The 72,089-nt window shown below is 42.7% G+C and overlaps 2 protein-coding genes across 4 annotated transcripts in view; one reads left to right on the forward strand and one right to left on the reverse strand.

The window, feature by feature from the left end:
* Positions 1-22,005: 22,005 nt before the first annotated feature.
* Positions 22,006-23,070, forward strand: LOC118583489 (olfactory receptor 10K2-like). The gene has a single exon (XM_036186856.1). It carries the CDS (start codon positions 22,043-22,045, stop codon positions 22,985-22,987), a length of 945 nt encoding a protein of 314 aa, XP_036042749.1. The 5' UTR covers positions 22,006-22,042; the 3' UTR covers positions 22,988-23,070.
* A 30,157-nt stretch (positions 23,071-53,227) lies between these two features.
* The window catches only part of LOC118583798 (protein arginine N-methyltransferase 9), a 36,448-nt gene continuing 17,586 nt past the window's right edge, over positions 53,228-72,089 (reverse strand). For 2 of the 3 annotated variants that reach the window (XM_036187501.1, XM_036187500.1), the window contains 7 exons: positions 71,747-71,853; positions 69,952-70,144; positions 66,715-66,898; positions 62,882-63,599; positions 58,686-58,839; positions 53,797-53,919; positions 53,228-53,522 (listed from right to left, as the gene is read on the reverse strand). In XM_036187501.1, coding sequence (XP_036043394.1) covers positions 53,307-53,522; positions 53,797-53,919; positions 58,686-58,839; positions 62,882-63,599; positions 66,715-66,898; positions 69,952-70,144; positions 71,747-71,853 — 1,695 coding nt within the window. In that variant the 3' untranslated portion in view covers positions 53,228-53,306. Of the gene's footprint in view, positions 53,523-53,796; positions 53,920-58,685; positions 58,840-62,881; positions 63,600-66,714; positions 66,899-69,951; positions 70,145-71,746; positions 71,854-72,089 lie in introns of those variants that run through there. The other variant, XM_036187502.1, reaches the window with a different exon arrangement.

A 72,089-nucleotide genomic window follows, 5' to 3' on the forward strand; every position in this document is an offset into this window, starting at 1 on the left:
TTTCCCTTTTATTAAACATAGATTCTTTCCTCATACACTATAATCTGAATACAGTTTTCCCCCCTTTCTTCCCCCCCCCCCCGTTCCTCCCCACCTCCTCTCTCATCCAAATCTACTCCCTTTCTGTCTCTCATTGGAAAAGAACAGTCCTCTAAGAGATAAAAACCAAACATAAAAAAATAAAATACAATAAAACAAAAACAATCATATAGAAGTTAGACAAGACAAACAGAAAAATAAAAGAGCCCCAAGAGCAAGCACAAGAATCAAAGACCAGCTGGTTCATATATTCAGGAGTCCCATAAAAACACTGAACTGAGCCAGGTGCTGGTGGCGCACGCCTTTAATCCCAACACTCGGGAGGCAGAGGCAGGCGAATCTCTGTGAGTTCGAGGCCAGTCTGGTCTACAGAGCAAGTTCCAGGAAAGGTGCAAAGCTACACAGGGAAACCCTGTCTCAAAAAACCAAAAAAACAAACAAACAAACAAACACTGAACTGAAGCCACAGTATATACACAGGGACCTGATGCAACCCGTGTAGGCCCCGTGCATGCTGCTTCTGTCTCTCTGAGTTCAAATGAGGTTTGCTCAGTTGTCTTAGAGGTCCTTGTTCTCCTGGTGTCCTCTCTGTCTCCCCTACCCCTTCTGCCTTCTCTTCCTTCTGGTTCCCTGAGCTCGAGGGGATGGGTTTGATGGAAACATCTTGTTTAGAGCTATGTGTCCCAAATTGATATCTCTCTCTCTCTCTCTCTCTCTCTCTCTCTCTCTCTCTCTCTCTCACTCGCTCTCTTGCTCTCTCTCACTCTCTCTGCATTATGACTGGCTGTGGGGCTCTGTATTTTTTCCTGTCTACTGCAGGAGGATGCTTCTCTGATAATGGCTGAGCAAGGCACTCATCTATGAATATAGCAGAATGTCATTAGGAGTCATTTTATTGTCACTTTCCACTGTACTAGGCTTCCACGCCACTCCAGTGCCCTTCAATTCCAGCTGTCTCTCCCCTCATTCCTCCTTTGTCCCACCTGATCCTCCCATTCTCAGCATCCCCACCCCTGGCTCCATTCCATCCATAAAATTGTATTATACTTCCCCCTCCCAAGGAGATCCATGTGCCCCACCCCCGCAGCCCCTTCCTCTATATCTTACCTCTCTGGGTCTGTGGGTTGTAGTTTTGTTGTCTTTTATTTAATGGCTAATATCCAGATGTCTTCTTAGTCAATGTTCTATTGTTGTGAAGAGACACCATGACCACAGAAACTCTTACAAATGAAAACATTTAATTGGGGCTGGCTTACAGTTTCAGAGGTTTAGTCCATGATCATTATGGTAGGAAGCATGGTGGCATGCAGGCAGTCATGGCGCCAAATGAACTGAGAGTTCTATACCTTGATGCATAGGCATCAGGAGGAGAAAGTCACTGGGCCTGGCTTGATCCTTTAAAACCACAAAGCCCATCCTAGTGAATGACACTTCCTCCAACAAAGCCACATTACCTAATCCCTGTCAAGTAACACCACTCCCTAATGACCATGGATTCAAATCTGTGAGCCTATGGGGGCCAATCTTATACAAACCATCACACCAGATATAAGCAAATACATACTATATTTATCTGGGTCAGGGTTATCAAACTCAGGATGATTTTTTCCTAGTTCCATCCATTTGCCTGCAAATTTCATGATGTCATTTTTTTAACAGCTGAGTAATATTGCATTGTGTAAATATAGCACATTGTCTTTATCTATTCTTCTGTTGAGGGACACCTAGGTTGTTTCAAATTTCTAGCTATTATGAACAGAGCAGCAGTGAACATGGCTGAGCAAGTGTCCTTGTGGTAAGATGGAGAGTCCTTTGGGAATACGCCCAAGAGTGGTATAGCTGGATCTTAAAGTAGATCGATTCTGAAGCGATAACTGCACAATTTGTAAAGATAGAAATACACTGGCTCCTGAGACAGGAAATAAATCAAGAAAAAGACCTTTCTCAACAGAGAAATGGGAAAGAAAGAAAGAAAATAAAAAAGGAAATCTTTCCAATAGAGGAGGGAAGGAAAGGAAATTTCCCAGTAGAAAAGGTTAAAAAAAAAATTAATCAAGAAAAAAGGATTTTCCCAGTAAAAAGGGGAAAAATATTGAAACTAGGCCTAAAGATTTTAAGGCCCCGTAAAAGAGAAATAAAGAAAAGAAAAAAGCCTCTTCCCAGTAGTAATAGAGGAAGAAAAGGCTCTTTCCAGTATAAACATTTCAGGATAGCTAAAACTCTGAGCTCTTTCTGCCTGCAAGCACAGAGTGTCAGTAACTGAATTACAAAGAATCAATAGGTGGGCTCACTGCTGCTGGCTGAACAGCAAGCCCAGAGCTTAGAATTTTGTTGTCTGTTTTCTTAACTTTGGTTTAAATGTTTTTTATTTTTCCCTCAGAACAGGAATAACTCAATATTAAAGATCCCTTCATGGGAAATGTTTTCTGTTTTTCCCTATTGGTGGGAATAACTCATTATTAGTAGTCCCTTCATGGGAGAAAGAAGAAGTTTAAAAAGGCCCAACTTCTGGTAAAGAAGGGTTACAATCAAGACATGGAATGCTGAGTCAATGCTGTTTAAATTTCCAGCGATATTAACCATTCATTGTATAGAGGATGTTCTTTTCTTCTGATTGTCTAGTATTTGGATAAATGTTTGATTTTCATGGCAGATAAACTAAAGGAACAGGATTCATAATTCTGAACTATATATTGAATATGTTCTTCTCTGTGGTACACTATTGAGAATTTGGCTCTACTCTTTGAGTTGCTTTCTAAAAATTCTTGGTTAAATTCTATAGAAACGTAACACCTGAAACAGATTGGGTTGTTAGCTTATTAAATAATGTGATTGCTAGGATAAAAATCCATAGAAAATAATCCCTTGCTGATAAAGAGGTTACAAAATTATTTTTTCAGTAAATAAAATACAGGTAAATTGTTTGATCCACATTGTTAATAATTGGCATTTTTGGGATCTATAAAAAAGGATCCTCTTTTTAAGATTTTATAAAAATACTCTGGAAGAGTATTACCTAAAGTTACCCCTTGAAATCCTATAGAGATTTTATTTAATGCCTTTACAGATGGCATATGCAAAAAGGACCATGGAAATAAAAAAACTGGTGATAGAATTGCTCAGTTATTATTGCTTCCTTCTTTTAAAGGTAAAATGGTGCCTGTTAGTTATTATCATTAGAAAGTATGTATATATCATGAAAGATGAGACTATAAGATTGTTATATATTGAAACTGTTTAATAAAGGAAGCAGAATTAGAAGTATAAGAACCCAGCTTAGTTTCTATCTGAGAGAGTTCTGCAAGAGAGAATGAAACATGAACCTTAATCAGTCCATCCACACCAGCCACCTCTTGCAAAGGGAGAACAGTGGACGGGTTTGGATGGCTGGAATCAGGTACTTTAGCGGTTCGAGAGCGTGTAGTAGGCAGAGTGAAAGTTGGAGCCAGAGCAGGGCCTCTGGAAACGGCCACTGCTGAGGAAAAAACAGCTGCTGCCGAGGAAGAATTGGCTTTAGAGGAAGAAGAATCCAGAAGAGGAGCTGAAGGAACAGTCGCCTTAGGAGTAGGGGTGGGAGCCGGAGGTCAGATAGGTGGAGGTTCATTAGCAGGATCTAGAGTCAGAGATTCCGGAGTCAGAGAATCATCAGGTTTAGGCATAGCTACGAGCATATGAGCAGGAGAGAAGGAGTCCAGAAGAGAAAGCTTAGCACTGAGAAAGAGGAAACCAATGACATAGGGCAACTCTTTCCATTTGCCTGTTCGCTGGCAGAAATTAGATAACTCCCATAAAATATCGGGATCCAAGGAGCCGATCGGCGGCCATTTTTTGTTATTTTCTAGAGCATATTTGGGCCATCTCTTAGAACAGAGACAGATAAGCTTAGGAATCTTTAAGTAAGGCATTAAGGTAAGAGGTTTCAAAGCCTCAAGGAGGCAGCCTAAGGGAGAATTAGGACTGATCAAATTGGAAGCCTTATTTCCCATGTCTGCAGTGGAGAGGCAAAAATAAAAATAAAAAATTTTAAAAAATAAACATGATCCAGAGCTAAGATGCTGGGCATCCCAAGAGATCAAAGGTGGATCTTGGGCACAAGCTGCCTTATCAGCTCATCAGCTGATAAATGGGCCCCCCACCCCCACTGTGTGAGGCAAGGACTCCCCGGGAACCCTTAATGCTCAGCCGCCCCGTGGGGCGTGAAAACATGCCGGCTTCACACAGCCCCAGGACGCACCCGACAGTGGTGGTCCTATCGCGAAAAATATCTCAAGCTGCAGACGTGGGAGGTGGCTGGAAATTTGGGCCTGTGATGGGGGCCGACTGTAGCCAGTGAAGGCCATGGCCGGGGGTTCCCCGGTTTCAAGAATAACCAGTGAGGCGCCAGATGCTCAACGGTCATTCTCACGGATTCAGGAAACCGTTTACGATAGCCAGAAAGGGGAAAACTCACCAATCAGTAGCGGTGTGGCATGCGGATTTGTGCGATCAGGCTAATGGACAGTGAGTGGTCTGTCGCTAACGGAGCAGAGTTCCTGGTTTGTGCAGCGCAGTTTCTGTCCCCGGTTCCCGGGTTTCCCACCTGTTCCCTCACAGCACCAATGTTAGTTATTTAGCGGTGCTCTTACCCCGTGAGGAACACATCCCGAACACGACAAGACCACAGAAGAGTTTTTATTAAAGAGGATAGAAATGTGACAGGCCTGTGTGAAGCACACGTGGGTGAGGAGACAAAGGGGGCTCATGCAAGATGGCACCAGCTTTATAAAGGTTGGGCCACACATGTGTACAGGAATTCGTGTGGGTACTCCACGCATGCGCGTAGATTACATGGCTGCGCGCACGCTTTATGCAACTACGTAAAGTCCTGGTCCCGTGAGATGTCTGACCTGGAAATGGCTATTTTGAACCGAAAATAATTAGGCGGTCCGCAAGGCAAGCCCAACCGTGTGGACATGTTGTAATTTTCTATCAGTGCCTATATGTAGAACTGGAGGCTTTGGAAGTACAGGAGGAAAAGGTGTTTTGACAAACAGTTATCAATGATAAACAACCTAAATTAAAAATAAAATTAAATGGGATTGAGATTGAAAGATTATTTGATTTTGGTGCCTGATATATGTATACTTTCACAAGAATCCTGAGATCCTAAATGGCCTCTACAAGAAGTCTCCACTCTATTTGTAGGCTTTTGAAACTTATCTCAAGTAAAACAATGTAGGATGGATTAGAGAGCCTAAAGAACAGATAGAAATGTTAAAGCTTTATATGGCTGATATAGCCACGAATTTATAAGAGATTTGTTGCAACAATGGAGACCTCAAATTAATATTCTTATAATTTCAGAAACAGCTCACAAATTGATGTTTAAATTGGGATGTTTAAATTGATGTTTAATATAAAAGAGCATCAAAAAATAGCAAGATAGGTCACAGATTATGCAGGTTATACAAAGGTAAAAGATAGTACAAGAATTGGCTATCAAAATTTAGAGTAGGGGCCACTGCCAGTAGCCCAATATTATCTCAATATTTTGTAAATCAACCACTAAAAATGATACATAAACAATTTCCTCAATCTATTATTTATCATTATATGAATGATATTTTATTGGCTGCTTCTGATATAGATATCTTAGAAAACAATGCTTAATGTAGTACAGAAAAAAATTTACCCTGTTACAGATTACAAATTTATCCTGAAAAAATACAAAGAGGAGATTCTCTTAGCTATTTAGGCTATAAATTAAGTAAACTGACAATTCAGCCATGGAAAGTACAGATTAGGAGAGATAGACTGCCTTCTCTTAATGATTTTCAAAAATTATTAGATGATATTAACTGGTTACAACCTACAATTGGATTGTCTACTCAAAAATTAACTAATTTTTTTCAAATTTTATAAGATGACTCAAGATTTAAAAGTCCAAGACAGTTTACAGCTGAGGCTAAAAAACAATTAGCCTTGGTAGAACATAAATTGCAAATGCTTATATGGATAGATTAGACAGACCTTATAAAGAGATGCTTGTTAAACAGAAGGGGGATATGAGGACCCCCCAGAGATAGACCAAATAATGACCTACTAATTTTAAAATTTTGTAAACCACTAATGAAACAGAAACAAAATTGAGTTATGGAAAGAGTAACATCTAAATAGTCCAGGGAAAGTGTTAAGTTAGGGCTGAGGTTATGCTTATGTTCCACAGGAGACCTTTGCAACAACTAATCCTTCTACCTGGGGACAGCTTAAGAGTTCCTGTGACAAAGGAGAGATGATACTTCCCATGACTCACAAGCACAAGCCTCTGAATGCTACAAACTTATTCTTGCCATGCTTTCCATGGTAACAGTGCAGGTAAAAGGGATGGATCATGATTATTGGGCTTATATCCCCAATTCTCCAATTAACATAGCAGTAAGTAGGAGAGATAAAAATATTCCTGTAGTGGTTAATGAATCTTCTTTGCTACCTGGTCCTTATGACAACTGAGGTCCGGCTCAGCCAAGGGAGGAGGGTAAAGTGATTGACAATTACACTGTTGGAGTACAAGGAATTTGATTGGGAAGTGGAATTCAGTGCCTAAAAATTACCTCTCAAGTATGGCTATCCATAGTCAGTACTACTCAAGATTATTGTAATAAGTTTTATATGCTTCATGCATCTGGTTTTAAACGACAAGAGATTAATGCTAATAGTTCCATAAATCTACTATTCTGTGAGATGAGGGTTTCCAACAAGGAATCTGATTGGGTACATCGGCAACAGTGTAAGAGTAAAAAACCTTGAGTGCTAATTAATATCTCAAATGGAGACGTCATTGATTGGAGCCCTTATGGCTTGCCTCAAGGAAAATATTCTCACTCAGAGTTAAGATAGAAACAGTATAATACAAATGGAACTGTAAAAATCTATGCTTCTATTAATGAACCAACTCGGTGGCATAGAGTTAGAATGGCAAGTCCTCTCCTGCAATTTGGCAATTCAATTCAGACTAACTTGTGGAAACTGGCAAATGCCTTCCACCCTCTTAAGGAGTGGAAAGGAAAATTAAACATTATAGATGATAAGTACACCCTATCTTTTAGACTAAATCAAAGACATCCTTTTATGGCATGTATACCATTACCTTACTTGGTATTAAAGGGGCCTGTACAATGACACCGAAGTAATTACAGTATCACTTGTAAACGGTGTAACCCTTCATACTTGTTTAGATTCTAATGTCTTTAAACTTAACCTCTGAACATTTATACATTCTTAGAGCAAGGCCAGCAATCTGGATACCGGTAAAGTTGTTCAGGCCATGGCAAGACTCTCCTTCGATTATCCTGGTGCAGAAGCTCATTGAAAGACTATTAAAAAGAACACTAATAGGAAATCACAACATGTCCACTCGGTTGGGCTTGCCTGGCAGACCACCTAATTATTTCCGGTTCAAAATAGCCATTTCCAGGTCAGAACATCTCGCGTGGCTAGGACTACTTGGTTTTACATGGTTGCGTAAAGCGTGCGCAGCCATGTAATCTACGCACATGCGTGGAGTAGCCACATGCAGTCCTGTATGCATGCGCCATTTTGCACAGGTCTCTCTCTCCTCTCTCTCTTGTCTCCTCACTCACATGTGTGCTTCACACAGGCCTGTCACATTTCTATCCTCTTTAATAAAAACTCTTCTGTGGTCTTGTCGTGTTCGGGACGTTTTCTCACAGGGTAAGAGCACCAATAAATACTAACAAACACATCATATGGCTGGACTGGTGGTTGCAGTTATTATGGGAATCATTGCATTGACAGCTACAGCAGCAATGGCTGGAGCAGCACTTCATAAAGAAATCCAAACTGCTGAAGTCATTAGAGACTGGCATAGGCATTCAGAAGAGCTTTGAACTGAACAAAGCAAAATTGATAATGAGATAGTAAATGAGTTAGCTGAACTAAGACAAGCTGTTGTATTATTAGGTGATCAGTTAGAGATTTTAAAGGAACAGATGAAAATAAACGTGATTGGAATGTTTCTTGTTATTGTGTCACACCCTTAAGATTTACTGGGAGCAAATACGATTGGGAAACGGTTCGGATGCATTTGTTGGGGCACCCCGATGCTTCTCAAATGGATTTTGATTTACAGAAAGAAATCAAAGAAACTTGTGCAAAAAAGTCACCTGATACGACAGGAATGGATGTTATGGAAAATCTAGCAGATTCTATAACCTCATTCAATCCTACGAATCACTTTAATAGACTTCTTATCCTAGCAGGGTTTGCCCTTGTATTAGCTATAGTGACTCTGGTGGCTTTAAAATGTGTTTTAGTGTGGTTGTGTAAGATTATAAGACAAATAGATAGAAAGAAGGCTGTATTTGCTATAAGGCAGCATAACCTACAAGATAGTTTATTTATTTTTTATTTTTTTAATAAAAGGGGCATCTGTGGTGGCATTCCTGCTGAGCTCCTGGCCTGGCTCCAGAGAGCAGCACCTAGCCCTAATCCTTCCTTTGTTCAACCACACCTTTTCTTTCTCTTACCTTTTGTTTCTCTTATCACCTATGTGAATCTTATCTCTGAGTCAAGGATCAGAGAGTCTCCCAAGGATCAAAGGCCTGTGCAAAACTTGGTTCAGGAAACCCAGAAAACCATGGTACCTGAAAAATCAAGTAATTTGCACCCGGCATTTGGTCTCTGGGAGCTCCTTTTGGTTTGCTTTGAAGGTATGGAAATTAACTATCTAAACTGTAAAAAAGAGTAAATAAATATGCCCTAGGTGAAGGGAAGAGTGCTTCAGTCCTTCAAGGCTGGCCCCCCCTGCAGCCATGATAGGCTAAATTCATTCTTAAGATACCTCAGAAGAACTTCCACCCGGAAGCTTATGGCAAGGCTGGCCATGCAGCGAAAAGCTGACATCCTGTCCAGACTGTGAATAAGAAGAACAATAGGGATCAATTGTCCCCTCTGCCAAGACAAACACCTACTTCACAGAAAACATCTGCCAGATCTTCTGTGCCTATCAGCTGAACAAGTGCTGACTTTGGGGCTTATGCCCCCAACAACCATGGAGAGACTTGGAATTGCTGCCTAGGTAGCTGGAAAGCTGTCTCACTTCTTCTAAATTTATTCAAATTTATCCTTCTAAGATCTAATGATATTTGATGACTAGGGTATCCGTTTAAGAGCCCCAATCCCAAGACTACAAGCACCTTGATTACTCATTAATACGTTTTCTTTTAAAAAATACAGACAGGTATTTTGCCTCATTCACCAACTTCATGGTACAGGGTAGACTGGTTTCAGATGTAACTCCAGAGGTTCAAAGTTTTAATACTGAGACATGCAGCTTTGATAAACTGATAGAACACTGACTACAAAGAGTTCTTAAGAGCTCTTACATTTCTATGGATTTTTAACCCTTTTGCCATGATATAAATCTATTCCAGCTGTCTTACAGATACCTACAGGCTCCTGGGGAAAGTTCTGCTACTGCATCAAGACTCTGGTCTGATGAGAACTAACACTCCCCAGAGCCCATTCTGACCCCACCTATTTTCGAGCATATTTTGCAGATTCTCTCCTCCCTGACCTCCAGAGAAACAGCAGATGCCATGGCTTCTGTACTCCTCATTTGGCATGCTAGTCCTCCCAAGCCCCTGGAACATCACTGCTGCAACCTGCCTTCTCAGCTCCCTCAAGGAACAGACACCTGAGATCTCCTGCCATGCATGACTCCCAGCATCCCCCTTCCCACTTGGTCCCTTGTCAGCAGGAAGCAGCCTCAAGAACTCAGCACCCTTGTTTCCCCATTTGTTATCCATAACTCACCTTTTTATAATAATCAAAATGGAGCATTCTGATCTGATCTGCTCCTTGGAAACCCGCCCCTTTAAAAAAGAGAACTGCCCCTCCCCCCGCTCCATTTTCATTTGACCCCTCTTCTCTCCCCACTGTCTCTCTCTCTCTCTCTTTCTGTCTCCCTCTTTCCCTATCTTCCTCTTTATCTCTCTATTATAATAGACTTATGTCCACATGGATGCAGTGCCTGGGGCTCACACACTGCCACCTGCCGCTGCATCTGCCCACCATGTTTCCCAGCGTGAGTGGGATAGGCTGTGGCCGGGCCAACCAGGGTCCCCCACATACAATATCATAACAATAGTAGGAAGCTGGGATGAGTTGGGGGAAGGAAGGTTTGCAAAGACCTTTGCGATCTGTTGGTGATGTGGTCAGAGAGGAAAGGGAGACCCCAGCTGGTGTTCTGCTACAGAGCTGGGAATGAGACTGGGGGATTGGATCTCAGGAGCAGAAGAGGAAGTGTGGATCTGCCTTCAGCCTGTTGCCCTGGCAGGAGCGGCCCTTGCGTTATCAGGGGGGGAACTTGCTGGGGTTGGGGTCTAGGAAAAGCCATGAGTTAGGGGAGGGTGGTTAGAAGGGGAAGATCTGTGGGATCCACAGGAGATGGGGGGTGGGGAAAGCTGCAGATCAGGGGATAAGATAGGGAATTGGATCCGGGGAAACAAAGGGAGGAGAGAAGATCTGTAGTCATTCTGCCTGGTTTAAAATTAAAAATAAAAATAAAAAACATTTTATCATCATTGCTGCTTCATTAATTAGCATGTTATGTCAAGCTTAAATTCAGAGATGCTGCTAGAACCAAGACCACTTGATTTTGGGGGTTTTGTTTGTTTGTTTGTTGTTGTTGCTTTGTCTGAGACAGGGTTTCTCTGTGTAGCTTTGGAGCCTGTCCTGGATCTCACTCTGTAGCCCAGGCTGGTCTCAAACTCACAGAGATCCGCCTGCCTCTGCCTCCCGAGTGCTGGGATTAAAGGCGTGCGCCACTGCTGCCCAGCTAGACCATTTGTTTTAAAGCTATAAGTATGTTAGTGCACTGTGAACTGAGAAGAACTGCGGCTGGCTTAGCAGTTTTAACTTATGTGAGTACTCATTCATCTTCTAAGAAAGTTTGGCCTTGTGTAAATGCTATGCCCATGACTTGAACAACGACAGCTTTAAGCCATTGAAAAAAGTTGAAGAATGTAACAGAAGACAGAAAGACCTCCCAAATTCATTGATTTTGTAAGATTAATATTGTGAAAATGTCCATCCTACCAAAAGTAATCTGCAGATTCAACATAATCTTTAAAATTCTAATCAACTCCTCAGAGAAATTGAAAAACAATCTATTTTACTTTCATAATTATCATCTGATTAGTATATGTTTAGTTTTCCTTTATAATTATAAAGTATACAAGAAGAAAAACCATAAAAGTTGTTGACATTAGAAAAGTCACAAGCCAGGTGGAGTGGTGCATGCCTTTAATCCCAGCACTCGGGAGGCAGAGGCAGGTGGATCTCTATAACATCTTGTTAAATAAGAAACACAGAGCTGATTGCAGAGTTAAAAGCCAAGAGGTCAGAGCAATAGCTGAGAGCTGAAAACCTTACCCTTCACTGCTGCGCTGTCTTTCCTCTCTGCAAGAGACCTACTTCCTATGTTTTTCTCTTTTTTATAGACTTTCTGTTCTGCCTTCTCATTGGTTGTAAACCAAACCACATGGCCTCCAGGTCTTTCTATGGCTGGTATTGAGATTAAAAGCATGTGTCTCCATGCTGGCTGTATCCTTGAACACACAGAGATACGCCTAACTCTGCCTCCCAAGTGCTGGGATTAAAGGTGTGCACCACCACCGCCCGGCCTTTGCTATGGCTTGCTCTGACCCCAAAGCAACTTTATTAATATACAAATAAAATCACATTTCAGTACAAATAAAATATCACTATAGATCTCTGTGAGTTCAAGGCCAGCCTGGTCTACAAAGTGAGTTCCAGAACAGCCAGGGCTACACAGAGAAACCCTGTCTTGAAAAAAGAAGAAGTAGGAAGAGGAGGAGAAGGAGAAGGAAAAGAAGAAGAGTCACAATATAAGTCAATCCCATCCCTTTCTGAGTCTTTGATGGGTTGCACAAGGTGGTCCATAGAAACTAATGACTGTTTTCTCATTAAAGAAAAAAATAAAACCTTCAACATATTAACAAATGCAAGCAAAATATGATGCATGTCTTTCAAATGTATTTTATTTGAAAGTTAGAAAATTATTTTAATATGAAGATTTATTTCTCATACTGGAGTAAACTCAGTTTTACTGTCTAGTAAATCTGCTCCTGGTTTATCCTGGCATTCGCCTGGAAAGTCCAGCATCCCAGTCCTCTGCCTCCAATCTTCAGTTCATTTACTCACTTTAACTTCCCAGTTATGTTCTGTTTGTTCAAAACTAGTCTATTTTTGCAGAGCAAACAAAGTTTATGTTTCACTTATGCACACTTATGCATGTATTCTAAGTGTGCATAAGTGTATACATAATATCCTGAAAAATTATTTTATAATGTTGATTTGCAAAAGTGTTTGTTTTACTCAAATTCAAAGTCTAAACCCTTTTCTTTTAACACTTAAATAACATCACTTTTAAGTCACCCACTCCAAAACAAAATTCAATATGTCAAATCTTTTGTATCAGTTCATGGTTTGACAAAAATTTCAAGCTCTGTTTTGATGATCAGTTTCAACAGAAAAAAACAATCTTAATTGATATGAAAACACAAAATATCTATGATAGATAAAAACAATTCTGCTGCTGCTGTTGTTGTTGTTGCTGTTGTTGTTGTTTTGACAGGGTTTCTGTGTATCCCTGGCTGTCCTGGAACTTGCTCTGTAGACCAGGCTGGCCTTGAACCCAGAGATCCTCCTGCCTCTGCCTCCGGAGTGCTGGGATTAGAGGTGTGCAACACCACTGCCCATCTACAAAACAGTTCTGAAAAACCATAGATCCCAGATTCCAAGCTATATTGCAGACCCATAGAAATGAAAAGGCCCATGGCACCAATAGAATACGGCTAAGGACCACATATAAACCCAGACTCCTATAGCTGCTTTTTTTTTTTTTACAAGAAGCTAATAACTCACATTGGAGAAAAGACAGCATCTTCAAAAAAGGGTGCTTGTCAAACTGAATAGCTACATGAAGAAGAATAAAACTTAATCCTCATCTCTCATCCAGCACAAAAGCTAACTCCAAACAAATCAGGGATCCACACAAGACTGATACCCTAAATGTGACAGACTGGAAAGCATGGAATACGCTCATCCACATTCATTGTTGCTTTGTTTACAACAGCTAGATTTCCATTTACTAATGAATCGATAATGAAAATGTCCTTTGTACAATTACTAAGTTATTAAGAAAAATGAAAGTGTGAAATTCATAGGAAAATGGATGGCTCTAGAAACATCCAGTCTGAGTGAGGTAGCCAAGACCCAGAAAGACACAAATTCCATGATTTTTCTCATTTGTGGATGTTCACTCTGACTCTTTAGATATGTGACATTGGACTTGAAATATCCACAGAGGCCAGGAACTCACTCAGCAGCTTCGGAAGGGGCTTTTGAGGAGGAGAGAATGCACTAGTGAAAGGATTGGGAAGGAATTGTGAAACAGGAAGGGAGAAGCTGGGATGTGGGAGGAGAGGACAGGGTAGAAGAGGGGAACTGAAAGGGTTAAGTAACACTGCAGACTTTTCAAAAAAGTCCCATGGAAACTACTACACACGTACCTTAGAATAGCTCTATCCATGCACATAAAAAGATAAAATTCCGTTATCCAATAATGTGGCTACACTGTGTTCACTAGACAACAGAGGCTAACTAATAAAAATCCCAGTCCTGGGAACAAGATGTTTCTTTTGTATTCTCAATACAATTCAATGAATTCTCAAAGACCCCCAAACATTACGGATTATTACCAATGTTCTTGGTTACTGTCCAGAACTTGATAGTTAAGACCATATTGCTGAAGATACAGCATACTGAGTCATAGATGTGGAAAAAGCAGATCAGAACTGTAATGGAAGCTTCATCTCACTGGGTAGCTTTCAGTTTGCTGGACTATGTTATGCATGCTACCAGAGGAGAAAAGTATTCACCAGTCATACCCAGATGTGAATCTTGTGAGCTATAGGATTGGCCTGGCAAGACTGTTCACTGGTACAATAGTGGCATAGATGTTGTGGAAGGAACTCACCCCATTTTGATGATATTTAAGTCCACTACACAAGATGAAACCCATGCCTGGCACCACTATTGGGCCAAGAACCTATGCCTAGACAGATAAAAGACTCTAGAAGATAATATACTACTATTACTCTGCTAAATGGACATAAATATTAAACCAACTCCTCATGACTTATCATTTCATCTGTAGATTAAAGCACATCTCTGTGCTCATCATAGGAACTTTTGTTTGCAGGTGATAATAATTAACAGAGACCCACAGCTGGCCAGGAACAGGAGGCTACAGAATGTTCAACCCTGAATGGAACAGACATACTGTACTCCTACTCTAAAGGTTCAGGAATTGTTGGAGAAGAGGAGGCAGAAAGGCTATAAGATCCAAAGGTGGTAGATGAGTACAAGGAAAACTGGAGGGCAGCAGAAGTCCAAGACCCAGGTCAGACTCAGCCAAAGAGCACACAGATCCGGATCCAGGCTGGGCCTGGGCAAGAGAGCTCACACATGTGATTCCTATCTGGGCTTGGAGGAGAGACATGACTGGATGACACTGTGAAGATCCTAAGCTAGAATCCTAACTGTGACTAAATGTGTGGCTGGGCTGCTTGGGAAGACAGAACTGAGTCAGACTCGTGGAGAGAACTTGCAAATGTGACTCTGCCTGAGTCTGGTCCTGGAGGCTTGGAGTGGACAAGAGTGGCATGGAGTTAGAGTCCTGGATCAGACTCAGCAAGACAGTGCATAGATGCTTGAACTAGGGATGTTTATGTCATTGAGAAGATTATATCACCACCTGTAACCACCTATTTTCCCAGCACTCAGCACACATGTAGTGTTTCCGTCTGATGGGGCAGAGTAATAATATTAACTTGGAGGTCCGAATGGTGCATTACAGGCATAGATACTCTCTTCTGTGGCTTTACAAACACAGCAAATCAAATTGATCAAATTTTCTAACACTGTCGCATCTGGCAGTGGCTCAGAGGACTCTATGCCCTGAGCCCTAATGCCTAGGCCCAATTTTGAGTAACTTAGTGTTTGGTGACTTGTATCTATTTTCTACAATCAACCAAGCTGTTAATTAAACCCAGTGCAGCATCTCCATGGCAATGACTTTGGCATCAGGAGACCCATTGAAGACCTTGTACTACCAAAAAATGAAGTGACTATTTTATGGTCACTATTAGCTGTGACTGTGATTGTTAGTTAATTAATATAAAAGGGCATGAGAAGGTTGATTATATTTGGTTTCAGTCTGGGTCATAGACTCGACACTAAGATTACGTATCTGATTATGAGTATACTCCAGACTTTAACTCACTTCAGTACTTCTAGCAGTTTAATGTGGCTCCCATCCTGTTGCCCCTGTGTCTCCAGCCTTTCTTGAGAACAGAAAAAAGAAAAGAGGAGCTTACCCATGGAAAGCAGACATCCACCTTCAACTGATACTACTAACACTGGGAAACAAAAGTAAACATCTACCTCCAACAGCACATAGGTTTTCATGTCTCAGGTAAGAACCAGGGAAGGCTGATGGGTACAACCTACAGCCAATAACAAAAATGAAAGCCACACTTAAGGACACAGGTTCCAAACACCACTAGGCAGGAAAAGTCAACATTAAAGTGACTTTCTACAAAGCTATACATGTAAATTCCATACCTGTTCTAAATTAACTTAATTGTTGCTCTGCCCAAATGTACATAGATCTCTTCATTCACTTCTGTTTAATTCAGCAAGTCATTCAATAGCATTCTAACTGTAGGAAGTTAAATAATGGACTTTCTGCAAAACTAAGAGCTACTAGGTAAGATTTAGAAAAAATTACATTACTTAACACAGAGTTGATAATACAGTAAATGTACAAATAATTGTAGCTGAAGGGCACAAGGAAATCCTGCATCCTGGAAACACAAAACTACAGTCAAGAACACTGGCAGAAACACACAGAGAACAGGGAGACAAATTATAGAGCACAGGAGAAACTGTTCTGTAAAAAGAGCTGTCTCCGAGAGCCTGCACCACGCTGAGCGGTAAGCACAGAGCAACCTGTGCTGTAGCTAATGCGTTCACTCTTGCTTCCTGTCTTAATTTCTTCCATTTCCCCATCTGTCAGCAGAGTCTACTAGGCTAGACCCTTAAGATCGTTCCTGGATGTAACATTTTCAGTCTGAGTTCCTAGAGACCCTTTGGCTAAGTGATGAGGATTAGCCAGTGGTGTGAAGAGTGATCACCAAGTTTATCCTGACAGATTTATTTCTTATACCAATAGAAATGCAAAAGGCAACCTGCAAGTCACTCTCAAAGACATCAGCTAGCCCACTGCCACCCTTTCTCGCCTTTCATAAGTTCTTCAAGAATTTCATAAAAACTATATTGATTTATTCAACTCTTGATCCCACTTCCCCCAATCTATCTCCTCTTCCCAACCCACTCAACTATGCCCCCCCCCTTTTTTTTTAATCCATCAAGTTCAATTTGTGCTGTTCAAATTCTCTTGGATGTGTTACTGTCTCTGGAGGGTAGTCAACCCACCATGGGCCACACTCGTAAAGAAAACTGACCCTGCCTTTCCCAGAAAGTATTAATTGCCCATACCTCCTTGGCTAGGGGTGGGGTTTCATGCCCACCTCCCCTCTCCATGCTGGAATTTTGTTTGTATGAGAAAGCAGCATCTTTTCACCATCCTTCTGGATGGAGGTATTTATAGAAAAGGACATTTGCTAAAAGTTGTTTGGACCCTAGCCCCAGCCAGCTCCGGCATGCATTAACTTTCAAAGTAGAATGGATGAGATGATGTCTCAACAGATTGCACGGGTACTCTTCTCTCTGAATATAATCAAAGAGAGTGAAGGGATATGCTGCCCATTCATCCTTGTCCCCTCCCCCACAGAGCCACTCACAAAATACAAGGAGGTCTGACCCTGCTTTGCTAGCTTTGGGAGTGAACCATTCAGGAGTCCCCAGCACCTAGGATTCTCAAAGTTCTCATCTGTACAGTGGCAATATCAAAAGCACAATGGCTGTTGTGAGGACTGAGCGAGATTACATCATAAACACTAATTCTGTTACATGGCTACAAGATAGATCCAAGTCTTGGCTAGGAAAATTATTTTGGGAGGTGGTGGCACACACCTTTAATCCCAATACTCAGGTGATAGAGGGAGGAGGATCTCTGTGAGTTCAAGTCCAGCCTGCTCTATAGAGAGAGTTCCAGGTCAGCCTGGGCTATACAGAGAAACCTTCTCTCAAAAACAAAAAAGAAGAGTGGGGGAGGGAGGGAAGGAAAGAAAGAAAGAAGGAAGGGAGGGAGGAGGAAGGCAGGAAGGCAGGAAGAAAGAAAGAAAGAAGGAAGGAAGGAAGGAAGGAAGGAAAGAAAGAAAATATGATAATGAAATTGAGTCCTATAATTTTTCTTCTAAAAACATCACAAACAATATTGATCAATTGATAGCCTTGGGTGATGTTTGCCAGAGATGTGGTTGAACTCATCTTTTGAGTATTTTGAGGTGTTGTTGTTGTTGTTTACCTGTTGGCTAGTGTGTTTTTTCTTTTTCTTTCTTTGTTAATACATGGTCTCACTACATAGCTCTGGGTGGTTTGAACTTGAAGGAACCATTCTGCCTGTCTCCCCAGCGTTGTGATCACAGGAGTGTGCCACAGAGCCTACCTTTATTTATTTTGTGAGCTGAAAGCTAAAATTGTATTTATTATGTACAAAAATTATAGCCTGAAGTATACACACATTGTGGAGTAGCTAATTCAGATAATTAACATGTACCACTTCTACATAGCTTCATTATTATGATAGAAATAATACCGTTAGCATTTCCCAAAATACAGTATGGATGCTTGCTGTGACTTTAGGACCTCAACATGAAGTTTATTAAAAGGAAATAGAAAAAAATTGGGGAGAAAATTCTCTTGTCTCATAGGCCTGTATTAATCTATTTCTCTTTAGTAATTGTGCTGTTTCTGTGTGTACACAGCAACACATTAGAGGACTTTTTAACTTTAATGACCAGTTAACAATAAGGAAATGGTTAAGGAGCTCCATCAAAATGTCTACATGCTTACTGCCAGTTATGAAACTACGAACTGTATTCTCGAGATAATTCAGGGAATTTTGTCTTGAAATACTTCTTTAAATGTTTATAATAGCCGGGCGGTGGTGGCGCATGCCTTTAATCCCAGCACTCAGGAGGCAGAGGCAGGTGGATCTCTGTGAGTTCGAGGCCAGCCTGGGCTACAGAATGAGTTCCAGGACAGGCTCCAAAGCTACACAGAGAAACCCTGTCTCGAAAAACAAAAAAACAAAAACAAAAGAGAATGTTGATAATACTCTATCTTCCAATATTTATAGTTGTACTCTCTTTTATCTGAGAAGGAATATCAATTTAATTAATATCTACCTCCATAATATGATAGGTCAGGTGATAATGAAATATTGTATTTATTAGACAATTTGCTCCAATTTTAGAAGCTCCATACACAATTGAAGAAGTGCATAAAATGCTGAAGACACATAGTCCATAAGCTATGTGTTTAATAATTATAAGCCATTCTGAATGAGAAACCGCTAACTTGATATGCACGTATGTTCAAGATCATCTATAATTTGATCATCAGTGTTTATCTCCATCTGCTGTCCTCCAAACAGAAAATCTGGAAACCTCCTTTGTGGTCTTCCACATGTAGAAAACCTGCAGGTGTGAATCTGAGCAGACAAAGGATTGTCACGGATGGTGAGAGCACTTACCGTTTCACAGTGCAGAGCAGGACTGCCTGTGAGGCAGATTTACCTTCAGCTAGTGGGAGCCAGGGACTCACTATGGTGCTTCTGTGCTGTCCTCCTATAGTGCTCACTATGGCTATGAACTTGCAGTGGTCCTCCTGCCTCTGCCTCTCCACTGCACTGTGTGCTTGGATGATAGGTGTGTGCCACAGCACTCACACATGTTTATTTACTTTATAGGTCCCTCTTTAAAATTCTCTGTTTATAGAACTATTTGTGTGTGTGTGTGTGTGTGTGTGTGTGTGTGTGTGTGTGTGTGTTTGATCCCTTGAGCCTTGAGAAGCAGGAATTGCTCACTTCACCAGAACAGTAAAAATCAGAGTTATAGAATTTATATCCAACAAGTCAGAGTCAAAAATAAAGCCGATATCTGCCTGAATCAAAGCATGTCTCATTCCTGTGTTATCTAACTTCACATGAGGGCATGCAGAAATTCACTAGCAAGCCAATAATTTCTAAAATGGACTTAGAATTGAAAATGGATTTACCAAACTCTTAGTCAGTAAATACCTTATGTGAGGCTTTGGGCAAGTAACCAGAGAATAAGTTGGAGGAAGAAGAGGATGTCTGTCCCTTCCTAGGTTTGAGAAGAGCTAAAAACAATTATAAAAACAAAACACATCAGAAACAAGACAGTGCTCCTCTGGAAGCAAGGAGAAGCCATTGTGTTCACCAGAATTATTTGTCTGCTTGGATTAGAACTATAAATACTAACTAGTGTTCAGTTTCATGAATGATGTGTCCAAAGTGTTAAGATCATATAACAGATAAAGGAATCAAAGGTAAGTTGAAAACACTGTTTGCCAAGAATGCTCACAGTGCTTCTCCACATGTACCTGTGTTTCAGTCATCACAACTTTAACAATAATCTCTTCCACTGCATATGTCTTACTTTTTAACCCTGAGCAAATAAATGTCTCGCCTGGGAACTGTTTATGTATTTGTTGCTACTGCACATCTAGTACCTGAAAAATTATTATAATCACACAGCTTAGGATTTCCTGTTACTATTTGATGGCTTCTACTGAGATCTCTCCTAAGGTAGGCTACACTGTCAAACTTATTAGTATTGATATTAAAGTAATAATTGTAATTTTTTTAAATGTGATGTGTACAACGATGTATTTGTTATTCCTTTCTCACCTCCTTGGATTCTATGTTCTAAAGAGCAGCAAATGCACTCAAGCTTAGAATAACTCTAGACAACACAACTCCAAACGCACATTCTCTTCAGTTCTTTTTCCTCATTTTTTAAAATGACTTATTTATTTTTATTTTATGAGAATTGATGTTTTGCCTGCATTTATGTCTGTATGAGGGTGTCAAATCACTTTGAGCTGGATTGCAGACAGTTGTGATCTGTCATCTGAGTGCTGGGAATTGAACCCAGGTCCTCTGGAAGAGCAGCCAGTGCTCTTAACCGCTGAGCCATCTCTCCAGCCCCTCCTTTTCCTAATGTTTATTGTTTTTGGGGTTTTGTTTGTTTGGTTTTTGGTTTTTGTTTCTTTGTTTGAGACAGAGTTTCTCTGTGTAGTGCTGGCTGTCCTAGAACTTTCTCTGTAGACTATGCTGGCCTCAAACTCACAAAGATCAGTCTGCCTCTGCCTCCTGAGTGCTAGGATTAAAGGTGTGTGTCACCACTGCCCATCTTCCCTAATTTTTAAACTAAATTTATCTTTAAGGTTTACATGGCCCTGTGGCACAGAAATCCTTAAAATATAATGATAGTAAGCAATCCTCATGCCCAGGAATAAACAGTCCTGAGGATGCCATGACTCTGGGTTCTCGTAAGAGCCCATCCAGAACTGAGGCCAATGGCGACAGCCTAGCCTTGCAGAGTAGTTAATAATGATTTATGAGAAGCTGGTGTTTTATGTGGTCCTAGACACACATTTCAACGTTTGTCATATTCACATCTTTCTCTCAAAGGTACAAATTTATTGAAGAAAGCTATGATAACAATGCACTACAGTATTCCAAAACTAAGGGAATGTCATATTAAATTTTTCATTCAACGTCTTACATGAGTTCTGAGGAAGAAACATTTCCTTTTATCCGAAATTGTCAAAAGTTTTTCCCAAATGTGTGGCTTGAATGAAGCCTAGCTACAAAGCATCTATAAATAAAAATATGAATAAGCTAACTTAAATAATAGGGGTAAGAAAGCACAACATTCCTCTTCCTGTCCTGTGGGTACACATCTTCAGAACAGTGTGGCCAGCAGAGTTTTGCCTTCTCAAATGAAACACTTTGAAATGTGTAACAAGTTGGAGCTATGCAGTAACCATGAATAAATTTTTTGTGAGAGGAGTAATATTTTTATATTAAATTTATATATTATCTTATACACAAGAAGACTAGTCTGCCCTCAGGGGGATACTGTGGTGAAGACATACAGAAAAGACAGTCACAGAGTGGAGCGGAGGGAGGCGGTGATGGCCAGAATCCTCTAGAAAGACTGTGGCTCTCTCTGAGGGAGAAAGGATTCGGAGAAGTGCTGAGGTGTGGCTAGAATTCTGTCTTGGAATGGATGAATAGAGAGAAGAAGAAAAAGACGTGCCAGAATTAGACTTTGGAGCAGAATAAAAATACAAAAGAAAGGGTTAGCAGATAAAAGTATGAGATGGCAGATTTATGGCTCCTACTATAAAATGGTAAACAACAGAGAATATATATGTAGGTACATGTTATGGAAAAATTACCATCAGAAGTAGGAGTTTAGATGTACAGAAAATGAAAAACCAGTGAGCATTACATGAACCATAGATAAGCACAAGGATTCCAAGAGCTTATTCTGTAGCTGCAAGGCGAACCCGGAGAGTGTGTGGGCGCAAGTCAGCCAGATGGACGAGTGCTACCATGCCCAAGGATCCAAACACGGGCCTTATCAATGGAATGGAGATAGAAGCACAATTCAGTCATAAACTTAAGAACGCTGGGGCTGTGCCACCAGAACTCCTGTGAAGACGGTTCTGATAGACAACAGCTTGATTGTGAATTTTCCTTTTGTGGAACAGGAAGGCGAAAGAACGGCAGGTTTCGAAGTAAAGCCTGGAAGCACATGCAGTGCCCCCTGCCCGTCTCCGTGCTTCCGCTAACGTGTACAGATGTCTTTCCTCCCCACCTGGCCCGAGACTGAACTCTGATGACAGGTCCTCCATGGAGTGTGTGAACGAGACCGTGGTGAAGGAGTTTGTCTTCCTCGGCTTCTCGGCTCTGGCTGAGCTGCAGCTGCTGCTCTTCGTTATCTTCCTGCTGCTGTATTTGTTCACTCTGAGCACCAATGCCGTGATTATCTCCACCATTGTGCTTGACAGAGCCCTCCATACCCCCATGTACTTCTTCCTTTCCGTCCTCTCCTGTTCGGAGACCTGCTACACCTTTGTGATCGTGCCTAAGATGCTGGTTGACTTGCTGGCTCGGAAGAAGAGCATCTCGTTCTTCGGCTGTGCTGTCCAAATGTTCGCCTTCCTCTTCCTTGGCTGTTCCCACTCTTTCCTGCTGGCAGCCATGGGTTACGATCGCTACGTGGCCATTTGCCACCCTCTGCGCTACACAGTGCTCATGGGACACAGAGTGTGTTCGGGGCTAGTAGCTGCTGCCTGTGTCTGCGGCTTCACCGTGGCACAGATTATCACATCCTTGGTGTTTCACCTGCCCTTCCACTCTTCCAACCAACTCCGTCACTTTTTCTGTGACATCTCCCCTGTCCTCAAGGCGGCTTGCCTCCATGCCCACTTCACTCAGATCGCCATCTTCCTGCTCTGTGCCTTGGTCCTGGTTATCCCTCTGTTGTTGATCCTGATGTCCTACGTTCACATCATTTCTGCCATCCTCCAGTTCCCTTCCACATTAGGCAGGTACAAAGCGTTTTCCACCTGTGCCTCTCACCTCGTTGTTGTCATAGTCCACTATGGGTGTGCCTCCTTTATCTACCTCAGGCCCAAGTCCAACTACTCTTCAAGCCAGGACGCTCTGATATCAGTATCCTACACTATCCTAACTCCATTGTTCAACCCAGTGATCTACAGCTTAAGAAACAAAGAATTCAAATCAGCTCTCCACAGAGTTATAGGAAGAGCAGTTACCCTAAGACAATGCTAATTTGTATCCTGCCTTTTTTCAAATAACTAAGAGCAATGGACACAGAGGGAAATTCTCAAGATGGAAATAACTAAGCAATTAAGCATTGTGCTCAGAAATAGAGACTGTTTTTCCCTATTGTACTTCCAATACAGAATTTAGAAACACACAATTTCTTGCCTTGGTGACATGAATTATTGCCCACTAAAGAATATTACATGGACCTACTTCTGTTCTAGGGAGCCAGTGTTGTGGCTAGTCTCAACTGTCAATTCAAATAGGTTCTAGAATCAACTAAGACACATTCTTCTGGGCAGACGTGTGAAACCATTTCCAGAAGGGATTAGCTGAGGGAAAGCTTCCCTCAGAGTGAACAGAACCTTTCAACATGGAGCCCAGATGTAAGGGGTCTGAGGAAAAGGGTGCTGTTTGCTGCCTGCTGCCCTATATTACATCTGTGTCTGTTATTTTTGTCTGTGCTGTGGCTGCTTTAGAATACCACACAGAGGACACAGATGAAGACAAGGACAGAGGACACAGAAGAGGACAAGTGGGTCTCCAGAGACCTTCCAGTCCTTTAGTGCAAACTTTTGGGCTGGAATGAGCATCTATAAATGTCCTCAGCTCTCAGCCACATGCACATAGCCAGTATTGGCCTGCACAGTCGGTCCCGACTATGCAGTCCACTCTAGCCACTGTGTCCCCAAGGAACCCTCTCTGGTGCACCTGGGAAGTGGTTTGTTTTTTTTTTCTAGGTTGTGCTCTTTCTGAATAATTTCTGAATTGTGTTATTTCGATATAATTAAGTTACAACTTTAATGAGATAATTGGACAACTACCAATCAAAGTTTGATGCATATGATATAGGCAATTGATACTTTCACGAGAAAGTCATGAAACAACTATTTTGGGGTTTCTTTAAGTTTTTGTTCAGAATCACTCTGTGCTGATGATATCAGTGTATCTAATGAATAAGACTACCTTTTCTAATTTTTACACACTGGGAAAAGTCAAAGTTTAAAACATATTTTACTCAACATTCACCAAGTAGAAAACCCTGTGAAGGGTCACCATTGTCTGCTCTTCATGTGACTCGGGGGCCCACTTGTATTGGGGACCAGAACTAGAGACAGAGGTTTTGTTTATCTCTCTATGAAGGACTGGGAAACAAATAGAACACAGCAGTATAGGTGTCTGTTCATGTCCCTTGCCACAATTTGCTTGTAAATGAAGGTTTCTGGATTCATTTTTTTTTTCTTCCTGTTTTCCTGTTCTTCCACAAATGAGTTCTTCAGTGGTGAAGATTAGTGGTGTATACCTTCCAGATAGTGAAATAAGAAAAAGAAAAGGAATCTCTCATCAGAAGCCTGCTCATTTTACAGCGTTCTATTAGGGTGGTAGTCAAGTTCATTTCTTCCTCATCTTGAAAGCTTGAGACATTGTAAGGAAAGAGCTTGAAGAAAATGAATATTAAAGCAAACTCAACTTATGTAGCCATTAAATTATTTTTTCTTTTGTGTGATAATTACCTCAGTTGTCTCATGAAAAGAAATTAGACTTATAGCCCCTACTATGAATCCCTTTAATATGTCAATCATTTATGCTTGTACTGTATGAAATTTCTTTAAAATGTTGCTTCATTTGTACCTTAAAGCAGCCTTGAGAAGCATGCATTATGGTCCCTATCTTGTAGGTAATAAACTGATACTAAGAGAACTAAAATGATTCTCCTACTGATGAGTAGAAGAACTTGTGTTGAGTGTAGATTTAATGCTAAAACTGTGCCCTCTTATGACCATTTGTACTATTGATTGCTTTCGTCAGGAGAGAATAGAACACATACGTATGCAGCCTTCACTCTAGAAAACTAAGTCCCCTCACTATTGGTGAAATTATTAAGGCCACTACACATAGTTAAAAGGGAGGTTTATTTTGTGGGGTAACTTACAAATGAAGGGATAGGTTGTAGGGTCTAGCAAAGGTATGGCGCAGTCTGGCGGTGTTCTCTGGAGAACTCTGCTCAGTCTACCTCCTGTGTCCAGCGTCCCCCAACCAAGAGAGAGCGCTCTGCCTCTCTATCTTGGGTCTTCTGCTTCCTCCTCTGCTCAGCTTCCTCCTCCGCCCTGCCTTGTGGGCGTGACCATTACTGAAGCCTCAATGGGGGTTGGAACTTCCAGGCCAATGCTGGGATGGCTATCCACTACACCTTACAGCTGTAGAAAGCACCTCAGCCTTAGGTAAATAACCTTCAGATCCTGTTCTTTTTCAAGAATAGTGTACTCTACTTATTTGGGGTCAGATTACAGACGATTAACAAACAGCAAGATCATCATGTATCCAAAAGTCATGAGTATGAGGGTCAGCGAGATACTCAGTGGGTACAGGTGTGAGCTGTCAAGCTTGCACACCTGAGCTTGGTCCCTAGCCCAAGCATGGTGAAAGGAGAAAACTAACTCTTGCAAGTTATCATTTGACCCCATATTCATGCAGTGGCCCTGTGCATATCAATAGGAATGCGAGCGCGCGCACACACACACACACACACACACACACACACACACACACACACACCTGATAAGATGTAAAATCCTTAAATAGAAAGCAAACAGCACCCTTCACACTCAAAGAACAAACTGGCCACAGATGTTAGATTGCATTTTCTGGCATTTGATCCTCCCTCTTGTTTTTCCATAGGACTAAAGAGATAAATCCACCTTGGGCCCATGATCTCTTAAGTTTAAATTGAACTTCTTGGTCATTCCAGTCACACACACACACACACACACACACACACACACACACACACACACCTTGATAACTTTATCTCTAAATTCTAGATATCACTTGAAGGAATGTGGTACCATTCTGAGATCTGTAGTTTCCTTTTAAAGAGACCAAGATCCTGTAGGCCATCTCCCTAGGTCACAGGTTCCAGCTGAGCTTATTAAGACCCCAAGCTCTTGAGCACCAGACACAAGCTCAACTAATAGTGATAACATATGGGATTATGGTGATGTGAGGAGAAATGGCTAGAAAGGAAGGAAACTGCCACAAGAGCTGACATGCTTTCACTGCTGAAGAACTCAAGACAACAGATTCCATGGAAGACGGCCTAATGGTCCACCAGCACAGTGCGTGTTTCTTAAAAGATGATCTGTGAAAGGCAATAAGTAAACTGATGTCACATGACAGTGCATCCCCACAGATACCTCCATCAAGAATATCAAGGACAATAATTAGGCTGGACTTACTTAAGGCAAAGATGATACAGGAGCTTATATATGAACTACTTTAATTTTAACCTTGTTACAATTATGTCCCTTGGGCAGTCTTTGAGAGGGAGTATGCAGCTTTCTTAGAAACCTTTAAGGACTTAACTTGAAAGCCACCAAGATCTCACACATACCAATTGTAAAAAAAAATATCTAGGGTGGTGGTGGCCCACACCTTTAATTCAAGCTCTTGGAAGGCAGGAGCATTGGAATCTCTGTGAGTTCAAGGCCTGTAGTGGGTAGCCATCCCAGCCTTGGCCTGGAAGTTCCAACCCCCATTGAGGCTTCAGTAATGGTCACGCCCACAAGGCAGGGCTGAGGGAGGAAGCTGAAGATCCAGGATCAAGAGGAGAGGCTGCTCTTGGTTCTGGGACCCTGGACGCTGGAGGTAGACAGAGCAGAGTTCTCCAGAGAACACCGCTGGACTGCACCATACCTTTCCCAGACCCTGCAACCTATCCCTTCATTTGTAAGTTACCCCACAAAATAAACCTCCCTTTTAACTACGTGGAATGGCCTTAATAATTTCACCAATAAAGGCCAGTCTGGTTTATAGAGCAACTTCCAGGACAGTCAGCACTACACAGAAAAAACCCTGTCTTGGAAAAAATGTATTCTATTCTATTCTATTCTGTTCTGTTCTATTCTATTCTATTCTATATTTTTTAGGTGGACTAGGGGTGGGTGGAGATGGGAACAGGAGGGATCAGATAGGGAAGGGAGGAACAGAAGAAGAGAATATGGGGAGAGATGGCTTGAATTAGGGTGAATTGGGGGGGAGGGATATCACAGTGGAAACTTCCTGAACCTATGAGGGTAACCCTAGTGAGGACCCCTAGTAATGGAGGATACAGAGTCTGAACTGGCCATCTTCTGTAACCAGGCAAGGCTTCCAGTGGTGGGACTGGAACACCAACCTAGCCACAAAACCTTCAATCTACAATTTGTCCTGCCTGCAAGATGTGCTGGGGAAATGATGGCTCAGAGCTTTTGGGAGTGGCCAACCAGTGAATGGTCTAACTCGAGGCTCATGCTACCAAACGGAGCCCATGCCTAACACTGCCTGGATGGCCAGGAACCAGAAGTTGGATGGCCCAGAGACCTAGGGTAGAACCAAATACAACTAACCAAAAAATAGTAAGTTGTGTGTGCGTGTGTGTCAATTAAATGATTTCTAATGGAATTCTGCTACACTCATAGAGAGAGCAGTGCCTAGCCCAGTCATCGTAAGAGAGGCTTCCTCCAGCAACTGATGGGAGCAGATGCAGAGAGCTACAGTCAAACATTAGACAGAGCTCAGGGAACCCCATGGAAGAGGGGGAGGAAAGGAGCCAGAAGGGTCAAGTGCACCAGGAGAAAATGGCCACAGAATCAACTAAACAGGGCTCATAGGGGTTCACAGAGACAAAAGCGACAATCACAGAGGATTTCATAGGTCTGAGATAGATTCTCTGCATATACATTGTGGTTGTTTAGCTTGGAGTTTTTGAAGGATTCATAACAGTGGGAGTGGGGGCTGTCTCTGACTCTTTTGCCTGCTCTTTGGGGCCCTTTTCCTCCTGATAGGTGGCCTCCTCTAGCCTTGATATGAAGGTTTGTGCCTATTATTATTGCATATGTAATATACTGTGTTCACCTGATATCCCTGGAAGACCTGATCTTTTCTAAAGGGAGATTGAGGAGCAGTGAATCTGGAGGAGAAGGGAGGTACTGGGAAGAATGGAGGGAGGGAGGCTGTGGCCAGGATGCACTGTATGAGAGAAGAACAAAGAATAAAGAAATTAATAAAAGAAAAAAGAAAAAAAACAAAAAAGAAAGAAAAAAATCAGCCTATTTTGCCCAGAAGTAGTGGTGCACACCTTTAATCCCAGCATTCAGAGGCAGAGGCCAGCGGATCTTTGTGAGTTTGAGGCCAGCCTGGTCTATAGAACAAGTTCCAGGACAGCCAAGGCTACATAGAGAAACCCTGTTTCAGGGTGTGGGGGGAGATCTAATTATGACTCTTCTAAGTACACATAATTTGTTATATTTCATCAGGTAGGATCTGTTTGCTTCCTTACCTGGTCAATACTTGTCTCAGTTTTGATTCTGTGAATAGTTGAAATGTCCCTTAATGGTTAATAAAATACACTGACTTCCCCTCAGTTGGAGTAGGCTAATGAAGTTCTATTTCTCAATTCAGGTCAGCCCTGAAATCATATACAGACAACAAAAATGGACTCAGCAGGTTGTATTTAAATGTATAAATTTGTGAATATATATGTATATGCAACAACAGTAATTAAAAATAAAGAAGCCATCAATTTGAGAGGGATTGCATTTTTATTGGCTCCATCTGTTGCACAGAAACATGGGATATGTTGAAGGGAGGAGACATGGAGGACTGGAGGGTGGAAAGGAACAGGGGGATGTAGTTACATTTTAATAAAACTATGGAATTTTTTTACTTTTCATTTTTGAAGTTATAATATAACATTTCTCTCTTCCCTTTCCTCCCTCAAACCCTCCCATATAAAACTCCACATTCTTCTTCAAATTCATGGTCCTTCTCATTCATCATAATTATAGGCATACATGTATATGCACATGCATATGTGTTCCTAAATACAACCTGCTTAGTTCATATAAGGTTACTGGTATGTACATTTTCAGGACTGATCATTTGGCAATGGACAACTAATTGGTGGTCTAGGTAAGACCACATTCCCAGCTTTCCTCAGTTGCCCACAGTTCTTGGTGTAGGACTGGGGCCTCATAGGCTTTCTCCACCCACTGTGGCATGTCCCTTGGTATAATTGTTGTTCAGTTCATGTTTGGGCAGTCGTGGGTGTAGCTTCTGACATTACAGGAGACACAATTGAATAGCAAATTCCCTGATTCCCTGGCTCTTAAAATCCTTCTACACTTACCCCCGCCCCCTCAGCAATGTTCACTGAGCCTTGGATATGGGAGTGCCTTGTAGATTTATCCACTGGGACTGGGCTCCACAGCTCTGTGTTTCGTGTCTTTACCTCTATTTTTTGTGTACCAATTTCTTTTAAAGATTTATTTATTTATTTATTTATTTTTTTATTTATTATGTATACAGTGTTCTGTTGACATGTATCCTTGCAGGCTAGAAGAGAGCACCAGCTCTCATTACAGATGGTTGTGAGCTGCCATGTGGGTGCTGGGAATTGAACTCAGGACCTCTGGAAGAGCAGCCAGTGCTCTTAACCTCTGAGCCATCTCTCCAGCCTGTACCAATTTTTAATATCTACTATATCCCATGTTTCTACATCTAAAGTTCCTGTCTGAAATCCAGAGGCAGACAGTTTGCACAAACTAGAGAAAATCAGTCAGCTAACCACTGCTAACTTTAATTCCTTTTTTCTTAAGTGTATGTTTACTAATATCAGTAAAGAACCGTCTATCCTTAGACTCTCTCTGACTTATCCTGAGGGAAAAACACACAAGGGGGAAAAATGTTAGGGGAAAAATTAGATTACTCACCTGTCTTTACCTGACACTTTTCCAGTGGGGGAGGGGGGGGTCTGAGGCATCCTGAGTGAGATCCTATCCATACCAATCCATTAGAGAATTTCCTCTTCCCTGGACAGTCCTGAGATTACCTTTCCAAGCCCCTGTTCCTGGCACCAGGTGCTGGGGGAAAAGCTCTAAGCAGGTTAGAGAAATTGAAGAGGAGGTGTGGAGTTGGTGAAACTGTATACACACACAGGAGGCTTTAGCTGAGGGGGTTAAAGATTAATTCTTCATTCTCAATAACTAAAACATCTTAACCTAACTTAACTAACAGTCTACATGTCTAAGTTCTTTCTAAGGGGGGTGGTTGAATCACTAATCTGCTCCAGCAGCAATGTTTGGAAAACGTCACTCACTATGATTATACATCCAATGACACTGCCCAGTGAGGGGCTAGAAACCCCTACAGTTGTCATGCAACCCTTAGATTATGAAGGACATGGCTACGGGCAGGACAATAGGTTATGCTCAATAACAGCGTGAGATCCTTAGGAAATGTCGTCCTTGGGGCTCTGCCTCTGCAAGGCTCACCCAATGTGATTATGCTAAAGGATGAGCCATTTTCCATGAGTTCCAAAGCTGCTTGTTGTTTCTCTCACACGATTCCCAACATCTCCCCCTTTTAAATTTGTTAAATGAAGCGTATGAATTTCTCTCTGGACAGAGTGAATGGCAGCTCCCAGATGTCTGAAGATGACCGTCCTAACCCAGCACTCACTAATTGGGGCGGGCGGGGGTGAGGGGGTCTGCAGCACCCTATGTGAGACTCCTATCCACACTGACCATTGGAGATTTCTCTCTTCCTGGACAACCCTCAGGAGAACTGCTGCTTTCTGGACAACCTTCCCCCACCAGGAGAACTGCCTCTTCCCTGGACAGCTCTCAGTAAATTATCTCTTCAGGGTCCCTGATTGGGCATCATGTGATGCCAAGAGAGCCAGCTCTCATCAGGTCCAAGGAAACTGGAGAAGAGATTTAGGGTAGGCAAACTACTAATTGGCATAACTGCATACACACACACACACACACACACACACACACACACACACACACACACACACAAGACTTTTCTGAGGGCCAAAGCTTAATTCTTCGTTTTATTCTTCTCTTTCTGTTTCTATCTCTGTTCTGTTCTTTTACCCTGGTATTCTCCTTCTACAGCTTCACTGATGTTCTCCTTTTCTTCTCTTATTTTTCTCTCATCCCTATTATACCTTCTAAGAAAAAGATTCCTATGCAGGAAAAGATTACCTCACAATCACAAGTTACATATTTTCCAAAAACAAATTTACACAGGAACAAATCACGTTATGATCACAAGTTACACATTTTTCTTAGAATCTCACAAGCAGTTAAACATTTTTGTATTATTACTTTTCCCACCCATAACATCTTCACCCAAAGCAATGATTCTTTCATAATGGATTAACGAAGTGTTAAGCAGGCCCAGTCTACTTCAGCCGGTTCCTATGTGCTGTAGGGCAGCTGTTTGTGGTTTCAGTGTATGAACTTCTGTTTTACTCCACAAAAACTTTAAGCAAACCGATAGCTAACCATCTATTTTTTTTTTTTTTACACACAATAGGGTCATTTAATTTCCTTTCACAACTTTGTTTTTATAAAGTGTGTATCAGGGCCTGTGATTAATTCTGTAAGCTACATGACCAAGGAACTCAGGCCTCTCCAAGGGTGAAGGGACATAATTGCTTTCTTTGAGCATCAGCCTGTTTTTCCACAGGCAGAATTCATGGGTCTACAGTGCATGAAACATCCTTGTTCTTATTTTCCATCCTCTGCAAGTCTCACATCTAACAAAGGGGGAAGTAACTTCTAGCCTATTTTTGCCTTTTCTGTATCTCTTATTGGAGCATTGGCAGAATAACATAAACCATTTCCCTAATCATTTTTACCATTCTAACCATCTGTATCTGTTAGGCTAACCCAGAAAGTTCAATTACATCATAGACCTAACTAATCATCACTGCTCTCATAAAAGTCATCTTCATCATGATCTGCAGGTAAATTGCCCAGTGAACAGTGGGGTTTTCCCAAGAAACAATCACACTATAGTAGATACAGCGGGATGCTTTCACCATGCCAAAAACAGCAGGACACAGCAGCAGCAAGCAGGAGGAAGCACAGCAGAAGCAGGGGGCATTCTGGAAACAATTCCCCCAGGCCTCTTCCTCTCCAGGATGCACCCAGAGTAGCTTTGCTATCTGGTGGGCTGTGTTCCATGAGCTCCATGGTTGACTGCTGCTCCTCTGACATGGCCACCGGCAGTTAGGATTTTCTACAGTGGTTTCTGTCTGTCACAAAGAGAAATATCCTTGATGAGGGGCGAGGACTGCTCTTATCTGTGGGCATAAGGGAAAATATTTATATTGTTTTGGAGATTTTTGTTTGTTTTGTTTTGTAAGCTATTTGTTTGTTTGGCTGTTTGAGACATGGTTTCTCTGTGTATGCCTAGTGGTCCTGGAACTCACTCTGTAAACCTGGCTAGCCTTGAACTCACAGAGATCCCCCTGCCTCCTGAGTGCTGAGATTAAAGGCGTGCACCACCACTGCCAGGCTATACACTGTTGTTAAGGAAGCACTCTGGTTTAGTAACGTAGTGATTGGAAATTCTCCTCCAAGAGCCGTAACATTGCTAGCACTGAGTAGTTCCTTAGGATCCAAGTACCAGCTGTGGTCTCCCTCTTGTTGAGCAGGTCTTGAGTCTAATTGGAGAGCTGTTGCTTATCACAAAGGTGTGTATCACTACTGCACCCTTAGTGTTACTGTGACCTGTTGGTCATTGATGTGATTCATGCTCATCATGGCTGGGGAGGAGTGTTGGTTGCCTCCCTTCTTTGGAAGTTTACATGGAGCCTTCCTGTACCATGAAAGCTAGTCCTCAGGGAGGAGGTACGCAGGTCAATTCCAGATCTAGGGGTCTCTGGGGACTGTTTCTGAAGAGCATGGTATCTTCAATAATAGGGACTTACTTATCTTCCACCTTTGGGGTCAACCAAGATCAACAACTATAGGCCGTATGTTTTGGGGAGTCTTGTGCAAGAGCCCAGGGCAACTCAAAAGGGCTTCTCATGCCTGGTGTTGGGTTTTTTTTTAAGGTGGTATGTTGGATAGTCATGTCAATTTGATACACGTTAGTCATCTGAGAGGAGAGAACTTCAATTAAGAAAATGCCTCCATCTTATGTAACCAGGCAAGGCCTCCAGTGGAGGGACTGGAACACCAACCCAGCCATAAAACCTTTGACCTACAATGTGTCCTGCCTGCAAGATGTGCTGGAGTAAAGGTGGCCAACCAATGACTGGTCCAACTTGAGACCTATGCCACTGCCATGAGTGGGTGCCCATACCTGACACTGCCCCAAGGGCCAGGAACCAGAGGCTGGATGGCCCAGAGACCTAGGATAGAACCAAACATGACTAGCAAAAAAAAAAGTCAATGAAATGATCTCTAATGATATTCTGCTATGTGAACAGCTGTATGGAAGTGTAAGCCAAATAAACCCTTTCTCCCCAACTTGCTTTTTGGTCATGGTATTTCATTGAAGCAATAGAAACCCTAAGACTTATGATCTTTGGCTCTTGGAGGAAGCACCAGCTGCCAAGATGAGAAAAGTTGATTAAAACTTTAAATGTATATTTATACAAAGGATTCTGTATATTATAGCTTTTTTAGGTAAATAGTTCATAGTGAGTGTAAGCCACTATGATGAAATTATTAAGGCCACTCCATGTAGTTAAAAGGGAGGTTTATTTTGTGGGGTAACTTACAAATGAAGGGGTAGGTTGTAGGGTCTGGGAAAGGTGTAGTGCAGTCCGGTGGTGTTCTCTGGAGAACTCTGCTCTGTGTATCTCCAGCGTCCAGGGTCAAGGAACCAAGAAAGCCAGCCCATCCGGATCTCAGGTCTTCAGTGTCCTCTCTCAGACTTGCCTTGTAGGCTTGACAGTTACCAAAGCCTCAATGGGGGTTGGAACTTCCAGATCAAAGCTGGAATGGCTACCCACTACACCCCTCAAGACACATGAGTGGCCAGGCCCCTAAGGGCCTCTCACTACCAGGTTCTACCCAAAGAATTCTCTAACTGCCCTAACTGCTGGACCCTGACCCCACCCTACAGAGTAAAAAGCTCAATCTCTGGACATGAAATCCCACCAATCTCCACCCTGAAAATTTCCACCCCCTTCCCAAGAAACTCTATATAAATCCTGTGTTCTTCTCAGTTCCCTGCTGTTTCTCACCAGAGCAAGGGCAGCCTCCCTTCTGTTTTTCCCTCCCAATAAATCTCTTATGTGAGGTTTGTTGTGCGGTGTGACTTTGTGGTATTCCTTGGCTCCCAGCTGCCAGGATACTTTCCATCTGAGCTGTGACACCTACAGTGTGATTCTCTGTAGTTCTTTCAGGAACCCTTATTATTATTTTCCCTCCTTCTGTATTTACCTCCCCCATCCTCCCAAAAAAGGCCCTTCCACCTCCTTGATCAGATTACTTACACCCTGCTACTCCCCCTCTCTTGCTCCTCAATTCCCCTATCCTCCAATGCTCCTGTTTTACTCTCCTGGTTTCTGCAGTTGTCCTGGGCTATGTCCTCACATCTGAAGATCTGGAGCTGGAAGCCTCAGATGAGAGAGAACAAGCGACATTTGCCTTCACAAGTCTTGCTTACCTCACTCAGCACTTCTATTATCCATTCACCTGTTATAGGTCATTCACGTCACTTCCATTTCCTGACTCTTTCCCTAATTACTGAAGATGATGAACAGTTTCTGAGATACTTCTTAGGCATTTTTTTTTCTTCTTCTTTTGAGAACTTTCTATTCAAGACGTAGGCCTGTTTCTCAAATGGGTTATTGTTTTGCTGTTTTGTTTTTATGTTTGTTTGTTTGTTTAGGGGGCTTTTAAAATTCATGTATTTTATATCCCAACCTCAGTTTCCCGTCCCTCCTCTCCTCCTAGACCTTCTGCTCCTCCCCACCCCTCCTCACTCCTCCTCTGTTTCTGTTCAGAAAAGGGCAGGCCTTCTACTGATAGCAACCAAACATGGCCTATCAAGTTACATTAAGACTAAGCATCTCCCCTAATAGTAAGTCTGGGCAAAGACACAAGAGTATGAGGAATAGGGTCCCAAAAGCCATCAAATGAGTTACAGACAGCCCCTGCTCCCACTGTTAGGAGTCCCACAAAAAGTTCAAGCTACATAACTGTCCCATATACATAGAGGGCCTAGGTCAGTCCCATGCAGGCTCCTTGGTTGTTGGTTCAGGATCTGTGAGCTCCTATCAGCCCAGGTTAGTTGATTCTGTGGGTTTTCTTGTGGTGTCCTTGACTCCTCTGGCCCCTATAATCCTTCCTCCTTGTCTTCTGCAGGACTCCCCAAGCTCGGCCTAATGTTTGGCTGAGGGTCTGCATCTGTTTCCATCAGTTGCTGGATGATGCCTCTCTGATGACTATTGGGGTAGGCTCTTTGTTTTCTGCATTCTTTATACATTCAGGATATTAATCCTGTATGAATGACCTGCTGACAAGGATTCTCAGCCATTCTGTGGGTTTCCTCTTCATCTGATTGATCATTTCTTTATCTGTCCCAAAGCCTTTTAGTTTTTAGAAATCCCATTTGTCAATTGTCTGCCTTAACTCTAGTGTAAATGAATTCCTACTCAGAAAGTCCTTTCCTATACCTATATCAGGTAGGGTACTCTCTATCTTTTCTTCTAGTCATTTCAGGGTTTCATGTTTAGGGCTTGCTCCATTTGGAGTTAGTTCTCTGCAGGGTGATAGATACAGGTCTAATTTCATTCTTCTGCTTGTGGATATCCAATTTCCAACCACCTTTGTTGAAGATGCTTTCTTTTCTGCAGCTTATGTATTTGGCATCTTTGTCGAATATTAAATGGCTGAAGTAACATGGATTCATGTTTGGGTCTTCGATTTTGTTCTATGGTCTATGTGTCTGCTTTTGCACCAGTGCCATATTGTTTTCATTACCATCGCTCTGTAATATACTTTGAGATCTGGCATGGTATTTTCTCCAACACTGATCTTTGGCTGAGGGTTGTTTTGGCTATCCAGGTTAAAACTGTGTTTTTGGAAAAGGACAGATTTAAGTCTCTGGTTTGTCTATGTGCTTTCCAAGTTTCCCACAGATGTACTAAAGATCAAGATGCTAAAGTTTTGCCCTGCCTTTGTTGAGCCCAAAATAAAAATAAATGCTTTTAGCAAAGAAGTTTCCAAGTATCTGCTATAAAATGACTTAAATATCTAACCCATTGGTTAAATTCACTTAATAACTGAATAAATAATGACTCTAAGATTGCTAAGATGTTGTAATGGTATCTTAGATTTAGTTTTCTGGATTTTTATCACAGAGCAAATTTATCTTATAAAATTGTTTTCTAGGTGCTGGAGAGATGACTCCGTGAATAAGAGCACTTGCTACTCTTACAGCAGATCAGCGCTTGGTCTCCAGCACCCATACTGATGGGTAACAGTACCTGGAACTCCAGCTCTGTGGGCATCTGAAGTCATGCTAGCACACACACACAAGTAAATAATAAACAGACAATCGCCATGGAGGAGGATGCTCAATCTTCCCAAGGGATGATGAGTCTTCAGCTCTAATGACGGCTGCTCTTAGAATGATGGTCAAAATTCCCTAATAATATCTGAACTCAAATAACGTAAACCTGCAATAATTATTATGTTCTTTTACAGTCTATGAGAAATGGCAAGGACAACTGTCACAGGAATCTTTCAGACATAGATGACCCAAGGGCAGATGACATGTGGGCAGCAATATGGGGAGAACCTGTACCAATCTTAGTAGAGTGTCCTGGTTACCCCTGACTATTGACATGTGTGCTCAGTCTTCCAAGACCTTAGTCCTCAAATTAAATCTATATCAGATTTTGATTCATGCCTTCATGGCTTACTGTGAACATCATGGTTCTAAGGGATCTCCTGGTGGGAAAATGCCCTGACATTTTGGGCCTAAAATAGGGCATAAAATTTGTTGTATGGTGTGTTGCCTATGTGATTTGATGTCCTGACTAATTATCTTTTCTTCCAGAATCCCCTCAGAAGACAATGATCCTGTGAGCTTTCTACTCCATATTTTTTCCCATGGCTCCCTTAGAAAAGTTGAAACTTAAAGAAGATATTAATCTTCAGATGTGAGAACATATCCTCAAATAACTGCAGAAACCAGGAAAGTAAAGAGGGACCATTGCCAAAGTGGGGGTAGGAGAGCAATAAAGAAGTTGAGACCTTTTAGAAAAAAATATTTTTTGAGATGATAACAAAACCACATCTTTCCCCCTTCCGTCTCCTTCCCCCAAACCACCCATGCACCCACCTCCCATTCTTTCTAATTCAAGGCTTCTTCTTCAGTCGGTCACATCCATCTCCCCCCCCCCTCCTCAAAATAGAAATATAATCTGCTCAGGATGTGAAATGTTACTTGTATGTACGTTTTCAGGGCTGACCACTTGGTATTGGATACCAAATTAGTGTGCTCTTCTTAGGGAAGACTAGTGCTTCCTGTTTCAGACATATCCAACTTTGTTTTGTATTTGGCTTGTTCAAAAAGTCCATTTATTTCTTTGCTGAAGTCGCAGAATTTGGTTTTCTTGGCTGGAGCTTCTCTGAAAAGAACTCCTTGGGCTAGTGTGGTATGGAGCTCTGTACTTGTCACCAGTGACATCTTGTTTTGATAGTCATCATTTTCTATTATGATATATTGCTTTTGTATATAATACAGGAAGAGAAAGGACTAAACTGAGGTAGAATTATGGAGTTTCTGTCACTTTGGCCACAAAGGTAATGATGCAAGTATAAATATGTGCCCTTCTAACATTGAGCACACTAATAGAGGTGAAGTCATGAGGGGATCTTGCTCATGTCCAGAGTATCCATGCCTTATCCTTGTCATCAGCAAGTCCTACTTTAAGCTGTGGAAGCAGCAGATGCATTAGCTGCTACCAGGTTCTATTAACTCAATGTTTATGTCCCCGGAGCAATATTTATTTAAAAACCATTTGGTAAGAACAAGCAGGGCTGACAAGGGCAACACACAATATACTATATTGTGGAAATATAGTCATCTGCTCTAAATATCACTTCACATGGTTCTTTCTTTCTATGGACTACCAGTCTCTGGTCGGCCTGCTTTGTGTTTGCTTCTTTCCATCCTAAGTCCCTACTTCTACTGCACACACTGCTGTGGAGTGAGTCTTTGTCTGTCTCACAGGATGGCAAAAGTCTCAGGCATTTACTCAAGAGGCTATGCCATCTTATTTTCTGGTATGTCATTGGCTGTTGCAACCAGAATTCAGTTACAAAAGCCACGTGATGGAAGCTCCTTGAAAGAAACAGTCAGTACCAGAAGATAGTTGTCTGGATGTGGAGGCGCTGAAGAACAAAGAAGAAACACACATTCACAACAGACAGGTCAGTGGCAATGTTCACACTCGCAATGAGGAAACGATATTCAGAAACGATAGTTCAAAGGAGATACTCTGGAGATCAGCACTAGATCTCAGGAGGGGAAAGAGCTTGGCAGTTGATCAAGCTGATTAAAGACAATTGGGGCATGCCCAGTGGGGCAGGAGCGGGCTGTAATTACCCAGGAGGATAGTGTGGCCATGGCTTACCCCTCTGAGGAGAGACAGTGAGGCTGTGTTGACACAGAAACAAAGCTCTCTCTTCAGAGGAATGAAATAGTTTATCCTGGAGCAACTGTAAGTCACCACAGCCCAGGAACACAGATTGACAGATTTAGACACCCCAAACACACAATGCCCACAAAATTTAAGCATCAAGACAACAAACAATCTGGAAAAATGAGATATGGAAAAGAAAGGAAATTCTCAAAGGAAGAAAAACAAATGGCTCATAAGCTCTTTCAAAAGTGTTCAACATCTTTAGCCATCAGGGACATTCAGGCCAAAACTCTACTAATATTTCATCTCAGCTCATCAGACCGCTGGTCACTGGGAACGCAAACGGGAACACGCTGGGGTGGGTGTGAGGATACAGCAGTGCTTGCACACAGCTGGGGAGAGATGTACACCACTGCAGACACTTTGGAAATCCATCTCCAAACACCAGAAGTAGAACGGCCACATGGACCACACACCACTCCTGGGCGTACACAAAGCACTGTAGAGCCTGCTACAAAGGAAAACTATTCTTAAGATATTGTCAGGTCCCATCTGTGCTGCATCCAACCTTTCTACCCAGCCAGACCTCCCACATACTTCTTAAGACTCTAGCCTGGTGAGTCTCCCTGACCTTCCCCATCTTGCAAACCCACAGCATCTACCCCAGACCTAGTCTGGACACTGCTACCTGCAGCCAACCACTAGCTACCTGCCACCACCCATAGGTCTCTTCTGAACCACCCAAATTCTCCTCCCAGTCAGCTCTCCATGTCATTCAGCAACGTCTGGCCTTTTGAGACTGATCAGCTACACCTTCTCCCCAACCCACCAGATCTAGCCTGGGACCCTTATCAAATGTTCTAGCCTAGTCTGGTCACCCCTGCCTGCACTGCAACCTACCTTTTCCAGGACCCTCACACCCTATCCCCAAACCAGCAGGGCCCTCCCATGACACATCCACTCCCCACCCAGTGTGTCCATTCCCATACCCCAGTCTTGGACAAGGAGGCACATCCTGTACATCAGACCTGTGCCTTCTGTCAAAGCTGACTTCATCTCATCCAATCCATTTCCAACCATTAAGCTTAACCCACCCTAACATCCTCTTTTCTGTCTCTACCTGCTCTATCCAGATCAGACTGAAAACTAACAAAATAATCCACATGCCCAGATCTCATCACAATAATACCAACAAGGGGAAAGGTTAGCCTGGCAACTTCTCTCCAAACCCACCAGTCCTTTAGAAAAGTTTGACAGTGAGAATTTCCTAGTTGAACTCCAAGACACAGAGTGTAAAAGAAGTCATACATGTCATCAACACGGTCACGGAGTTAAAGACGACAAAACAAAGCTGGATAAAATTAATGAGGAAAAGACTGAGGATAATAAACATCTGAGTGATGGCCAAGAGAACACAAACATGAGGCTGATGGAAATGGCAAGGACCATCTAAAACTTGAGAATGAAATTCAATAAGGAGATAGAAATGCTGGAAAGACCTCAAGCTAAGATGAAGATATAATTTAAAGACCCAATAGCTCAACTCTAACACTCAAAGGAAAGCCTTACAAGTTGAATAAATCAAGCAGAAGATAGAATGCCATGACTCAAATATAAGGTGGAGCAGCTAAACCAAATAAGCCAAGGATATGGAAAAATCAATACAGGAAAGTAATATAGAGGAGCTGTGGGACATCATGAAAAACCCTAACCTCCAAATTATCGGCATAAACGGGGGAGGAGAATCTAAAGTCAGTGGCATAGGCCAGATCGACAACAAGATTGTAGGAAAAACTTCTCCACACTAAGGAAAGATACACCATACAGATTAAGAAGCACATAGACAAGAATAAAATTCCCCATGGTATATCACAACTAACAAGTAACAAACTAAGTATTCAGAACAAAAACATGTATGGAAATCTCCAAGAAAAAAACACAAATCACATAAAAAGGAAACCCAGCAGAAAAACAGCCGACTTCTCAATGGAAACTGTAGGAGCGGCTGAAGACCCAGAGCACACTGAACACACAGGTCTGCTTTCCTCATCATAGGACCAGGCTTTACTTAAAAGCTGTTAGGATCTAATTGTTTGTACATGCTTTCAAAGCAAAAGATATCTGAACCAAATGATGAAGTTCTGAGAATATATAATGAAGTTCATCTTAGGAAACTAGGAGAATAAATTTGTAAGGCAGAGTGAGTATATTTAATATAAGCAGACCTTGTTTGGGAATATGCCCTGAAGGCAGAACAGTGGGGAGTTCTGGGGTATGTTGAGGCCTTAACTGTTTTGAGGTGCACATTTTAATCTCTTTGTGTATATGATATGTATGTGTTCATTGTGTGAGTGGTGACATGTCCATGCCATGTGTGCATGTGGAAAAGAGGACAGCTTTGGGTATCAGTTCTCGCCTTTCATTTGAGATAGGGTCTCTTAATTGTTCACTCTGCACACATCAGCCTCGCCAGCCTGCAGTCTTCCCAGGATTCTCTTACCCCACCTCTCAGCTCACTGCAGGAGCACCGGGTTTCCAGATGTGCACCACCATGCCCAGCCTTCCCTGGCTTCTGTGGTCTACCTCAGGTCCTCACACTTGTGCATCAAGTGCTTTACACACCAGGCCCCTAATTGCATAAACAGTTGGTCATTTCATGATCTAGATTTCACATATAGGCAAGCAGGCCTTATAGCACTGTTGGTGAAGGTTGGTGTTATTGTGCAAACCATGGACAAGACTGTTAGCTTACTCCATGGTGAGGAGCGGGAACCCTAGAGAAAAGGCAAATAGGTACTGCTTGGTAATAGTTTTATTCCTGGTCCACATATATCTGCATGTTTCCTTTCAGTCCTTGGGTGATGAATTAAATACTTGACCGAGGGAGGGCAAGAGATATAAATCTTGGCTTGTCATGTTTTGAAGTGGATAAAAAAAAATGTTGAAAAACAAATATAATCTAGATTATATTTTAAAAAGTTATTGACACCCTAAGTAACTTTGAAAATGTTAGCAGTTTGAAAAACCAGATTTAAGGCCAAAGATGTTGGATATTTTTGTGGCTGTTGTAGGATTTCATAGTCTGCCTTGAAATGTTCCTTGTGGCCATTGCCAATCATTATTCATTCTCCTACAAACCCTATGTGCAAGAGGCAGAGGAAGGCTCTTTCCTGGCTATGTGGGATGTGTCAGAGGTCAGAGATGATATTTCTCAACAAGTAAGATGCCTGAGTAAGTAACGGCTGTTTAACTTTGGTTAGTGTGAGTGTGTGTGTATAGTGGGCAGGGGGCAGAGTGTGTCTGTATGTGCTTGTAGGGTCAGAGGTGAACCTCGGGTGTGGCACATCAGGAGCTGTTCAGCTTGGGTTTTGGGACAGGGTCTCTCACTGTTCTGGGGCTCACAGACTCAGCTAGGATGGCTGGCCAGAAGGCCCCAGGGATCCAACTCTGTCTCGCTAGCACAGGGACTGCAAGCATGCCCAGCTTTGGACCCGTGCTGAGGATTGAACTCAGGTCCTCATTCTTGTGTGGCAAGCACTTTGCAGACTGAGGTATCACCCCAACCCAAATACATAAACTTTACTCTGGTAATTTAGGAACTAAGACATATTGAAAGCAGTGCCATGACACAGGCTCTTCAAATCTGGGGAGGACACTGAGGGAAACTATTTTTAGAATGGTAAAAATAACTTTTGGCTAATAAATTTATATTGTCTTAAAGGGAGAACAATTCAAGGGTATCAGAAAAAAAAATGTTTTCCAGAAGACCCAGAGCATACTGAACATACAGATCTGCTTTCCTCATCCTCACAAGATGCAGTTTCTACAGGTTCAAAGCCATCCTCCCTGATGGGCCAATGTCAGGACTTTGCACACATGATTACTTCACAGAATGCAGCTGCTGCATCCAAGCTATGTGAAGACATTGTCCCTGATGTCCCCGAAGATCAGGAACCTCCTGATACAGGCCAAGATCAAATCTTGGAAGACACATTTACTTTCTGAGGCCAAGCCGTGTGAAGATGTCATGACTGATATCCCAGAAGGGCAGAAGGAGCCCCTAACCAGTCAACAGATTCTTAAAGCTGCCACAATCCTCTTTGTGTATAGGCTCAAGATCTGGACAGTTCAAAATGTTGGAAAAGTTCAAATATAGGCAAAAGCAACATATAACTACTATACATAACATACACACATATAATACTTATATATAATAGTATATTATTATATAATACTTATATATATACATATAATGATATATTATAATAATATATAATACTTACATAAATATATAATAACAACTTCAGCTGAACACTTGCATTTCTCAAGAGAATGGATATTTGAAAAAAATCAGTGCTTCTTATCACTGCAAGAATGTAATGTTCTGTCTGGACTGAAAATGTAAACATAACATTAAGATGAATTTAATCATAATCATAATCATGTGCCATTTAATTTTACATAATTATAGTTCAATTACCTGTCTTTCAATAGATGCAGTACCATTTTCTAAAACTCTTACATGTCTTACTCTTTTCCTCTTCTTTTTTTTTTCTTTTTTGAGACAGGGTTTCTCTGTATATCCCTGGCTGTCCTAGAACTCCCCACACCTCAAGAAAGAATTGTTACAGAGCCTCATGGTCAACAGCGTAGTGAGCTGGGGAGTTTGCTCAGTGGTCAAGAACACTGGCTGCTCTCCCAGAGGACCCAGGATTGATTTCCAGCACCAACATGGTAACTTGAAACCATCTGTAACTGTAGTTCTGGGAAATTTAGTGCCCTCTTCAGACCAACTCAGGCATCAGGTGTGCACACTGATGCACAGGCATGCATACATTCAGGCAAAACACCCAAGCACATAAACAATGGTTTAAGGAAAAAAAGTGTGATGCTAACAAAAACCAGACAAGTAGAACAAAATGGAAAGTCGGAATAATTGCTGACAAGAGCCCCAAGTGGGCACACTAAGAAAACATAGCTTCCACCCAGGGAATTGTCCAAGACGTCTGGATTCCACATCCCAAAGAATGAAACTGGACCCTTATTTTACACCAGTTACCAAAATCAACTCTCTGTAAGGCACACAAATGTGAGACCTGTAACTAAACTAAGAGAAGCCCCTGAACTGCTGGCTTTGCCAGTGACTTTCAGAATACCACATCAGAAGGTACCATGCAAGCTTCCAAAGTCCTACACAGCTATGGCAGAACCAGGTCAATAACCAGCATGTCACGATAACCCTAAGGCTGCAAGAGCAGCATGCACACCATGGCGGTAACCAACAACTCTCTAATTGGACTGAAGGTCTGCTCAACAAGAGGAACGTGCCTGGGACTGGAAACCTGGCTAACTACTTAGTGCTAGTGATTAGTGGAGGAGAATCTACAACCACTCATTTACTAAACCAGCATAATCCCTAACAACAATCTATAAACATCTGTCCTTATACCCACAGATAAGTGTAGTTTTTACCCCTCATCAAGGAAACTTATCTGCAGCAGACCATTACAGAAAACCATAACCAAATGCAGAGTTGTGGAGCCCAGTCCCAGTGGATACAACTACAAAACACTCCCACACCTAAGGCTCAGGGAACATTGCGCAAGAGGGAACAGGAAGACTGTAAGACCCAGGGGATCAGGGACTTTGCTGTGAGATTGTGTCTCCTAGTAATGTCAGAAGCTACACCCCTAAAGTCTCACCAACACGACTGTCCAAATGTGAGCTGAACAAGGACAACACCAAGGGAAAAGCCCACAGGCCTCAACCCTACACAAAGAACTATCGGCAACTGAGGAAAGCTGGAAGTAGGAGAGATGTTCTTTTCCATCGCTCAGCTCCTGAAAACATAAATACAGGGAGCACCATACAGACTGAGCAGGTTGTATTTAGGAATATATATGGTACACATACATGCATGCAGTAACAAAGAGAAAAGAGGCCATGAATTTGAAGGAGGGCAGGGAGGGATATATGGGAGGCTTTGTGGGTGGGAAAGGAAATGGTGAAATGTTGTAATTATATTCTCAAAAAAATTAAAATATCACACCATAAGTTTGTCCCACAAAAGCAAAACATGACTGAGCAGGACTTGATCTGCCACATTCTACAACAGATGGCACCTGTGCACCCACAGATTCAAACAGCCCTAGGTCACAAACCCCTGGGAAGATGGCATGTGTGCTGGACACGGACCTTTTCTTGTCTTTGCTTTTCACACATAACACCTACACTGTTTAGTTCCCGTATCTAGAGCTCCCATACAGATAGAACAACTATATCAATCAAAAGCTTCTGCAGAGCAAAAGAAAAATATCAGTGACCTCAAGCAGCAGCCTACCTCCTGGGAAAAAGACTTGCAAACAATATCTAGCTTAAAAGGAGCTAATACCTACAAAGAACTCAGTAATAGAGCAACCCTGCTACAAATGAGGAAAATCTTGAACAAACATTTCAATAAAGCAGACAAAAGTAGCCAGCAGGTGCTGTCTGCTCCTTCCTGACTGTGGACATAATATGACAAGCCACTTCATGTTCCTGCCACCACACCACAGGACTGCGTCCCTCCATAGACCTTCACTCTATCTGCACTGAGAGCTGTGCACTTGGCTCCAGCCAGGTCCCACATCACGGCTCGCTTCCTTGCTGCTTTTAGTGCAGCTCCTGCCCAGAACAATGTGCAGATTGGACATGATCAGCAGCTGCGGCGTTATCTCAAATCAAGCCCCCTGCTGCCTCTGGGTCTCTGCAACCCAAGACACGCTGTGAACCATACTCTTGAGGAAATTCAGCAAGTGTCAGTCATACTAAAAACCTGGCCAGCAGACTACTTCTAGACTATGTGCCCCGGCCAGCGGGGTTTCAATGGGGGCGACCCACCTGTGGGAGCGAATGAAAGAGACAGGGGACACGAGAGACTGGCAGCAAGACAAGATTCTGATCAAGCTGCAATGTTTATTTCTCTCCGCAAGGCTTATATAGAATAGGAGGGGAGGGGACAGGAAGGAGGGAAGGGGAAGAGATGTGGAAGATGTGCAGAACGTGGGAGACATGCAGGTCATGCAACTGCAAGATGTCGGCTAAGGTCACTGGTCAGGGGCCATTTATTCTGTTGCTAGGCTACCTGACCATGGACTGCTCTTTACATTCAGTTGCCATTGGCACCTGACTGTGGAATGTTCTTATCTTTGGGAGCCTCTGGTTAGTAAACAGGTGTTACTGCTCTGGGGAAGGGCAGTGGGCTTATGACTTGTTCTCTGGCCTAGCTAGTACTTTCCATGGTTCATGTTTGGTTCCTGAAATCTTCAGGCATGGTGCTGAAGGAGGAGATGAAAGTTCTGCATCCTGACCCATAGCACAGGAAGAGTGAGTGAACCTAACAACTATGGAAGTCTTTGAAACAAAAACTCACTGGATTCAGTGACCTGGAGACCAGGACAGAGCCAGAGTCTGCCAGGGGGAGCTTAGACAAGCTCTAAACAGCATGCTGGACACTGGATAAACAACAGTCATATTATAAAGACTGACTATCAAAATAGCACATTCCTTCACAAATTATATAAGAGGAGAGTTAGGAATGAAGTATTTCAAGGTCTGAAAGACAGTAACTTCCATCTCTGACTACTATCTCCCGTCTGTGATGTGAATGAAAATGGACCCCATAGACTCATAGGGAGTGGTGTTATTTGAAAGAATTAGGAGATGTGGCCTTGTTGGAGTGGGTGCGGCCCCATTGGAGGAAGTGTGTCACTGGGCGTGGGTTTTGAGGTTTCAGAAGCTCAAGCCAGACCCAGTGGTTCACTCACTCTTCCTGCTGCTATGGGTCAGGATGCAGAACTTTCAACTCCTCCTTCAGCACCATGCCTGCCATGATTGTCTTAGTCAGGGTTTCTGCAACCAAACAGCATGACCTAAAGGCAAGTTGGGGAGGAAAGGTTATTAGGCTTACACTTCAGCATTGCTGTTCATCACTGAAGGAAGTCTGGACAGGAACTCCATCAGGGAAGGAGCTGATGCAGAGGCCATGGAGGGGAGCTGCTTGCTGACTTGCTTTCCACGGCTTGCCCAGCCCACCCTTTTATAGAACCCAGGACCACCAGCCCAGAGATGGCACTATCCACCATGGTCTGGGTCCTCCCCAATGATCACTATATGAGAATATTCCTTACAGCTGGATGTCATGGAGGCATTTTCTTAACTGAGGCTCCTTCCTTTCTGATGACTCTAACTTGTGTCAAGTTGACACACAGAACCAGCCAGTACAACAATAATGAACTAAACCTCTGAACTGTAAGACAGTCCCAATTAAATGTTTTCCTTTATAAGAGTTCTCGTGATATGGCGGCTCTTCACAGCAATAGGAACCCTAAGACAGAAGTCAAAATGCTATGGCTGAAGTCAGGAGGGGTGTGTGTGCACAACACAACACGGACAGACCTGACTTCCCAAGACAGCTAAGCCAGGTTAACAGAAGACACTAGAAAGAATTTTTTGGATTGAAGAAAACAAACACACCCAAGAGGCCATGGAAAACACAGATGCTGTGACTGTAGTCAAATAACTAAGATGAGGAGAACACCAAACACTACAGAGTGACAGGATCAATGTGTATCCTCTCAATAACAACCCTGAACAGTCATGTTCTGTAGCGAGCACATACTCTGGTTACAGGGGAGGAATAATCAATCACTCTTGATTCAGACTTGGTATAACACTCATTTATTCACACAGTAAGATTACAAGCAATATTTATCCTGTCTTCCAAGTGGAAGCAGGAGTACCTCTCCAGGTGTACAGGTCTGGACTTGCCACATCTGTTCCTCTGGATCTTGGGTTAGCCTTCCCCTGGTCAGCCACATCTGCACTGGGGACAGGATCTCACGTCTCTGGCAGAGGAGAGTCATCTCACTCGAGGGCCTGACAAGCTTTGTTGGTCAGGTCTGGGGCTTCATCTTTTATATTCTTTTCTGGCTAGGTTTCTAGTCTTATCCCTACTTCCACACATAGCTTATAGCTTATCACTACTCCATTTGTGGTTTTCTTATGTCATTCTATTGCTTACCACGCCTCACCAGGGTTGTTCACCCTAGGCCTTACATGTTCCTTACATGTTCCCAATTCCACAATCAAAGAGACAGACCAGCCCTTTGGGGTCAAAAGAAGGATCCATTTATTTGTTGTCTGTCTCCAAGAAATGTGCCACCAGTATAAACAGATGGTACCATGAGCTGAGAGGATGGAAATGGTACTCCAAACAAATGGAACTATAAACAAGAGCCAGACACCAGAAGGTATAAGAAAAGTCATTTTATCGACTATTGGTGAAATTATTAAGGCCACTCCACATAGTTATAAGGAAGGTTTATTTTGTGGGGTAACTTACAAATGAAGGGATAGGTAGGTAGCAGGGTCTGGCAAAGGTATGGCACAGTCTGGGGTGTTCTCTGGAGAACTCTGCTCGGTCTACCTCCTGCGTCCAGCGTCCCAGAACCAAGCGACCTCCTCTCAATCCTGGGTCTTCCGCTTCCTCCTCTGCCCCACCTTGTGGGGGTGACCATTACTGAAGCCTCAATGGGGGTTAGAACTTCCAGGCCAATGCTGGGATGGCTATCCACTACAATCTATCAAGAGGACAATTCTAAACTTGTGTGCACCCATTTCATAAAACAAAAACTACTAGATGTAAAGTCAAAGGTTAGAGGGTGGAAAGATGGCTCCGTGGATCAAGTGCTTGTCACACAAGTAGCAGAATAGAGCACTGAACCCAGCACCCACATCCAAGCCAGACAGGTGTGGTGATTTTCTGTAATCCCCAACTCTGGAGAAGAGCCAGGATCCCCGAGGCAAACTGAGATGGAAAGAACTAGGTAGACATCAGAGAACAGCAGAAGGGACTGAGAGGAGCTAAGGATGAGAACAGAAAAGAAACTGTGTTGATAGAATTGACTGAGAAGAATAAAGTGAACGTACTAAAGAACTCCATGTGCTTAGATTCATTTGAGATCCCTTGGATTAGTATCCTTAGCTGCTTGTAGCATCTGTTCTGGTAGAAATCTCCTCAAGGCAGGCTCTTGAGTGGAATTCGGTATAATTCCAACACATAGTAGATGACTTCAATAACCCACTCTTACCAAGATAGGAAGGAAGACAGAGAGACAGAAAGAGAGGAGAAAGAGAAAGAAGAGAGAGGAGAGAGAAGAGAGGGGGAAGAGAGAGACAGAAAGAGGAGAGAGACAGAGAGAGGAAAGAGAGGGAGAGAGAGAGAGAGAGAGAGAGAGAGAGAGAGAGAGAGAGAGAGAAAGGAGAGGGGAGAAGGGAAGAGAGAGGAGATGGGGACAAAGAGGAGCAAGATCAAAAGTAGGGAAAGCACTTCAAGATGCAGACACGGGCCAGGACTTTCTGAAGAAAATTTCGGATCACTCAGGAAGTAATGCCAACAATTGAAAATGGGATCCCATAGCTGGGCAGTGGTGGTATACTGCCGTGGGATCTCTTTCTGGATGCTGCGAATGTGTGCTGCTCCCATTGGCTAACAAATAAAGCTGCACTGGCCTATGGCAGGGCAGGATGGAGCCAGGTGGGAAAATCCAAGAGAGACAGTGAAAGGAGAAAGGAGAGTGGGGGGAGACGCCAAACTATTATTCTAGGAACAACATGTAATAGGACCCAGGTAAAGCCACGAACACGTGGTGATAAATAGATTAATAGATATGGGTTGAGTTAAGTTATAAGAGCTAGCTAGTAAGAAGCCTGAGCCAAGCTGGGCGGTGGTGGTGCACGCCTTTAATCCCAGCACTCGGGAGGCAGAGGCAGGCGGATCTCTGTGAGTTCGAGGCCAGCCTGGTCTACAAAGCGAGTTCCAGGAAAGGTGCAAAGCTACACAGAGAAACCCTGTCTCGGGAAAAAATAAAAAATTTAAAAATTAAAAAAAAAATCCGGAGCCACAGGCCATATAATTTGCAATTAATATTAAGCCTCTGAATGATTATTTTATAAGCGGCTATGAGACCTGGTGTTAAGATCCTGTACATGCACAGCTCAGGGTCTTGCATCTTACGTCATCAGGAGGTACTGTTGACTACGTACCCACCTTAAAAAGCCGGATGCAGACCCCACGTGTACTACCCCCCCACCAGGCCTGGTTCCCCTCTCCCTCCCTCCCTTCCCCTCCTAATAAAGCTCTCTGTAACTCTGGTAGTCATGGCCAAGGATCGTTACTTTTCTGTTGGTAACCAGTGCCACCACCAGTGCCGTTTACCTATCATTTGGTGCCGTAACTCAGATAGGAAATTCTGCACACTCTGAGTCCAGGGCTGAGCATTCAGAAGCCTATACTAAGGAACTGTGACTGCCCACCACCACTGCCACCACAGGAATGTCCTCACTGCCGTGACTGCTGCCACTGAGCCTCCTTCCACCACACAAGCAATTGGTGAGTTATATTCTTCTAGCCTGACCTCCGGGGGGGGGGTGTGTCCTTGTGCTAAGCTGGCACCAACTCATCCTCTTTTGATGAGGTCAATACTGTCAGACCCCTGGGGGATCCACATGCTGCATACGCTCCCAGTCCTTACTCCTCTCTTGATGAAGATGGGAGTAACTTGTGCTGATTCATAGATTCTCCTCCTACCTTAGGGACGCCTGGAATTGGAGTCTGATCCTGGTTCGTTATTTTAATTTTTTATTTTTCTCTCTCGGCTGCAGCCATGAGACATAAAGGCAGATACCAGTAAATTTGGCCACATAATGGCTTCATGGGAATTAGCTTATGTAACTTCTGCCAGTGAACAGGCAAATGAAAAGAGTTACCTTATCCCCAAGTTTTCTACTGAAGCTCTGAAGTCCCTCCCCCTCCCCACTTCTGATTCTCTCTCTGCCACGTGCAACCACTTCTGTCTGTCTGACTTTTGCTCTCCGCTCTCTGGTACTGGGCTGACTTTAACTCACCTTAACTCCTCCTACTCATTCTCAAGCTGCCGTGAGAGGCACAGACAGGTCTAAAAGCAGGCTAGGATACAGGCAAATAAGTTTACATCAGTTCACACCCTGCCTCCTGGCAGGTCTTCCTAAAGCTGTCCCCAAGCCAGCAGACATAATAATAATAATAATAATAATAATAATAATAATAATAATAATAATGATGATATAATAATTCAAGACACAGAGTAAAATCCATTTGTTTTCCCCCAGAGCTCGCTGACATAGGATTAAAACTTAAGCATCTGGAGAGCAAGGCTCCTGACCCCACAGGCGGAAGTTTCAGCTGTGGCATTTAAGGTGTGCCAGGGGAGAGATGACAAAGCCCAAGAACAGACTTGCCAAGTGCTGGCACACACTGGCTTCCAAAAGCCGCTGGGTCCCTGTTTTAAGAGCAGAGGGAAAACGGCCATGTGGGTTAGTACGTGCCCTGCCAGGCCATCAATTGAGCCTTGTTCAGTGGGCCACCTAGAAAGACAACTGGCCAGCTGACTGCACCCAGGCACCAAGAGGCAGGGGGACAGACAAAGACCTCCAGCAGACCTAGGCTTGGCCACAGGCTTGTTCGCAGGGAACCCAGAATGCTGCATGGAAGTGATCCGTTTCTTTCCTTCTGGACACCAGAGCCACTGACTCTTGTTTCTCTATTGTCGGGGTAGGGAGGACAGCCTTACCCACCTCCCCAGACTTAATTGCACTTTCAGGGTAACTTAGTGGGAAAAGATTTTCCAGCTAAGACAGGAGCTTCCATGTCATTGCTCCCTCCATGGGCCTCACTCCAGACCTGTCAGCAGTGCTTCTCCTCCTCATGCACACAGACAGGGCCCTGACCTCTGCCTTGTCCCCAATTCCAAAGAAATAAGTTCTCATGCACACAAGCTTTTCTCTTCCCAGTTCCCTCTCCTAACTCACTGCTCAGCTAATGGTTCAGGACCACCACAGAACTGGAGTCCAGGGATCATCAAATAAGAAACTGTAACAGCTAAAAGTATTTACACCCCCAGACCCAAGGTGTCTGGGCTCTGCAAAAACAGACTTTAATATAACCATTTATTACTGTTAAACACAACAATTGATCACCTGTGTCTCCTGGATGCTAAACTAGGAGACAGGTGCCTTAAAATAATCTGTCTCTGATACAACTTAAAAACATGTTCCAACCTCTCTGTCTCTCTCATTAACACTAACCAATATAAGGAGAGTACAATGATCACTAATTTTCTCATGGCTGCTTCTTAACATGTTCAAATTTTTCCCAAGCTCCAGAAACCAGCTTAAATCCATCTGGACAGGTCAGATCTACTTCAGGTTTTTCCTGTCTCACCAGCATCCTATCAGACACAAAAGCGGCCAGAGTGCCAAGCCAAGAGGGATGGACAGTTCCAGGGCAGCAGGACAGCCCACCATCCCAGAACTCCTGTCTGCATCAAAAGGCCCCCTTCCCTATCCCCATTAAGAGCCAACCGACACCCACCAAGTCAGCTGGAAGCAGTTTTTTCTGAAAGAAACGATGCCTCTATTCCCATTCACTCACTTTTTATAATAAGCAAAAAGTCTAGAATGTTAAGATCCTGTACATGCGTAGCTTGGGGTCTTGCGTCTTATGTCATCAGGGGGGCGCTAGCGACTATGTACCCACCTTAAAAAGCCGGACACAGATCCACATGCTCTCTCTGTAACCTGCTCTCTGCTCTGCTTCTGCCATCTCTTCCTCCCCCCAGGCCTGACTCCCTCTCTCTAACCCCTCTTCCCCTCCTAATAAAGCTCTCTGTAACTCTGGTAGTCGTGGTCATGGATCATGACTTTTCCGCTGGTAACCAGCATCACCACCAGGGCCGTTTACCTATCACCTGAGCCGGGCAGGACCAGAGAAACTTATGGTTATAATGCACGCCTTTAATTCCAGCACTCGGGAGGCAGAGGAAGGTGAATCTCTGAGTTTGAGGCCAGCCAGGTCTACAGAGCGAGATCCAGGACAGGCTCCAAAGCTACACAGAGAAACCCTGTCTCGAAAAACAAACAAACAAAAAACGGGCTGGAGAGATGGCTCAGTGGTTAAGAGCACTGACTGCTCTTCCAGAGGTCCTGAGTTCAATTCCCAGCAACCACATGGTGGCTTACAACCATCTGTAATGAGATCTGGTGCCCTCTTCTGGCCTGCAGGGACACACGCAGACAGAATACTGTATACATAATAAATAAATAAATCTTTAAAAAAAAAACAAAAACAAAACAAAAGGCAGAGGGGAGGTAAATCCCATGATATTACAAAGTTTTGCAACAAGATTTTCAAAACAAAATTTAGAAAAATTCTGCTTTAGCATTTCTTTTAATGATCATTGGTGTTTTGACTGCACCATGGATGTCTGCATGAGGGTGTCAGATCCCCTGGAACTGAAGTTACAGACAGGTGTGAGCTGCCACATGGATGCTGGGAATTGAACCCTGGTCCTCTGAAAGAGAGCCAGTGTTGTTAACTGCTGAGCCACCCCTCCAGCCCCCGCTTTAGCATTTTTAAGCTTTTCTTTTTGCCTAAGTAGAGAAGGGAAAACGCCTCCTGAGGACATTTCCTCCTAAGACCTTCACTCTTTCAGAAGAAAGCTCTGGTTTACAACCACCCCAGTCTTCAGTAGAAGCCTACTTTTAGATGTTGCCCAGTTATTATAAGCCAAGATCTCAAAACCTTAAAAATCTGCTTAACTGACATGACAATGAGGCAGACACCTTTTAAATCCCTACAAAGTCCAACAAAATGGCTTCCTAATATAAAGAAACAGAAGACATACCCTTTTCTAGAGAGCAGGAACAAGGCTACACTTTAAGACTGTCACCATGTGCTTTATTAACCATTCTTGACCATGACAAGGATTTTACACACTCATTTCATGATTAGAGTCTTGCTCATTGCTTCACTGTGATGCTGACATTGCTTTTGTGATGCTCAACACTGAGCACAAGCTCCTCCCCAACTTGCACTGGGATGGGATTATCCAGGACCACGGCAGCTTGTTTCCAGTGGGAGGCTTCGCCTGAGGTGTCCAACCTGACTTCATCATCAAGGCACAAATGAAACCAAAATGGGACAGCGGTCACTCGTCCAGATCTACAAATGCGGACCTATGGAAATTGAATTTTGAACATTTCATCAAGGCAAGTAAGTCTTCTTTCTCTTTTTAATCAATCTGAATACAAAAACTAAAAATATATTGAATTACTCAAACTTAATAACTAGTCTTAGACACTAATATTTATTCAATCTATTTTTGCATGTTGTCTAGAAAAGAAGGTTGAAATCTTCAAAAGAAATGATGGACCATGTAAATATGGTGTCCTTCACTTATGGTAAATTGTTCTGAAAGTGACAAGTGTGATCATTTGTGGTTGTCCTTACCTTTACTTCTCTATTGGAAGTGTTCAAATACGGAGTCATCAGATCTAATCTTAAGAGTTCCACTGGCTGGCTTAAAGGGACACATGGCAATGAAGATAAATCCAGAAACACACGGATAGGCACCTGAAGAGAGAGGACACGCTGACTTTTATCATCTGTATTCGGGTCTGCTCTATTTGCAATTAGCTCCTTGTGACAGGACGCTTTTCATTGCCTCGTTTATTTTACGCATCAACCTAAGGCATGAATCCTCATGATCAGTTTTTCAGGATGAATGAACGAACAAGCCAAGGTTTAGGCTGGTTCAACACTTTGCTACGGTATGTTACCTACAGGTCTTTCTCCTTAATGAAAACACACTAAATTTTAAGTAGCTCAACAATTCCAGAAACATTTGTACCTAGAATATGTGAGCTAATAAGCAAATAATCTAACAGTAAGTATTAAAAGTATTAATGTGTTTGATCAGAGGCACCAAATTTAGCCAGGCACACACCCTTAATCCCAGCACTTGGGAGACAAGAGGCAAGGGTATCTTATGAGAGGCCAGCCTGGCCTACACAGTAAGTTCAGACCAACAAAAGCTACACAGTGAGATATTGCTTCAAACAAACAAACAGCAAGGGATGGACACAAACTCATCTGAACACATTCATCCTGAAAAAAACGAGGTCTTTCCTACAAGGGAAAGGTTCTCAAAACCTTGCCTGCAAGTTCAAGTTACTTAGGGTACACCCCATGCTAACCTGTGGTCAGGTCCAGGATTCTGAAGCTCTCAGAGTCCCCACACACAGCATCTCTGTCCCTCATACTTTCAAGCCCCTCCCTTGTTTGAAATGAAAAGACAGTGCTGCTTAGAAACTACTTTCCTGTCTGTGAAAGGTGGTGACTGGCCACAGATATATCAACCTCGCCCGAGCCCGCAATCATCCAACCTTTCATAAAAGCTCAGGGGCTCCACACCACTTCCAGTCTTCATTCTGCCTTTACTCCTGTTTGTGCCAGTGACTGAGGACCCGACACTCCCACTTCTCTCTGCCTGGGACTGAAATCCTCTCCGCTCTACTCACACTGTCTGTCCCCACTTGTGTTTCTCAGCCTAACCTCCTGGCCTCTCTCATCATCAATAATCTTTCAAGCTCTCTAAATTCAGGTCTCAACCCTTTTTGCGCACACCCCAATGTTCCATCTAGTCTTGTGGTTTTAAATACCATCTATATGATACTGACTGCTAAATTTACAAACTAGGCCTAGAGTTTCATTGATTCCTTACCCACCCCTCCTACAGACAAACACAGCTGATCACTCTGATGTTTCCCACATCAATAAATGGTAACTATCGTTCCTGGTCCTCTCTCATACTCCACACCCAATCTCTGAAACTCCAACTTTTGAAATATACGCAGGAGCACACATGGCTGCAGCTCCAGTCCAGCTCTCGTGGAATCACTACTTTGACTGTGTCTTCAGCTGGCTTCAAAGTGTTCTATTCCTAACAGTCACCAAAACCATCTTTACAAACCAAGTTGTTTCATCATGTCACTGGTCGGTCTTCTCTGATGACATCTAAGGATCCTTATTTGCTCCATGGGGTATGACCCACACCATATGCGGGATTTTCTTAATGGACAGTTATCCAGGGTTTAGAGTCATTTAATGCCACTTCTGGAATCAGAAATAGCATCCTAGATCCTGAGGGCAAGCAAGGTATCAGACTGTATGGTGTGAATGCTGGAGTTGGAGGTCTTGTGCTCTCTTTCTGCCATGGGACAGGCTGAATGAATCTGGGGTCCCCATATAGGCCGTGTTCCTGAAGGAAAGCAAGGATGAGTCTCAGGCTGGCACTTCTAGGACTCAGCAGCTCCAAAAACGTCTGGTGAACGGTCTTTTGCCCTTTAATCTTGCACTGAAAGGCAGAGACTATGGGCATACTGCTTTTTTAAGGAGCTGACAACACTGATTGGTGTGCCCATTGTAAGTTCCCACCATGTTTTGTTCTTGTTGACCTGAGTCAATCTACCACCCTCCTTCACAGTCAGAGGCAACAGAGAAGTTGAAAGGTTTCCTGTCCATAGCAGGCAAACCTGTGGTACACACTGCCTTCTTTGTGAAGACTATTAATTTCCCTGAAGAGCTCACACAGTTTAAGTTGTCTTCTCATTGGCTGTAGTAGAATAGTATTTTGCACAGATGTGGATTCTTTCTTGGGATCTCCCTGCTTGGCTGTCTATGTGAATGGCTAGAGTTAACTTGATGTCACCAGACCCATCATCTCTGGGTTAGCTGTCGACCTGCTGAATCGTTGGTCTTGGCTCCACCTGAAGGATATGGGGACCCCTCAAGGTTGATCATGCTGGCCATACTCTTAATCTCTTGTCCATGGAGAGGTCCTGTTCCCATCATACACCTCTGATTTATATTGAGATACCTGCTTTGCAGAGTTGGCAGCAATGTACATGGTGACAACAGATCAAACCTCCTGTGAAGGAAACATTCCTGACCCAATCTAATGTGGCCTATTGGACATATTAGGACTATAAGGCCTGTCACTGATGGAAGCATGACTCATTCTCCCTGGAGGGAATGTACCATCGGGTAGGATTTGAGGCCACCTGTATACTTGACTTGAGCACCCATGGGGGTTTCTACTTCGTTCTAGCATGCCAGCACTGGCCTGCCTGGATTTGCCTCCATAGCTGCCCATGGAATTCTGTATGAGTACACTCTTGCACATATGCACACACGTCACACAGGATAAAGGTGGAGATTTGAGGTAGATACTGGGTGTCTTCTTCACTTGCTCTTCCACCTTATTTTCAATAGAAGGCTAACGGAGGTGGAAATTGTCTGCCATGACAGACTGTGTTCTCTCAAACTGTGAGCCAAGGCAAACCCGTACTCTAGGTGCTTTTGTCAGGTACTTTAAAGTTGTAGAACTAGTAACTAAGACATGCACGTAATCTGGGAATGGTGACGTGTGTCTATAATTCTAGTCACTGGAAGACAAAACAGGTTATCCTTGGCATTGAGGCCTCTGGGCTACATTAGACCCTATGTAAAAAAAAACAAAAATAGTAAAACAGTGATGTAGTAGATGCTAAATAAACATTTGTTGAATAGTTTTTTTTTTTGTTTTTTTTTTTTTAACAATTTTTGTTTTTATTTTGAAGACAGGGTCTCCGGTAACCCAAATTGACCTTAAACTTTTATTTATTATGTATATAGTGTTCTGCCTGCATGTATACCTGCACACCAGAAGAGGGCATCAGATCTCATTACAGATGGTTGTGAGCCACCATGTGGTTACTGAAAATTGAACTCAGGACCTCTGGAAGAGCAGTCAGTGCTCTTAACCTCTGAGCCATCTCTCCAGCCCTGTTGAATAGTTTTTAATGCACTATATTCTTTGAACAACCACTGATTTTGTCTCATTGATTCAGTTATCTAGTAGTCAATCAATGTAAGAGAGGAGAAATGGGTAAACAGACAAAATATAAAACTGCCAAGACAGGCCACTGGTGGTGCATTCAGGAGGCAGAGGCAGAAGGATCTCTTTGAGTTTGAGGCCAGCCTGGTCTATGAAGTGAGTTCCAAGACATCCAGGGCTACACAGAGAAACCCTGTCTCAAAAATCAATCAATCTTCCAAGAAAGATTATGGAGTCTCTTTAGATAAGTGGTCATCAACTAAAGTGAGGCCATGGCATTAGGGCCAACTGTAGAGAGTTACATACAGTAGAGAAATACAGTAGGTGGGATGTAACCAAGGCAGGACCACCCAAGAACAACAGAGGATGGAGCGTACCATTTAAATTACATGAAAAATATACAGAGCACAAATCTAAACTGTTAAGGAGTGGGCAGCCATAGTTGGGAGACACAGTGAAAAGATAGCAGGACCAGTAGACTGTAGACTCTGCCAGAATTAAAGACTAACTGCTAGAGTTGGAAACAGGTGGGAGTTAAACAGAAAGATGGGGAATGGAAAGATAGGCCAACAGTTAAGAGCACTTACTGCTCTAGCAGATGCCCTGTGTTCAGTTCCCAGAACCCTCATGGTGGCTCACAACCACCTATGACTAGTTCCAGTAGATCTGATCCCTCTTTAGACTCCATGAGCAATGCACACACAACACACACATGCATACAAATGCTTATATATTAAAATAAGTAAATAATTCTTTTTTAAAATTGTGGGGGAAGGACCTATGGAGGCAGGTGCTAGTAAAGCTTGCCCCGAGTTAAAGTGTAGAGGGTGGAACCCAAGTTGTTTACAAAAAAAAAAATATGATTGGAGCTTCAGGTCAAGAAAGATGGTGTTCACAGACAACACTGTAAATACTGTAGACTAGGCATGTTATTGGATAACCTTCAAGCTGATTGACCCAATGGGGCATCTGCCCCTCCCCTGCTGGTCTTGTTTTCTTTATGCTTTAAAAAGAGCTTGTTGTTTTTAAATAAATGAGTCTTTGCCTGACTTGGCTCTCTACTGGATCTGATTGTCTCCCAGGAAAAAGGGAGGCTGGGGCTAGGCGAGCAGCACACTTACTTCTCCTTGGTTCCAGGTCTCCCTTCTCAGGGGACCTAAGTTCCCGGTGGGGCAGGACCCCACATAAAATTATAACAGAAAGATAAATGGTGGCATTTTGGGACCATATGCAGAAGCAGCTTAAACATCTCTATCTTGTGATAAGTGATTCAGAGGAAAATCTATAAACTTTAGTCAGTATTCATGACAAAAGTTTTTGGTTATTCTAACCCTCAGGTTGATTTTTCCCTTACTCTAGGAAACTGCCTTTCTAATCCAGCAAACCCACTAAGTACAAACTCAAGAGACAAAGATGATGGGAGTCAGCAACAGCTTGGCTGAAGAGTTCTCTAGACACTTACCTGAAACTGGTTAATAAAAGGCGCTATGTTTAACCCAAGAGTGTGCTCTGTTCCTTGAACAGCACTCTCTTCTACCAGTGTCTGTGAATCCACGAGCATCCCGAACATTAACACATACTGGGGGAAGATCTTGCCTCCAGACTGCAACAAACACCTGAAGAAGGGTAAATCATTGTAAAGCCTTTTTATTCCCTACAGTTTACAGATAAGAAGTAAGAATCGTAAATTAGTGAAGTGTAGATGATATATAGTCTAGTGGACTTTGTCATTATTGACTAGTAGTTCAAAATTTAAACCACTAGAAATAATTGCTCAAGAAGTCAAATTTGGACCAACTACGGTAATAAGTCCTTAGTTACAGAACACAAACATTAATGAGAAACCACCTATATGGAAATCAAAATGATACAAAATCCAGCACTTTTAGCCAGGCAGTGGTGATGCACACCTTTATTTCTGGTCCTCAGGAGACAGAACTGGTGGACCTCTGAGTTAGAGGCCAGCCTGATCTACAGAGTGAGTTTCAGGACAGCCAGGGCTACACAGAGAAACCCTGTCTTGAAAAAACAATAAACAAACATAAATAATGAATCCAATGCTTTTTGAGCACTCATATAATATGTGGGAAATTCTATATATGACTTAATGAATAGGCTACCATCAGAACACAAGTGCATTAAAAACACTTCAGACTGCTTTATGACTATGTATAAGATGTATATGAAACATGAATAACTTCATGGGTGGACTTAAGCTTGCTCCACAAGCTTGTGTGTGAAGAACTGTGACACTGAAGGTCTCACATGTCACACTACACATGGCTTAGTACATGAGGGCACAGAGTCAATGGTAAGTTCTCTGAACTATTCCATAACTTCTCTGAAATGATTCACTATAAAGGATTAAGCTCTCCAAATGCAAATATATACATAAACTGAAATACTGTAGAAAGGAAAGCAAGACAAAAGTTAACAAAACCCTTTCTCATGCAACTGCACTCAAGGCTGCCACACTCCGTTCACCTTCATTCTCCCGTGAACCCCACAAAAATGGATTAACAATACTGCTTATGGTTATTTAAAAGTACCTTGTTAAGTAGGCTGGACCTGGATAAAGAATTATGAGCAAAAAATAAGTGACTAGTGGGAAACTGGCATTTCCCACGTGTGGGGTACCAGGTGCTCCTGTAACAAGGATTTGGAAGCTATGAAGGCAGAATCGTTCCTACACGAGTTAGGGGCACTTAAACTACGGTGGAGTCTTGTTTCTCAGACCTGAGCCATAAAGAAGAAGCAGAAACAGAAGACAATGTAAGGTCTTAAGACCAGTGAGACTATTCCTCATCTGTCACATTTTCAAATATCGAATCTTGTCTTTACTGAGTATTCTGGGATGTCTTCTACTTGAACTTCCAGAGCAGGGACTACACAGAGGTGGGCACTGATCACCTCAAGTATCTTTCACAGTAAATTTTACACCCAAAATTACAGACAGGCCATCTGGCCAGTTTGTACATATCTAAGAAATAATGTGCATAAATGTTTCAATGTTTGTTTGCTAAATAAGTTACCTAAATAGATCATTAAGATTTAGGGGCTGAGGAGACAATTCAGTGGATAAGGAACCTGCAGTCCAAATTCGAGGACCAGAGCTTAGATCCATAGCACACAGGTAAAACAACAGCCTGCCTATTATCCCAGCACTCACTGAGGAGGTAGGGGTGGGATCCTCGGCACAAGTTCAAAACCTTAGACTAACCAAATAAGCAAGTTGACAAAGTGAAGAGCAAATGAGGAAGACACTCAACACAGAAGAGCAGGAAAGAGTGAAGCAGTCAGGGTAGCATCCATTCTTAGGTTGAAGCATGTACACAGGACTTACTCTAGGCTCATACGACCATGTGCTTACACAGTGAGTAGAGGGACAGCCTGGTTCAAGGTCATCACTTATCCTTACCTGTCTTATTGCCCTTATATCTAGGTGTCTGTGACTTGCTGATCCTGTGCTCTCCTATGCTGTTCCTGACCACTTGTCTGGGTTTGAGGGAAAATCAGTAGTCAATCTCAATTAGTGACATTACTATCTCTTAACAAAGTGACACAGCTCTCAACAAAACTCTTCCTATTAGCTTGTGAGCTGCTAATGAGAAGTTTATTTACTTGTTAACTTTCTACCCATTTACTTTAACTTTCCAAAACTTGATGCTCAAGGGAAGTTCTAAGAATGATAACAGTGCACACTACCTTGTTATTTAGCTGTTCTTAAATGACTCATTTAGCAGGCACTGACATCGTATTAAGTTTCTCTCTGTGGCGCCGGGGATAACAGAGCAAGCTTTCCACCACTGAACCATACCTCCAGCCCATAAACTTGACTTTTACCTTAACAAGTGCTTTCCCTTATTTATTAAAACTTCTCACACCAAACTGGAAGGAGGGCTTCTCTAAAACACAGCCAATTAATTAATTCTCCAATGTCAGCTGAGTATCTTAGGATTCCAGTCCATTCTAACACTATCATATGAGTGAAAGGGTTCAGTTCTACGTGACTGCCCCATTTCAGATGCCAATCCTACACCCCACACCCATTGATATACATGTGGTATTCACAACTCCCTCTTTGAGGGAAGCATCTGATAATTTGCTAATGTGACTCACAGAACTAAAAACAAAAAACCATATTACCTCTATGTACTGGCTAACTACAAAGGACAGAACTCAGAAATGGGAAGCTGGAGAGATGGCTCAGCTGTTAGGGGCATTTGTTGGTCTTGCAAAGGACCCCAATTCAATTCCCTGCACCCATGTGGTGGTTCACAACCATCTGTTAATTCCAGTTCCAGGGGATCCAACGTCATCTTCTGATCTCTCCAGGTACCAGGCACACATGTGGTACACATACATACATGTAGGCAAAACACACTTAAAATAAACACATCTAAAAAAGTTTGAAAGACACTGGGCGGCGGCGGTTAATCCCAGCACTCGGGAAGCAGAGCCAAGTGGATCTCTGTGAGTTCAAGGCCAGCCTGGTCTACAGAGCAAGATCCAGGACAGGCACCAAAGCTACACAGAGAAACCCTGTCTCGAAAAACCAAAACAAACAAACAAAAGTGGAAAGACAAACAAACCCGTTCAGAAATGGCCAACAGAAGACATACATGGGGCAATGGTGATTTATACTAACTCTATATTTGACCTTGTCTTGGCTTTGGTGTTGCTGCTTTCTTTGTTTTGGGTACAAAGCTCCTAAACACAGGAGTCTTCTCACAGTCAAGGGAACAGGAAGAGTATCTTCTGGATACCAAGGCCACGCCAGGGGCTAGGGACTCCTGGAGTCTCGGGTTGTTCTCAGGAAGAAGGAGTGACTACAGGGTCGGGCCTTGACTGACGCACTTCACCGCCTGGCCTCGGAGCCAGGCTGAATCATCACTAATACCCAGTGATGCTCATAACACATGGAGCCCCCAAACCCAAAGGGACAGCACTGACAGACTCAGTGCAGCTCAGCATGTCCAGGAAGACCATGGACACTCTGCACCTCCCCATGTGCTGCACCCTCTGCAGCTCTCCTGGTTCCTCATCTGCATCCTCTAGAATAAGTAGGTTAATCTAAGCCAAGCATCTTCCTAAGTCCTAGGAGCTGCTACAGCAAATTCATCCAAATGTGCAGAGGGTTTTATAAACTGAGGGGACCTTCAACTTGTACCTAGTGGTTTAAGACAGATGACACCTACAAGATGCACTGACTTCTGAAGTTGTAGCTGTCCTGTAGGTTCTGCCTACCTGCAGATAGCAGGACCAGAACTGAACTGAATTAACCAACACCCAGTTAGTGTCTGCTGGGGAGCGAACTGCCTGGTCCAGTGTAGGGTAAGTCCCTGTATAGCTGTCATCAGGAGTACCGGGGCAAAAGGTGGGCGAGAGGAAGAAAGAGCTGCTAATGGGGGAGGGACACACAGAGCTCCCCGAGGTCTTAGTCACTGGTCATTAGCTCCATTTCGGGAGAGGAAAATCTAACCTGGCAACTAGCCTCTACCCCAGACCTGTCAGAAGCCCTCAGCAGAACAAATTCCTATGTCAGGAGTTAGACAGTAAGACAATCATCTCACCCCTATCACCCACAAAACTAAAAAAAAAAAAAAAAAAAGACTTGTACCACAAATTCCCCCATTCAATTTTATGGCTTTGTTTTACCTGGATATTGCAGCTTTTTCCATTAGTTCCTGCTGAATGAGCCCAGATGGCTCAATGACGTCTAATATAATTATGCTCCACAATTTGTCTGATTTGGGCCTTTGCAACAAAGCAGCTTCATCCTCTATATGTCTCAGCCAAAACTCAAGTGTTCCCTTAGGGAAGTGATTGGCTTCAGATATGAGGTCCAAAGTGACACAATGCTGGTCTTTCTCCACAGAGCTGTAGGGCTTAACCTCACCAAGTGTTCCAGCAATTATAGGCAAAAGAGAGAAGCCTTCAGACACATCCAACACATAGAAAGGGTCAGAGGTGCTCGGCGCATTTACGCTCTGTCCGCTTCCAGAGTTCATCTCAGTATCCTGACAGGGAGGATCGATGGGCTGGCACAGCTTCTCTGGGGCCAGTGAAGACAACACCTTCCTCATCGCCATCTTAAAGCCTTCATGATATGGAATGTTATTGAGCAAAGCAATCTCTGTAGGTTCTAACACACAGGTCTGCTCCAGAGCATCCGCTCTACTGGTCTGAAGGTTAGCTAGAGCACTGCAGAGCTCAGCCTCATTCCCTAGAGAGAGCAAGTCTTTACTCTCAGTAAAATTTTTTATAACTTCCATTTCATGTTCCAAATGCAGGATATTGATGCTCTGGATTCTTAGGTAACAGTCCTGACAAGATGCCTCCATTGTCACATGGTCCCCAGGCTCTATCCAGTAGTCTGCATTAGAAAGGAAGGAAAATAAATAAATAATATATATATAAAACTGATTGTCTTAGCCAGGGGTTCTATTGCTGTAATAAACACCATGACCAAAAGCAAGTTTGGGAGGAAAGAGTTTATTTGGCTTATACTTCCACATTATAGTCCATTATCAAAGGAAGTCAGGGCAGGAACCTGGAGACAGGAGCTGATGAAGAGGCCATGGAGGGGTGCTGCTTACCAGCTTATTCTCCATGGCTTGCTCAACTTCCTTTCTTATAGAACCCAGGACCACCAGCCCAGGGGTAGCCCCACTCACAATGGACTGGGCCCTCCCCCATCAATTACTAATTATAAAAATGCCCGGGGGGGGGGGGGGGAGTGAAAAAAATGTCCTACAGGCTCACCTAAAGCTCCATCTTATGGAGCATTTTCTTATTTGAGGCTCCCTCCTCTCAGATGACTTTAGCTTATGTGATGTTGACATAAAACTCAACTGTCCCCTTGTCAACTTAAGCTCTGACCAGGTCCACTCCATGGCTGCTGCTATTCTTGGCAGTCATCCTATAATACTGGCATCTCCAAAGTGCTAGGGTCTCTTGCTGCAACTGAACCGCACCTCAACCTTGCCCTGTGGCTAAAACTGACCTGGAACTCCTGATTTTCCTCCCTCTACCTCCTAAGTGTTGGGATGACAGACATGTACTTCAAAGAAGCCCAGCTCCTTCTTTTCTTTGTTTTACTATGATCAGTAGATGTACTGCCAAACTGAGGAAGATGTGGAGATAGAAAGAAGCTTTGTCTATACGCAAAGATAGATGAAATTCGGGGATCAATATCAAGCCTCATTTAAGAGACATTCTTTTCTCTAAATGTAATTTCCAAAAGAACAAAAGCATTCAGCACAATGGTGTCTACTAGTCCTTAAGCATTTGGAAAGTCACATATTGGGGAGCGTCACAGTTTAGGGAAGGCTAAGTCCTGCAGTAAGGACTGTACTGTGTTCCTGTCTGAGTTCCCCGTGGTCCACTGCTAAGCCACTCCTGTCTCCTCAGCCCTAGAGCCAGATGAAAATACAATCTGTACCCAGGTGTGGTGGCACACGCCCATATCACCAGACAGTGGGGAGCTGAGGCAGAAAGATTGCTTGAGCCCATTAATTTTGCTTCATAACCCTAACTACCTGAGTTCGATGCCTGAAATTCGAGTGAGTAGAAGGAAACAGTTGTGCTCTGACACATGCATGCAACAGCAAGTGCACTCCCCCCAAAACATCTCAAACATCACAGACAGACAACAATTAGAACTGAAAAACCAAAGTCGTCATTTTTAAGTTTAAGCATTTAAATGGCCTTTCCCTGAGGATCCTTGAAGGGATATTTAAATTACCATAAGAAAATGAAAATAAATGAATACAGATTTTAAAATGTAACTTGCTAAGAGTCAAGCTTGTTTATTTCCATATCTTATCATTCCTCCATCACTCTAGAGTAGACAGCATTGTTGTAGTTTCAGATATGACCCAATAAAGATGTCTGCCAGCAAAGTCATTCAACAGGAGAACCAAGACCTGGATCCAAATCTTCAGATTCCACAGTTCACTGGCCTGGTGAATCAGATCCCTGATAGAGACTACACAGACATGTACTTCCTTCCTGCTTTAAATGAGTAGAGTTTTCCATATATCTAACTGTGAAAAACATGGAAACCCTTCAAACTGCTATAAACCATTTTCTTTTCCTAAATAGAAAATAACTTTAATATAGACTTTTCCCAGGGAAGTTTGCAGATCTCCAAATTCTCTTATAGATTTTAATTTCTATATTTGTTTACTGGAGGGCATATGCACATGCCCTGGCATGATCAGAGAACAACTTGGGAGTGAGTTCTCTCTTTCACTTTGTGGGTTCCAGAAATCAAACTCAGGTCATTAGGACTGGCAGCAAGCACCTTTATCCACTGAGCCTCTCTCCAGCTTACAACATATATTCTTATGACTTGGGCTCTACAAATGTTATCAGGTTCTCTATGAGTTAAGCACTCCCTCACTTAATACTTTCCTAATGAAGAAGAAGAAGAGAGGAGGAGGAGAAGGAGGAGGAGGAGGAGCAGCAGCAGCAGCAGTAGCAGCTGCTGCTGCGGTTTCTGAGCAAGGTTGACAGGCAAATTCGTGAAGTGATTCTGGTTTTTTTGTTTGTTTTTTTAAAGTAAAGTTTCATCTACTGATAACTCATACTTAAAACTATGAAATGATTAATGAGAGTTACAGCTAAGGAGCATGCAACAGAGTAATTTTTACATTTTAATTTATTTCTTTAGAGACAGAGTCTCACTATGTAAACCTGGCTGGCCCTGAACTGCCTCCGGAGTACTGTGATTAAAGGTGTGTGACACTGTACACAGTATTTCTGTTTTTTAATAGAATATCTTTTATTTACTCTGACAATTTCATACACATAAACAACACTTCTTGGTCATATGCACTCTCAACCCCACCTCCAGGAACTCTCAGCCCCTCTCCCGCTTTCCAGGGTAATAACTGACTCTCTCTTATTAATTTTTGAGACTGGGTCTCAGTGTGTAGCCAAGGTTGGCCTAGACGTTGCTACACAGACCAGACAGGCTGTGAATTCCCAGAGATCTACTTGCCTCTGAGGCCTTCCAGTCCTGTGACTAATGGCATGCACCACCACAGCTCGCTCTAGTCTCTCTTCTTAACTACATATTGGTTACTTTACATTTACTTTTGAGCAAAGAAATTTATAATTCTGAAATATTTAAGTAATTCTCTTTTGCTGAAAATTTCATCTCCAAAGGATTCTTTATTTCTTTTTGGTCAGTGACTCAATTACTTAAAGTAATTGTTTGATTGGTTTTTGGTGGGGAGAGGTTTGGTTTAAAATTTTTTAATTTATTTATGCCTTTTTAAAAATGTATATGGATGTTTAGTCTGCATGTATGTCTGCACACTACAAGAGGCCTTTGGATCCCACGGGACAATGGGTATAGACGGTTCTGAGCTCCCATGTGGGTGCTGGGAATTGAACTCGGATCCTTTAGAAGAACAACCAGTGCTCTTAACCACTGAGCCATCTCTCCAGTCCCTCAATTTTTTTAATGAGATAATACTTACCTGCAAGGGCCTGTACTGGATAAACAGCCTGTTCCCAACAGGTCTCTTCACCAGGACTTGTGGACAGACTGTGTTCGTCATCCAGCTGGAGGACAAACCAAACCACAATAGCATCCAGCAGGCCTTCTTTAAGAGCAGGGATGTTGAGAGGACGCGGCTCTTCAGCTGCAAGACCCTTTAATTCCTGAAAAGAAATGTAAAATGGGTAAGAAGACAGAGTTTAGGAAACAATGAGGAGCCAAACAATGTAAAGAATGAAAAAGAATGGGAAGGTTTTATAAACCGAATATGTATTTCCCTCAATGTCATACCCGAAACCATTCTCAAAGTTCAGTCTTTGTTGTTCGAATCTTAAATGGTCTTATAACAAAAAAACCGTGAGCCAGATATTGGGGTGAAAGCTGAAAGATCAGAGAAGCAGAGCAAGCCACAGCCAACCTCACCTCACCAATTCCACAAATCCTCTGACTGTTTGCCTCTGTGTCCTCAGCCAAAAGAACTCCAGCCAAAAAGCCTTTAGTTCCCGTCTCCTCATGCCTTATATACCTTTCTCCACCCACCCATTAAAGGCGTGTGTGCTTCCCAGTACTGGGGTTAAAGGTGTGTGCCACCATTGCCTGGCTCTGTTTCTCTCCTAGACTGAGTCAATCTCATGTAGTCCAGGGTGGCCTTGATGGATCTCTGCCTCCCGAGTGCTAGGATTAAAGGTGTGTGCCACCATTGCCTGGCCTCTCTGTTTAATCTAGTGGCTTGTTCTGTCCTCTTATCCTCAGTCAATTTTATTAGGGTTCACAATATATCACCACCAGTCTCGCCCTGCCCAGTTAGGGAATCACAGAATATCATACATCTGCTAAACACACAGCAGACACATACACATACTCCTGATGAAAAAACACCAGTGATGTAGTGCCAGAAGACAAAACATGCAGCAAAGCCACGGGGTCATTTTATTCTGGAAAGTATTCACGTGCACACGCACACACGGAACACTCACTTCAAACAAGCGATGCAGAAAGACACCATTTCAGAAGGTGGCACTGGGCCTTTGCATTTCTGTTCTGTCCTCCAAAGTGTTAAACACACAGACATTGTTTTTAAAGCTAAAACCTTTACAAGTATTAAAATACATAAAAGAACAGCTGTGGGGTACTTAACAGCCACACTCCCACTACTCCCTGGACCACTGTGTCTGTCAGAAATGACCTTAGAACCCAGGACTCTCAACATCGCAAAACCAAACTTAAAACAGCTGCACACCACCCTCGAGAAAAGGGTATTAAAGGGGAAGCTCCGACTCCATTTTCAAAATTCATGCCAAAGCATCCTTCCTTCAGTCTTCTGCCAGCCCATCTCACAAAGGAACAACCTAGAACACGTGTCATGAGCACCATTCTTTCTTCAAGACATTAGGACGGGGTTGTATTTTACAGTTCTCTTCCTATCATCCCCGACACACGCATATACAACTAGGGCAGTCCCACCCAGCGGCCTTCCTCAGGCCTGTTCTGGCTTTAAAAGGCAAACCCCGAAAAGGAAGGATAGCTCGGTAGTACACAGGCTTGTCTAGCATGCGCCAGGTTCTAGGTTCAATCCCTAGCATCCCCAAAACAAAAGACCTAAATGTCCTCTGTCTCAGGAGTCCTTCAGCCCCTGGTGAAATGGGATATGCCATTACCCTAAAACAATGGTTCTTAACCTTACTAATGCGGCAACCCTTTAATAAAGTTCCTTACGTTGTGGTGCTCCCCAACCATAAAATTATTTTCGTTGCTACATCTTAACTGTAATTTTGCTACTGTTATGAATTGTAATGTAAATACCTGTGTTTTCCGATGGTCTTAGGTGACCCCTGTGAAAGGGTCAGTCAACACCTCTCCAAAGGTGACCCACAGGTTGAGAAACACTGTTCTAACAATTTTAATTTGAAATTTAAATTATTGGGTTTAGATTATTGCTCATTTTAGGGAAAACCATTAATTTGAGAAGACAACAGGACAAAGAGAAAAATAAAGATCTAGGCTGGAACTTCTGCCTCTGCACTTAGATACATAACGACATGGCAGATTTATTACTACAAGCAGTTTCATGTAAAGAGCACACATTATCCTACTTCTACTGTCACAGTGAGTGTTCATGTAAAGAGCACACATTATCCTACTTCTACTGTCACAGTGAGTGTTCATGTGAAGCACACATTATCCTACTTCTACTGCCACAGTGAGTGTTCATGTGAAGAGCACACATTATCTTACTTCTACTGTCACAGTGAGTGTTCATGTGAAGCACACATTATCTTACTTCTACTGTCACAGTGAGTGTTCATGTGAAACACACATTATCTTACTTCTACTGTCACAGTGAGTGTTCATGTGAAGCACACATTATCTTACTTCTACTGTCACAGTGAGTGTTCATGTGAAGAGCACACATTATCTTACTTCTACTGCCACAGTGAGTGTTCATGTGAAGCACACATTATCTTACTTCTACTGCCACAGTGAGTGTTCATGTGAAGAGCACACATTATCCTACTTCTACTGCCACAGTGAGTGTTCATGTGAAGAGCACACATTATCCTACTTCTACTGCCACAGTGAGTGTTCATGTGAAGCACACATTATCTTACTTCTACTGTCACAGTGAGTGTTCATGTGAAGCACACAGCACAGCACAGACTCTCAGCAAACTCTAGAGAGCTTTCCCATGCATTTAAAAAGAAGACTTTCAAAGGGGAATTTTAATTTGCTGCTAATCATTTCTTCGTAAGTAGAACTTCATGAGCATTCAAACAGTAAGGCACAGTTGGGCAGTACTGGTGGTGGTGCACACCCTTGACCCAGCACTCACTCAAGAGGCGAAGGCAGGTGGATCTCTGAGTTCCAGGCCAGCCTGGTCTACAGCATGAGTTCCAGGACAGGTCTATACAGAGAAAGCATGTCTTGAAACAAAATAAAACAAAAAGTAACACTTCAAAGGAAAAAAAAGGGGAGGGGGGTAAGACTTCATACATTACATGAAACAATTTAAGAAATTCTTAAAATTCTTAAAAGTAAGAATTAAGGGTTGGCCATGGTGGCACATCACAGAGGCAGGCGGATTTCTATGATTTCCAGGCCAGCCTAGTCTACAAAGTGAGTTCCAGGTCAGCCAGGGCTGTTAAACACAGAAACCATGTCTGGCATTGGGTGAGGGGGTGGGAAAGAGAGTAAGAATTAACTTCTTGATTTGTTTCACCTGAAGACTGTTGAAATCCACTTTCATAATTTCAAAGCACTCTGTCAGAGGCAAATACCCTCCAGGGATCCGACTCATCTTCTCTGTTGTGTAGGGTTCAACTGCTTCTCCACTATCTGCAGCAGAGTAGGTTGGGCTCTGAAATTTCACATTTGCTGGCAAATGGACACCAGCAATGTCCTTAGTGCCCACCCTGGTAAGAGTGTAAGAAAAGGAGAGGTAAAAGATGGTTCTCTTTAATTGTCAAAATCATTATCTAACAGTTGAGAAAATATAAACATAAAAGTGAAGACCGCAAAGCCACAGATTTCTTCAATTATATACATACACAATCACATGACGAAGAAATGATAAAGTCTATATTAAAATGAACAACTTTGTAGGATTGAGAGATGGTTGCTGTTCTTGCCTAGGTCCTGACTCCCAGCACACACCACCTGTAACCCCAGCCCCAGGGGATATAACACACTCTTATGTCCTACAAACACCACATACACATGGCAGACAGTCACACAAACACATGTGCATAAATAAAAACTGGAAAACTTTAAAAAGGAAAAATATTTAAACACATAATCAACAAACGATTCATATTCAAATGTACTCCTGAATTCCGGCAGGTCAACAGAAGACAAATAAAAATGAACAAACACCGAAACTTCACCAAAGAGGACAACCAAACATCATAAGAACATCAGTGATCACCAAAGCAATGAAATCAAAACCACAACACATGCTACATACCCACAACAGGAGCAGTCAACAGCAAGGGTTACTGAGGACACTGTCTCACACGGCTGTATTTATTGGTATTCTTCAATGAATTAAATTGACACACCGAGGCATTTATATACATAGAGTTGATAGTCAACCAGTACATCCCCCTTCAACCAACTTGGTAATTGGGGCCTGTCTGTCTGTCTGGTATCCTTGTGCCTACCAACCTCTAACCATTTTTACTACTGCCCTGTAACATGAAAAAAGATGAATGAACAATTCACAGCAAAGATGAGCAGTAGCTATAGACTGCTAATTAGTTCTGGGTAATCCTTTTTTTTTTGTTTTGTTTTGTTTTTCGAGACAGGGTTTCCCTGTGTAGCTTTGCAGCTTTCCTGGATCTCACTCTGTAGTCCAGGCTGGCCTCGAACTCACAGAGATCTGACTGTCTCTGCCTCTCGAGTGCTGGGATTACAGGCGTGCACCACCACTGCCCGGCCATCAGGGTGATTTTTATTTCTTTCCTTTACTCATCAACACTACCTAAAATATTTTTATGTTACCTTTACACAAGAAGGAGACATCTTTGAATGATTTAAAATTGCATTCTGCCCAATCACTGCATTAATGAAGTTACTAAGAAAAACAATACTAAAACTTATCTTCACACTGGAAATTCTTACTTGAATCCTTCAATTGAAATCAATCTGAACTTAGTGTTTTTCTATACAAACTTTTCACACAGTTAAACGACAGTAAGCTGTATAAAAACAATTTCCATTTAGAAAAAGCTGGGTTTAATCCTAGAGTTCTTCTTAAAATAAGTAAGAGTAAACTTTATAAATGTGCACTAAGCCTTGAAGTAGTGTTTTGGGGTTGTTGTTGTTTTTTGGGGGGGAGATGGCTTTCTGAGTCAGGGTTTCCCTGTGTGGCCCTGGCTGTCCTGGAAGTTGCTCTGTAGACCAGGCTGGCCTCGAACGCAAAGACCCACCTGCCTCTGCCAGCACCCGCACTCCCCAGTGCTGAAACAAAGGCGTGCACCACCACTGCCTGGCTTAGTGCTCTTCCAGCCACTTACCTATGATGTCTTCGGATCTCTGCACACTCTACTGCCATCCCAAATATAACAGCACTTGCTGGGATAACTTTCCCATACTGTCCACAATTTCCCTTTTCTCCTTTGGTCTGAAAATGTAACAAAAGTCACATCATTCCATGTACAAATAAGAGAGAGAGAGAGACAGAGAGAGACAGAAAGAGAGAGAGAGAGAGACAGAGAGAGACAGAGACAGAGAGAGAAAGAGAGTACACAGGCTAAGGAATTTTCCTTTAAAAAGTATTTTCACTGTTTTGTGTGTGTATATATAAATATCTGTTACTTAATGTTTAGAACACAAGTACAAAGAAGTAGAGAAGTGTAA

The sequence above is a fragment of the Onychomys torridus genome, chromosome 5, assembly GCF_903995425.1.
Source record: "Onychomys torridus chromosome 5, mOncTor1.1, whole genome shotgun sequence".
NCBI lineage: Eukaryota > Metazoa > Chordata > Mammalia > Rodentia > Cricetidae > Onychomys > Onychomys torridus.

Excerpts from the sequence above, each read along its gene's own strand:
- LOC118583489 (XM_036186856.1), top strand. The coding sequence starts at position 22,043 with ATGGAGTGTGTGAACGAGACCGTGGTGAAGGAGTTTGTCTTCCTCGGC.